This window comes from Solanum lycopersicum, chromosome 12 (genome assembly GCF_036512215.1).
Source record: "Solanum lycopersicum chromosome 12, SLM_r2.1".
NCBI lineage: Eukaryota > Viridiplantae > Streptophyta > Magnoliopsida > Solanales > Solanaceae > Solanum > Solanum lycopersicum.
The window spans coordinates 11,222,010-11,294,098 of NC_090811.1; the positions used below are offsets into that span (position 1 = coordinate 11,222,010).

The 72,089-nt window shown below is 35.3% G+C and overlaps 4 protein-coding genes across 18 annotated transcripts; all 4 read left to right on the forward strand.

The window, feature by feature from the left end:
• The first annotated feature begins 4,704 nt into the window (after positions 1–4,704).
• On the forward strand, positions 4,705–5,816 carry LOC101243677 (uncharacterized). The gene is made up of 2 exons (XM_004251953.5): positions 4,705–4,968; positions 5,432–5,816. Exons 1-2 carry the CDS (start codon positions 4,811–4,813, stop codon positions 5,664–5,666), a joined length of 393 nt encoding a protein of 130 aa, XP_004252001.1. The 5' UTR covers positions 4,705–4,810; the 3' UTR covers positions 5,667–5,816.
• Positions 5,817–9,539: 3,723 nt separating this feature from the next.
• Positions 9,540–28,686, forward strand: LOC101268653 (serine carboxypeptidase-like 7). 8 transcript variants are annotated; one of them, XR_002026428.3, is made up of 15 exons: positions 9,541–9,803; positions 9,885–10,030; positions 10,653–10,729; positions 10,818–10,940; positions 11,192–11,294; positions 12,276–12,313; positions 26,734–26,835; positions 26,945–27,031; positions 27,112–27,264; positions 27,451–27,536; positions 27,608–27,726; positions 27,842–27,955; positions 28,034–28,079; positions 28,210–28,333; positions 28,430–28,686. XR_002026428.3 is itself a non-coding variant. In XM_004251952.5 (15 exons), exons 1-14 carry the CDS (start codon positions 9,568–9,570, stop codon positions 28,291–28,293), a joined length of 1,500 nt encoding a protein of 499 aa, XP_004252000.2. In that variant the 5' UTR covers positions 9,543–9,567; the 3' UTR covers positions 28,294–28,333; positions 28,430–28,686. The 8 variants fall into 8 exon arrangements, 3 of the variants coding, with proteins under 3 accessions (XP_004252000.2, XP_025884320.1, XP_010314007.1); XR_011213490.1 differs by having other exon boundaries at positions 28,437–28,686; XM_004251952.5 differs by having other exon boundaries at positions 9,543–9,803; positions 27,465–27,536.
• Positions 28,687–33,983: 5,297 nt separating this feature from the next.
• LOC104644936 (uncharacterized) lies at positions 33,984–47,446 on the forward strand. Of its 8 annotated transcripts, XR_011213493.1 has the most exons (7): positions 33,984–34,196; positions 35,114–35,236; positions 36,489–36,565; positions 37,477–37,545; positions 42,897–43,011; positions 45,264–45,332; positions 47,172–47,446. XR_011213493.1 is itself a non-coding variant. In XM_069292749.1 (4 exons), exon 1 carries the CDS (start codon positions 38,091–38,093, stop codon positions 39,441–39,443), a length of 1,353 nt encoding a protein of 450 aa, XP_069148850.1. In that variant the 5' UTR covers positions 37,553–38,090; the 3' UTR covers positions 39,444–42,162; positions 42,272–43,011; positions 45,264–45,332; positions 47,172–47,446. The 8 variants fall into 8 exon arrangements, 2 of the variants coding, with proteins under 2 accessions (XP_069148850.1, XP_069148849.1); XR_011213492.1 differs by lacking the exon at positions 33,984–34,196 and having other exon boundaries at positions 34,986–35,236; positions 42,272–43,011; XR_002026281.3 differs by lacking the exon at positions 33,984–34,196 and having other exon boundaries at positions 34,987–35,236.
• Positions 47,447–49,647: 2,201 nt separating this feature from the next.
• On the forward strand, positions 49,648–51,157 carry LOC104644937 (uncharacterized). The gene is made up of 2 exons (XM_010315809.2): positions 49,648–50,079; positions 50,777–51,157. Exons 1-2 carry the CDS (start codon positions 49,648–49,650, stop codon positions 51,155–51,157), a joined length of 813 nt encoding a protein of 270 aa, XP_010314111.2.
• The last annotated feature ends 20,932 nt before the right edge of the window (positions 51,158–72,089 follow it).

The window sequence follows — 72,089 nt, forward strand, 5'->3', positions numbered from 1 at the left end:
ATTTGTATTGTATAGCGACAAATCTCGTCTGTCGCTCAATCCAGATTTTTTTGTAGTGAGTATAAATGTGTGGAATTTCAAGCATATGTTGAGGAGATATTGTGCGCTTTTCCTATTACTTTTATTTGGAGTGAGTTTTGTTTCATATTTTTCAAAGTAAGTTTGTCAAAAATAGTCATAGCTCACAAAAAAATATTTAGAAGAGCTGAATGAGAAAGAAAAAAAAGAAAATCATTAAAAGAACAAAAAATTTGTCCAAGTGAGATAATATATAGACCAAAGAAAATCATTAAAAGAACAAAAAAAAATTATCCAAGTGAGATAATATATAGACCAAACGAAAAATAATTAATATAATTTTAAGGAACAAAAAAATTGCGAGAAAAATATACATTAAAGGGAGTAAACTATGATATATCCAATGATGATAACAAATCATTCTAATCAGGAAAGTTTCTACGTTTTGAAATAGCATACCACAAAAAATTGACGAACAGTTCAATCAACTTTCAATGCTTCATGTACTCATAATATTCGCTGATAAAATTTTATAAAAATAGATAGCAACAACATAAAAACAAAAAACATATGTGCATATAAAGTTATTAACATCCAGAGAATTTTTTAAAGAACACCAAAGCGCATCCTCGTATGTGAAGAAATAACGTTGCTGATGAAATTATACATTTGTAAGCTTTTTTTAATTGTTCCTTCAACAATTTCAGTAGAGAAAACTTGCTTGAATACCCAATTAACGTTAGTTATTTAATATGTACTAACAAATAATTATAAGAATAACTTTTCATAAACATAAACAACAAAGTTTAAAGCATGTACTTAAAAATAATAATTAATAATATAAGCATATATTAATGATCGTAAAAAACAAACCAGGATCCTCAAAATTAGAATGAAACAGAATGGAAAATTCGAGCTCATTGAATGCACAATGTCCCTTTAAGAAAATTATTCCCTTTTAGTGCCCAATGTTTAAAGGAATAGATCCTCTCAAGATAAAACAATTCTATTCACCGGTGTATTGATACAAAAATAATGGTGTCGGTGATTCATTCAATAGGAACAAATACATAAATATTTAATTGTCCACAAAAGAAACAGAAGAAGAATGTTGTTTTAAATGAGAGCAAATTCCTATATTTATAGATAGCAAAGGGTAGTGCGAACAAATTATTATTTTGTCTTACCAAAAAGGTTACAACTCTTTGGAAAACTTACAACCCTTCAAAAAGGTTACAACATTTCATAAAAGTTACGTTAGTTCATAAAAGAGACAACTCATCATAAAAGTCACAACTTTTCGAAAAGGTTATACTCTTTTGAAAAGTTATAACCCGTCGAAAAGATTACAACCTTTCATAAAATGCACAATTTTTCATAAAAGTCACAACTCTTTATAAAAGTAAAATTTTTTCATAAAAGTCACAACTTTTCATGAAAGGGGAAAACTAATTTTGAAAATAAAATAAATTAAAAGAGAATTTTGGTATGTGGTGGGGCCATGTAGGCTTGTTTAGCTAGGTTTCTTTTATATATATATATATATATATATACGCACACCTTACACCTAACACCAAAAGGCTCTTGATGGTATTTTCTTTATTTCACCTACCAAAGTGATTATCCTTTCCCATTCGCCTATGTCGTATACCTATCTTTTGGTCTAAAGTTGAACAAACATGTAGGGGTAGTCTGATAGGGTGTATAAGAATAATATTAAATAAAATGTATCAAAATAATGTTTGTATTAATTATGTTTGCATCAAGGGAAAAGACATAATTAAATTTCCCCCTGAAGTTGCAGCGAAAAGTCAGTTACACGTTTCAACTATTAGGACGACTTATTACACACATCTATACTACTCAAAAGTGTGTTTATTTATCTAGTATGTCACCCACTCTCAGACACGTTTCAATCGGCATATTAGAGCGTGTCAACACATTAATAAACCCAATTTTTTTTATTTAATTAAAAATGCCCCAATGGTTGTTTCTCTTATAACCAACCCACTCGACCCGAATTCTCATCAAAGCTAACTCAAGAACCCTAAATTTTCACCCAAAAATCTGAAGCCCCAAATTCAATTTCAAACTTGATTTTTTGTTAAAAAAAATAAAAAATTATGTAACTCTTTTCATTATCATTCATTCATCTCTTTTCCATTTTGATTTGTTTCTCGCTTTTTCATTTTGATTTCTTTCTCTCATTTTCGTTTTTTTTAATTCCTTTTAATCGAGTTATTTGATTAATCAAGTCGCTATAATTATTATAGAGCTTCTTAGGGCCCGTTTGGATGAGCTTAATAAAAGCAGCTTTAAAAAAGTACTTTTGAAAGTGTTGAAACTTATTTTTAAAATAAGCAGTTATGCGTTTGGATAAAAGTGCTGAAGTTGTTATGCCAAACGTGAAAAGGGAAAAATAGAAGAAAGAGATGTTAGGGTTATATGGTTCATTTGGAGATTGTATAAAAAGTATTAAGGGAAAAAACATAAAAATATGGTCAACTTAAAACAGCTTATAAGCTAAAAAAAAAAAAAGCACCCCTACCCCAACTTTTAACTTTTGGCTTAAAATAAGTTTTTTTAAACTTAAAATAAGCTATTTTGAGTATTGCCAAACAGTTAAATAAGTCAAAAACCAGCTTTTAAGTCAGTTTGACCAGCTTTTAAGCTGCGCCAAACAGGCTCTTAATGGCTTCTTGACTAGGCACTGTATGCGAGATGAAGATCATGAATTAGAAAAGGTGCAATGCATAACATGAACCTGTTTTGTATTTACTGACCTCTTGAACCCCATAAAATTTTGGCAAAAGATATTGAGGTTGTCGTTTACTATATTTTTTTAAAGATTGATCTTCAAGAGGAATAGATTGATTCGTTTTGTTATTTTTAGTATGCTAGATAGTGCCATTTTTGGCATTGGAATGATGATTATATTGATCCAAGATCCAAATTTGTGATTCCTAAATTATTGGGAAGAATTGTTGAGCTTGAAACTCAAAGTTGAATCTTCTGAAATAGTTGAAGCTTTTTAGTCAAGGTTGAAACCAAGCCTACTAGGTCGATCAACTATGTGAAAAGTAAAATAGGTACAAACAAGAAAGAGTTGAAGATGGACAATTTTGATGATGATTTTTGAAGAAGATAAAAATAATTGAAACGAAATAAAAAATAATAATTTGGCTTTGTCCGGAAAAGAGAGAAGCAACTTTGGATTACTCTCGTGTGTTTGTATTTTAGATTTAAGTTTTTGTATTTAAAAAGAATATATTGTTTCTGAATGGAGATTCAAGAAACTTGCCATGATATTTTTTCCTTGCTTTCCATATGTTTCTCTTTCATGTGATAGTTGGTTTTGAGCTATAGGTTCGGCTTACCTATGTTAGTAGGTGTCATTATAATCTAAAACTTCGGATCATGACAATTGTTCTTGAAAGTGATTCGCTCATGATAACTAATACTAATAATAATAAATAAAAGGAAGAACTACCTTAGCATGGAATCATTAAACAATGTGATGATGGATGTTAGGAACCTTACTGAGCTTTCTTTTTAGTTTAATATCTGAATATTGGAAGTGTACATTTTATCAAAATTAATAATAATTTATCCAACTTTTGTTATAGTGGAAATGTTTTTCCACTTGAAGTATGCCAAAAGACACAATTTTTAAACAAAAGATAGTGAGTAGTATACATACCATCATATATTAGCCGAGCGGGTTTCGCTCAATATTGAGCGTGTTTACATATGTTTTTTTTTTTTTGATAATGCACAGGTACTCTTTTAATATATGCTCGAAATTTCAGAAATACACTTATACTATATTAAGGTTCTATTACCCCATGAATTTACTTTATTAATAATTTTCAATCCATTTTTGTCCTACATGACACTATCTTGTGGGTCCAACGCTGATTGACTTTTTATTTCAAGCTAGTGTCACGTAGACCGAAAGAGGTAGAAAATTACTTATAAGATAAGTTCAGGAAGGTAAAAGGACCTTTATATAGTATAATTGTGTCTCTAGAATTTCGAGCATAGATCGAGGTGTACTTGTGCATTTTCCCTTTTTTTTTTTTACCCTTTAAGGCTTGAGCTTTTTTTTTTTTGGCCAAATTCATTTTCCAAGCAAAATTCAAGTTTTAAACTAAAGATAAGCGATAAAGAAAATAGGCGTAATAAATAAATATGATCTTTAACTTAGTTTCAAATCATATTTATGACCTTCAACTTCGGGTATGCACAAGTAGACACGTAAACTTGTATAAAGTTAAATAAATAGACACACATGTCCTACGTGGTATCCTACATGTATTGTGCCACGTAGAATTTATATGTTTACTTGTTCTACTTTATACAAGTTTAAGTGTCTATTTGCGCATATTTAAAATTAGAGAACATAAACATAAAACAAAACTAAATTAAAGAACACATTTATGTACTACACCATTATATTTATATGTTTACATATATTTGTATTTTATAACCACGTGAACCACGTAAGAAATTGGTGTTACGAAATGAAACGACACGGAGTGAATATTCTAAAATCATCCACTTGATTTTTATTTTGAATGGTTTAGGGTATTTTGTAGGCTTTGGAGTAGATAGAAATCGAATGGATAAGGATGTTGGGGTCCACCAAAAAAGAAGTTATCAAGAAGCAACCAATAACATTTCAAAGCCAAATACTTACTATTATCCCTAAAACCACATAAGAACATTTCTTGTTTTTTCGTGGTATATGTTCTTGACTTATAGAAATGTCCAATTCATTTAGACCAAGCAAATGCACACACATACCAAAGTCATGGCTCAGTTAGTATCCCCTACAGCAGCAACTACACTAACCTCACTATCAATCAAGAAGAATTCCCGTTTGAGCTCTTTTAAAGTCTTGGCTTTTCATCAAGGCGAATTGGCCGCAAAGATTAATGTCTCTCGCAGGTTATCTATCTATATATCTAAATTATTTAAATATAACATTTGTTTTGATTGTTATTTAAATTTTATTGTATTGTATCGTTTAAATTTATAGTTAGCTAAGTAACAATGTCAATCTTGTTTTTGTGTGGCCACTGATTTGTTCATTGATGTCATTATCTTAATATTTTCTTCTCTTATTATTATTAAATTATCATTTATTTTACTATTTACCCAACATTTTCATAAGAACTCTTCTCCCCAAGGCCTATACATTTTTGATCGTGTAGGCTTATGATTCAAATTGTTGATGTGACACGTTATATAAATGGAGAATGATACTCAATACTATATATTATAAACCATAGGTGATTACAATCATCAAAAAGAAAGTTGGAAGGTATAAATATAAAATGAGACAAGCTAAAAGAACACATTTATGTATTATGCTGATATTCTTAAAAATATATGGCATTTATGGATGCAGGAGTTTGGCATTGAGCTTGGCTGGAGTTGCGGTGGCGCTGAATGCAGGTAACAACAATGCAAATGCCGCAGCAAGAAGGCCTCCACCACCTCCGCCAACGGAGAAAAAAGATCCAAATGTGAGTGGTGTGTTGGCTAAAGTATTAGCTAGCAAGAGGAGAAAGGAGGCTATGAAAGAGTCTATAGCCAAGCTAAGAGAGAAAGGGAAGCCTGTCAAAGAAGTACCATCTGAATAGTTTGTATGTTGTTCACCATGTATATTAAGACAATTTATTGCGCTTGCTCCTCTTTAATTTACATAGTTGAGTTAATAAGGTTTGCAAAATTACAAGTCAATTGTATCAATGATAATGAGATCAATGGTGAAAAACCAATCATAAAAGCTACTCCATCCGTCTCATTTTATATGTCATTCATTTTTATAAATAGTTAGATCATAATACTTGTCATTCTATAAAATTTATGCATGAATTACTATATTTTGTCTATTGTACCTTTGATAAAATAGTAAATTAATCTTGAAAATATATTCATCATTTATTATAAAGTTGACTTAAGAAAACTTTAAATAAGGGTAGAAGGGTAAAGTTACATCATTTTTAATAGAAGTGCAAAGTAAAAATGTGACATATAAAATAGAACAGAAAGAGTAATCATTTATTTATATTTTTGAATTTCCATGGGTGTATGTAGGGGTGTCAAAAATGAACTCAAACATAGGTAACTCATCCAACCTGCCCAGAATTTTAAGGGATGAGCTCAAAATAATTTGAATTGGGTTCAATCTCAATCCATTCAAGCTTAACCCATTAGAAGAGAATTCTCAATTGAGCCAAATTCAATCTCTAATTTCAACCCGTTTTAAAACTTTTTATTAAGATATGTTCCTATATTGAAGATATGAATTATTATCTATTTAACATCTTATAGGATTTATCTCCTCATTTCTTACTTTTTTAACAAAAAAATTTTGAGCGGAAATTCACATTGTGATTATAAAAGTTAAATATTAATATGTTAAGTTATTGAGAGTAATCGGGTCAAATTGGGCGGGTCAAGATCCAACCCGTGTTTTAGCCCATTTGAGCCCAACACATTTGAATCCAAAGTAAACTTGGGCGGGTCAAGACTCAACCCAATTTTTATTTAACCCATTTTAATATTTTCAATTTTAATCCAACCCAATCCGTCCATTTGACACCCTTAGGTGTATGTGTTTGATTTAGGAAAGAGTCTCTAGGTTTAAAAGGTAGGATATGAACAAGTCACATACAACTTTCTTTGTCTGAAAAATCATGTAGGTACAAATGAAGTTAGATTATAAAAATAGAGTAAAAAGACAGTGATCTAGGTTTGATCGAGCTTTCTTTCTTTTTCAAAAGCTTTTGGTGAAATAAATAAACAGATTCCTAAACTTGTTGAGTTTTTTTCCTCAGGTACCTTAACTATGTAATTTTCCTATTGAATAATTGAACCAACCATAATTTGATCCTTTAAAACACTGTTGGTTGATTTTGATCGATTTTTCTATTGTAAATGCCTTCAATTGTATTCTATTGTAATGATTTTGATTGAAGGAATAAAGACAAATCATGTTAGTCTCATTTATTTTCTTATGTGTTCAAATGACTTAAGTAAAATACAATTATTCTCGAACATTTTCACTATTAATTGGACTAATGAGCTCTGAAATAACATATGTATCCTTTATAAATACCGCTCACAAATCTGGTTCCACACCAGGCAACAGTGTTTGTTTAAACGGAAGAATTATGGGTGATTCAATAGGAAAATAACATAGTTGAGGCACCTGAAGGAAAAACCCAACAAGTTTAGGGATCTGTTAATGTATTTGGCCAAAGCTTTTTGATTCAGATTGACATCTCTTCACGTTAAATGTTTACAATCACCATGTCAAGTCATATTGTCATCATCACTCTTTCGTACTAATTTCCTTCTTCTTTGAGGCCCCTATTTATCGCATAACTCTCTTCATTTAGTAGGCGTTTTGTCATGTGATATTATATCACGATATAAAATTGTGAGATAGAATCAACAGTTGGATATGCAATTTTAGGTTGATTTCATATTCTTCAAAAATCCTGATATGAGAATTTTATATCATGATTTTTCTCATATCATGATTTGAGATATTTTTAATACAAAAATTGGTCCACAAGTTAATATTTTGTTAAAACAACCCATATTTATATCTACACCTTTTATTTCATATGTAAAAAAATTATAATCACATCATTACTTTTTTCACCGACATAAAATTTATTCTCATCAACATATAGTCATTTTGATTCACACCAACGAATTGTTGATAAATTTGTTCTCTTTTTTATTTTTTGTTCTCTTCATTTACTCCAACACCTAATTTATTACTTCAACAATTTTGAATTTTTTACAACTTATAGTTATATCTATTTGAACAACGTAAATAGCGGATAAAATTGATATGAGCATATCAACTAGTGTTAGTGAGTCTGATAGCCACATTTTAGATGTTATTTTCTGTGTTGCAGTAATTGAACATATCGAACAAGTCAGACGAGAACAAAAGTTGTTATGTTGAACACAATAACATAACTAGGCCTGATATGGTATGAAAATTGTCATATCTTGTGAAATGTTGCATAATTATTTGCGAGAAAACCAAAGGAGTGATGAAATTTTATAGGGCAACTTTCACATATAGCAAACAAAAAATTCATATTTGTATGCTATAGCAAAGTTTGCATAATTGCGCTCCATAGCAAACATAAAACTGTATAATTCGCTATATGTATACAATTGTATAATTCGCTGGCCTAAATTGTATAATTCGCTGGCCTATTTCGCTGCAATTGTATAATTTGCTTTGCATACAGTTGAATCGAATTAAAATGCATGTATATTGCATAATATTAGCAAGAAGATATATGTTTTTCTCGCTTTATACAAAAACAGAAACACAATATATACACTTCTGTTGTATAAAGCTAGAGAAAATTGTATTTCACTGCAATTGTATAATTCGCAATTGTATAATTCGTTGGCCTTTTTCTCTGCAATATTTGAAGTAAAATGTTTGTAAATTGTATAATTAAGTGTATAACACGAAGATATATATTTTTGCATGTGTATATACAATTTTCTCTCGCTTTATACAAAACAGAAACAGAATTATACACTTCTGTGTATAAAGCAAGAGAGGCGAGCGAGAATGGAGAGTGGCGAGCGAGATTTTTGGGAGAGAGACGCTGGCAAATTTTAGCTAACGTTTGCTATGGAGCACAATTAAATCAAACCCTAGCTATTCCATTTATTTTAGGTTATTATTTTGCTATTATATACAATTTTCCCAATTTTTTGTGGTCTATGAATATAAAAATATTTGCGGATGATATTGACTAACAAATAACTCAAAGAAACAATGTTGGTTCATATTTTTTGTCACATGATCGAGAAATACAAGTTCACCATGAGAAAATTGTCATTATCATGTGAGAGGATTATGTTAAGACTAGTTCGCTGTAATATATGTTCAATTTTTTAATTAAATTAAAGTTCGATAAAACATAATCAAACAATTATTTAAGTGGAAAATAAATAGCTTTGTAATAATTTATTATGCGATTTTATAATTTTTGTTTGTTTGGTTAGATTAAATAACTAATTGAGGCTATTCTAATAGTTTTACAGCTTATGAGATTCATATATTTATGAAAAAAATATACAACACAAACATTTCATAAAAAATTGATTTTATCTTATAATTCCATATTATAGTACCATATCATGATTTCATATCACAATCGCATGATCAAACGAGCTCTTAGAGCAATAACTTTGAAGAACTTAGCAAGAAACAATAAAATTTAAAAAATATTTTCAAAACTAAAAACTTAAAGCCAGTTAAGAAAATAACATCAAGGATCAAATAATCTCAATCATCGGAGGCTCCGACCATTTTAATCATTTTATTTCAAAAAGATCGAGTAATTGACATAAAAGTGGGTGGTGGTAGAGTGATAAACTTAGAGGACCTGATCACATTTAATAGAAGTTATGAGGATATGTCTGTAATTTCAGAAAATACAATTCATCACAAGTCAAAATTTCCTAGTTTTGAGGAATTCGTAATAATAAATGCTAGTAAGAGTACAGTATCAAAACCAGAAAGTGCACAAGGTTTTGCAGGGGGAAATGGATGGAGGAAAACTGATTTTGGTGTTGAGTTATCTACAATATGTGTATCCTCTATTTATCATTTACCTCTTTTGTCTTCCAGTGCACAGAACTCCATCTCCACACTTTGATGTATCAACTTCTTCAGTCAAGTATTTGCCTGGCTTCGGTTTTCTTCCTTTTCAACTAGATACTGGGTAATGATTTTTTTTGTTTTTTTTTTGTACAGAATGTTGTTTATTTCTAATTTGTTTGTGTTGTTACTGTATATATGATAGATATATAGGAGTTGGTGTAGGTGAAGAAGTGCAGCTGTTTTATTATTTTGTGAAGTCAGAGTCGGATCCTGAAACCGACCCGCTTATACTATGGATAACCGGTGGACCTGGTTGCTCTTCACTTGAAGGATTGACTATGGAATTTGGTAATATACTTTATTATAATATGTCTTAGTAATAGTTGTAGTATTCACTTTTTAATTTTTAATTACTTTGGAAGTTTTTTTTAGCCCTTTTCTTCAGTGTGGTCCGAGAGGTTTGATTTTGTAATCCGTTATGAGGTGTGGAGGATATGAATTAAGATTAAAAAGTAGTAGGTAAGAGTGTGTCCGTGCTAGTAGCTAGGAGTGCATTGTGTTGGTGCTTTTTATTAGTAGTTTTAGTGCTATGCTTGTAGTTTCTTCTTCTTCGATTTGTTTATATATGTTGTTTTCGGTAGTTTGGTGGTAGTAGTATTTGGTTGTGGTACAGTTCTGCTACTATTGTATGTTTACTACCTATTGTCTCTTGTACTTTTTAGTTTATTTTTGTCTTGAGCCGAAAGTCTATTAAAAACAGCCTCTTTACCTCATGTGTGAGGTAAAGATAAGGTCTACGTACATTATATCCTCCGCAGACCCCATTCTGTGGAAATACATTGGTTATGTTGTTGTTGTCTCTTTCTAGAACTAAAAGATGTGTTTATTTTAATGCATGAGACATATTATGTTAATAATTGAAAAACTAGAGCTGCGAGGACTAATCAATCCAATTTGGTAAACCATCCAGGTCCTCTGCACTTTGATGATATGGAGTATAATGGTAGTTTACCTACTCTATCATTGAATACCCATTCATGGACCAAGGTGAACACTTACCTTACTCTTTAAGAAAGTACATATAAATTTTTGAATGATTCTATATTGTTGAATGACAACAAATGAAATGGTTTAGGTGGCAAGCATAATCTTCCTAGATTTGCCAGTGAAGACAGGATTCTCTTATGCAACAACTGAAAAGGCAAATCAAACAGATAATTTACAAACTGGTGAACATGCTTACCAATTTCTTCAGAAGGTAATTTCTTTCATTTCCCTTTTGTTTCTTTCTGCTCTTGAATTTGGAGTTTTAGTCGTTCTACTACTTCTCTATCAGTGAGATGAATGACAATTTGGTTTCTAAAAAATTCCATTATAGTTGAAATTAAATAGCTTTTGCTTTTAATCATGCACGATTTGATTTTATAACAATTTCCATCTTTTTGTTCTACGTTAGTGTTTTTCTACATTTTGCATTAATTTGCTAATATTTGTATTGAAATGCTGTAGTGGTTGGCTAATCATTCAGAGTTCCTTCAAAATCCAATATATATTGGGGGTGACTCGTACTCTGGGACAACTGTTCCAATTGTTGTTCAAACTATATCAAATGGTAAGTTTCTGATGGATGAAAACTTGACTTCACAATCAAGAATTTAATTTAATCTTATTCTTTTCTTTACTGATCTAGTTTCATTTCTAGATTTGATTTTGTATAATAATTATATGCTACAACATTTCTCCTCAAATTTTGAAGTTCAAAACTAAATAAAGTCTTACAGTTATGAACTAAATTTGTCTAAATGCTACTCTAGGATTTGTATGTTAGTTTGGACCTATATAAAAGGGATCTACGTATTTGGATCAATTGTTTTATTTCCTGAGTTTATATATCTGATACTAAGAAGTAAGATGTGGATAGTATTTAGTTCATGTGTGATCTATTGTAGTTTCATTCATGTGCTAGTCAATTATTTGTGAAACAAAGTAGAAGTTTTGATCAATGCGTGGATAATCATATTATTCCTGTTTTAGTTCCTGTCGTAATAGTAAATTTCATCAGATAAAAATTCCATCAAAATTTATTTTCTCAATTTGTCGTTATCATCAAAAGTAACAGATAAATTACGAACCCTTGGGCTAACGAAATGCATAATTATCTTTTATTTATTGCTTGACCGAGATATTTATCAGTATCAGTAAATTTTGCTACTTCAAATGTTGTAAGGTAAATAATAGGAATGACAAAAATCATAGAGTTGTCACAAAATATTATTGTTGCTGCATTTCATTTGCAGTTGTGTTATACTTTAATTTCATAGCTTTCATGAATTTTAGCTTTTACAGCATTTAACTTAAAAAGTTATAGTAGTGACAGTAAGCGGTGGAATCAATATGTGATCTCTTAGTTTTCTTTTATTTAACATCGATGTAGGTTCTTCATCCCAAAAATTTCGCACAATGATTGCTATAAAAAAATTATACTCCTTTCAAATGTTTGTCTATGTATATGCATGTATTATAAAGAGCTCAATGTTCCCTCCTCTACACAAAATTTTACTTTTGACATTCATTAAAAGTTTTTATCATGCAGGGAACGATGCGAAGACCAAGCCAATGATTAATCTTAAGGTTTGTCATTTTGAAGTCTTTCGCTACTGCATTAGACATATGTTGTGTGTGTACACATGTACATTGACGAGGGGGTGCCACTAAGTGACTTAGATAGGCATATTTTCCTACCACATGAATGTGGCTGATTAAAAACCTTTTTTTTGCCAAATTTTCTCCCTCAACTTGTGCAATCAAACAAGCTTGAACACTAGAGTTATAGTCAGGAAATAGACAAGGAGCAAATCATGGGCCAAAAGAAGAACAAAATGAAAATTGAATCTTATGAACAAGAAAAACAAGATTTATGTGGTTTGCCAATATGCCTGTTAAGAATGTTGTAAATGAGACTATTATTTAGGATTAGTCTGAATTAATTAGATTGATTCTTTCCTTGTGTAAGTTAAAATACTTATTTCCTATTTTTGCACTTCGATATTCACTATCTAAACTAGTAGCTTGAGGGTATAATAGACTTAGTTTCTCTCAATTCTCTCCTCTGTCTTTTTTACTCACATGTCGTAAGATCCCTTTTGTTAATGTTGGACTTCTACCCTCCTGAATTCTACGAAGGAATATGTACTCACTGCTTGTTCCTATATATTTGAAGTTTAACAATAATCAATTTCGTATAACGACTTAATCAACACATTGTATTGTTTATAAACCTTCAAATAATGCAACGATTACAAAGCTATGTGACTTCAAGGAATTATAAACTCTAATTCCTATCTACGGCAAGACAAAACTGTCAGGATCGAATTCACACACACACTAAATGAATGAAGAACACAAGAACTTTCAAGAGAAAGAGATGAGAGATCTAGAGAGAGAAAGAGAAAACCCAATATTTCGTGGTAACACCTCGTGAGTAAACTTCTACGGCGGTGAGGTATATTTATATTAATGATCAGAGTATTTTTGGTTACAGAGAATAAATAGAAAAACCTAAAATAGAGAATAAATAGGAAAACCTAAAATAGAGAATAAGTAGGAAAACCTAAAATTAATCAGGCTACCTAACAATTCTCCCACTTGGAGACTGACTCAGTCATCCAAAAAATACATTCTAAAAAAAAAAATCTCTTCATCATCAACATCTTTACCGCACTGCAACATCTTTAGCAACAACTACAGAAGACCAACCGAGGTTTTACATAACCTCAATTTCCCAACATCAACACATTTCGTCAACATGTCTGTCGGGTTCTTTGCAACCTCTATCTTCTACAAGCACATATCACCATCCTCCACTGTCCTGCGAGTGAAATGGTATCGCCTTCTGATGTGCTTTGTCTTCGAGTGATAGATTGGATTTTTCACTAACTGTATGGCACTCTGGCTATCTGAGTAAAGAATCTTCTCGCTCTGCTTCTTGCCCAATTCCTCAAGATAATCTGCCAGCCATATCATCTCTTTCCCAGCTTCAGCTATTGCCACATACTCAGATTCAGTAGATGAAAGAGAAACACACTTCTGAAGCCTAGACATCCAATTCACTGCTGTTCCACCTATGGTGTAAATGTACCCGGATGTACTCTTGCTCGAGTCAACATCTCCACCAAGATCAGCATCCACAAAACCCTGTAGAGTCACCTTGCCTTTGCCAAAACAAAGTGAAGTACTGGATGTACCTCTCAGATATCTCAGAAGCCACTTCACAGCTTTCCAATGCTCTTTCCAGGGTTCGCCATGTACCTGCTAACTACTCCCACTGCATGTGCTATATCAGGTCTATTGCAGACCATAACATACATCAAACTACCAACTGCTGAAGCATATGGAACAAGTGCCATTTGATCACGCTCCTCGACAGTCTTGGGTGACTGCTCCTTTGACAATTTAAACTGATTTGCCAATGGAGTAGTCCTGGGTTTAGCATCATTAATCCTGAATCTGCTCAGCTCCTTCTCAATGTACAACTCTTGAGATAGATTTAAAGTGCCAGCAGATCTATTTCGAGAAATCTTCATCCCCAAAATCTGCTTTGCTGGACCCAAATCTTTCATCTCAAACGTTGCAGACAACCTTGTCTTCAAATTGTTAATCTCCCTCATACTAGATCCTGCAATCAACATATCATCCACATACAAGAGTAGAAAGACATATGAATCAATGTATTTCTTGAAGTAACAAGGATCCTTTTTAGCTTTGCAAAATCCACTCTTGGTCATGAAGGAGTCAAACTTCTTGTACCACTGCCTTGGTGCTTGCTTTAGTCCATACAAGCTCCTGGTGAGCTTGCACACCATGTGTTCCTTGCCTGGAACCACAAATCCTTCCGGTTGCTGCATATAGATCTCTTTGTGCAGATCTCCATGTAAAAACGCTGTTTTTACATCCATTTGCTCTAGATGCAAATTTTCCGATGCAACAATACTCCACAGAATTCGAAAATAGAGGTTAACTTTACAACAGGAGAGAATATTTCAGCATAATCAATACCTTTCCTTTGTGAATATCCTTTAACCACTAAACGAGCTTTGAACCTTCTTTTGCCATCTGGTTTAGTTTTGATTCTGAACACCCACTTGTTCAACAAAGCTCTCTTCCCTGCAGGTAACTCAGTCAACACCCATGTGTCATTCTTCTTAAGTGACCTCATCTCATCATCCATGGCTTGCTCCCACTTGATCGAATCCTCCACCTGTAGGGCCTCATCAAAAGACTCTGGTTTCCCCTCATCAGTCAATAATAGATAGTGTAATGAAGGTAAATACCTATCTGGTGCCCTGATGGATCTGGATGATCTCCTTAACACCTGCTCTGGTGTAACTTGCTCCACTTCAGATTCTTCAGTAGGAGTTGGTTGAGTATCTGCTTCGACATCTCTGGTGTTACTTTTCTCCAACTCAACCTCAACTCCCACTTGCTTTGTAATCTCTAGAACCTTCTGCTCTCTGTCCTTGTACAGGACAAACTCATCAAATGTCACGTCATAATGTCTCAGGATCTTTCTGTTCTTGTCATTCCAAAACCTGTAACCAAACAAATCAGAATCATATCCTATGAAGTAACACTTCACAGCCTTGGCATCAAGCTTGTCTCTTTTTTCTGGATCAACATGAACATAAGCAGTGCAACCAAAAGTCCTCAAGTGTGAGTACTTGAGTTCTCTTCCTGTCCACACCTCCTCTGGAATCTTGAACCCTAAAGGAACTGATGGTCCCCTGTTGATCAAGTATGCAGCTGTGCTCACAGCATCCGCCCAAAGTGTTTTGGGCAACCCACAGTGTATCCTCATACTCCTTGCACGCTCATTCAATGTTCTGTTCATCCTCTCAGCAATTCCATTTTGCCTTGCCTTACCAGGAACTGTTCTCATCAATCTGATTCCTTCAGCTGCACAGAATGCCTTGAACTCTGATTTGTCATACTCTCCTCCATTGTCAGACCTTAGACATTTGACTTTCAAACCGGTCTGATTCTCAACTTCAGCTTTCCACTTCTTGAAAGTTGCAAACACATCTGACTTATGCTTCAAGAAGTAAACCCGTACCTTCCTGCTGAAATCATTAATGAAGTAAACCCAACCGCACTTTCTTTGGCTCTCTAGGAGTCTTTGTGAAGCTTACTCTTTTCTGTTTGTCCATAACACAACTCTCGCAAAGACCCATATCAACAGACTTCAGACCCTCTAATGCTCCTTTTGCAACCAGCATCTTCATTCCTTTAGTACTCATGTGTCCAAATATGTTGTGTCACAGACATGAACCGGAAGATCCTTCAGCAACAGCGGCCATGTTTATACACCCTGCAGTGGTGTACAAGGTTCCAGATTTGGTGCCACGAGCTACTACCATAGCACCTTTCACGATCTTCCACGAACCTTTCCCAAACTCTGCTGCATATCCCGTGCTATCCAACTGACCAACAGAGATCAGATTTTTCTTGATCCCAGGAATATATCTGACATCCTCCAGTGTCCACTGATTTCCCGAGGTGGTCTTTATGCAAACATCCTCTTTTCCTTCAATCTCTAAGGCTTTATTGTCAGCAAGATATACTTTTCCAAAATTTTCAGATTTGAAGTTTTGGAACAACTCCTTGCTTGGAGACGAATGGAAAGATGCACCAGAATTCAAAATTCATGATTCAACCGGGCTGTTCACACTAAGGATTAGAGCATCCCCAATGTCCTCTGCTGAATTTACAAAATCATTGTCATCTCCAAATTTCTGATTCTGTTTCTTCTTTGGCTTTGTACAGTTCGTCCGAAAGTGCCCTTTTTCTCCACAGTTCCAACAAGTCATGTTTGATCTGTTCAGTGATTTTCCTCAATTCTTTGATTTTGATCGACCATGTTGATTTTGGCCTTTCGTCTTACTTCTCCCCCTTCGATCAACGCTGAGAGCACTGCCCGATGAATCTCCCACTTCTCGTTTGCGAATACTTTCGCTAAGAACAACATCACGGATTTCATCAAACTTCAGTTTCTCAGATCCACGGGACTGCTAATCGCAGCAACAACAATATCCTAAGACTCGGGCAAAGATGATTTCAAAATCAACGCCTTAATTTCATCTTCGAAATTAATATCCACAGAATTGAGTTGACTCACAATCATATTGAACTCGTTTATATGATCAGAAACGGATCCAGTTTCAGACATCTGTAAATTGAACAATCTACGCATCAAATATACCTTGTTCATAGCCGATGGTTTTTAATACATGTTTGACAGTGCCTTCAACAGACCGGACGTAGTCTTCTCCTTCACGATGTTGAACGCCACGTTTCTTGACAAAGTCAACCGGATCAACCTTAGAGCCCGGCGATCCTTGAGTTTCCACTTCTCCTCCGTCATGGATTTCGGCTTCACCCCGGTCAACGGTTCGTGAAGATCTTTCTAGTACAAATAATCTTCGATCTGCATCTTCTAGAAACTGAAATCGGATCCATCAAACTTCTCGATTCCAAGCTTCGAACTATCCATCTTCTGTGATCGTGTTGAATCTCCTTAGCTCTGATACCAGTTGTTAGGATCGAATTCACGCACACACACTAAATGAATGAAGAACACAAGAACTTTCAAGAGAAAGAGATGAGAGATCTAGAGAGAGAAAGAGAAAACCCAATATTTCGTGGTAACACTCTGTGAGTAAACTTCCACGGCGGTGAGGTATATTTATATTAATGAATCAGATTATTTTTGGTTACAGAGAATAAATAGGAAAACCTAAAATAGAGAATAAATAGGAAAACCTAAAATAGAGAATAAATAGGAAAATCTAAAATTAATCAGGCTCCACTACCTAACAAAACCCTCCTGATTTTAAGTCTTCTAATGTTCTTCAAGTTCTTCAACTTATCGAACAATACCTACTCTCACAACTCTGATTATAAACAAAAACTTCTTGTCTACAATCTTACAATTTTATCTCTCAAACTTGCAGCACTCCCCAAAATAAAGTACAAAACTCTCTTCAAAACCTTGTTCAATTTAAACTCTATTTCACGCATCTTTTGTGCATTCTCCTTCTTTGACTCGCCTTTGTTTTCTTGAATCTTCAATCACGTGGTTTTCCTACTGTGTATGCTTCTAACAGTGTACAACTTACTAAACTTTACACAATTTCGGAAACCTTCTTCCAGTAGGACTTATTGAACTCACGTTTGCATATCTTGTTGCTTACTGCACCTTTTGTCGGTCTTCAAAATATACATATTCATGTATACCTAACAAATTCCCCCTTTTTGATGATTACAAACATTTTTTTGATCTAAGCAATCCAAGCAACTATGCACTTCCCCCTTTTGACATCATTGAACGTGAACAACAGATTTAGGGGAAATACTGACCTTATTGAAGAATGTCTGGATGTACATACAAGTAGGGTCATAAACTTTGCTAAAAGTAGGGTCATCAGGGGTCGTGTAATCTCTGGGTTTGGTGGTGATGAAATGAAAGAATTATTGCTTATCCTGCAAGTGTACGGTTGGACAAACCTGTTTCTTCAGGGAAAAACAAGAAAGAAAATGGGTAGGGCAGAAACAAGACAATTCTGCACATGCATCAGGCACAACTAACTCAATCTTTAGTGTTGTGAATGGAAAGACTGGTTCTCATGCCTGATGTTATTTCTCAGATATTGGGCATTCCTAACTTAGCTTGGTGTCACTATGTGAATAGAGAATGACCACCATTGGTTGGTCTACCAAGTGCTCTTGACATTTTCGAAAGTTTTCTAATGATCCTACTCTCAAGGTTCATTGTCGTGTTGACAAGGGTGCTATGCAACCCTTGCAGAAACATCTTTTTGATGTGGTTCACAAGATCATTCAGCCTAGGAAGGAGAAAAGAACAAAAGCTTCTTATAGATCTTACAATCATGGAACTATTACTTTCTAGACATCTCATTAATTTACCTCAGCTTATATTGTGTCATATGCATCATATCTATGTTGAAAATTAGAAGTTGCATGGTCTAGGTTATGGGTTTTGGTTGGGTAAATTATTTGAGGGTTTGGATGTTTCGGTTAAAGCATGGCAAGGGCAAACCATCTCGGATGTTCATGGTGATCTTAATCAGGCTGCTGCTCGTGCTTTTCAAAGAGGTGCGAATGATCCTTTGCAAAGATTGAGGTCTCAGCTAGCTGACAAGGAAAAGGAAATAGAAGCTCTGAGAGTGTCACATATTGCTACAGTTGCAATGTTATCAAAGGCGCACTTTAAGCATGCTTAAGCCTGAAGCGAGACTCAAAACGTGTTCTGCTCTTTGAGTCGCTTTATGTGCACTTCGATGTTGTCATCAAGGTTCTAAGGCTAACAGTTCCTTGTCAATGAGCCTCTTATGAAGAAGTAACACTAAATAAATGATATTTTACTTTATCATGATTTTTATCAATTTATTTGGTCATATAATTGTCATTCATATTTATAATTATTAGTCTTGGACTTGACATATATATTTGTAATTTTTTCTCCCTTTGAGCCCTTTTTCATTAAAGCCCACTTTTTATTTGCGCTTTGCGCTTAAAGCCCCCATGAACCTTAGAGCTATTTTGCATTTTTCGCCTTTGATAACAGTGCAGTTGCTGTGATGCATCTATCTGTTAAGGCTAAAGAAATTTAGTCAATTGCGAGAATGAATGGTTGAAGAGTGAGTTGCTCCAGACTAAAGCAACTTTGGAGACTGTAGCAGTATGTGACACTCTGAGAGCTTCTATTTTCCTTTTCCTTGTCAGCTAGCTGAGACCTCAACCTTGCAAAGGACCATTTGCACCTCTTTAATGAGCAAGAACAACAACCCGATTAAGATCACCAAGAACATCCGAGATGGTTTGCTCTTGCCATGCTTTATCTAGAACATCCTAACCCTCAAATAATTCATCCAACCGAAACTCATAACTTAGACCATGCAACTTATGATCTTAATACAGATATGATGCATATGACACAACATAAGCTGAGGTAAATTAATGGGATGTCTAGAAAGTAATAGTTCCATGATTGTAAGATCTAAGTCTTTATAAAAAAATGATTGTAAGATCTAAGTAAGAAGCTTCTGTTCTTTTCTCCTTTCTAGGCAGAATGATCTTGTGAACCACATAAAAAAGAAGCTAGTGCAAAGGTTGCATAACACTCTTATCAACACGACAATGTACTTTGAGAGTAGGATCATTAGAAAACTTTTGAAAATGTCAAGAGCACTTGGTAGACCATCTAGTGGTGGTCATTCTCTTATTCACATAGTGACACCAAACTAAGTTAGGAATGCCCAATATCTGAGAAATAACATCAGGCGTGAGAACCATAGTCTTTCCATTCACAAAATTAAAGATTGAGTTAGTTGTGCCTGATGCATGTGTAGAATTGTCTTGTTTCTGCCCTACCCAATTTCTTTCTTGTTTTTCCCTGAAGAAACAGGTTTGTCCAACCCTGCACTTGCAGGATAAGCAATAATTCTTTCATTTCATCACCACCAAACCCAGAGATTACACGACCCCTTATGACCCTTCTTTTAGCAAAGTATATGACCCTACTTGTATGTACATCCAGACATTCTTCAATAAGGTCGGTATTTCCCCTAAATCTATTGTTCCCCTGTTTGTTTCAGTCTTTTGATTTCCAACTTCATCATAATTTTCATCTACTTAAATCCCTATATTCAGAAGCCCTTCTTTTTACATTAGGTCTAGCCTGTCTCTTATTTGATGAGTCAACCCTCTTATGCTTACCCTTACGAGTTTTCTTTGAGTGAGACAACTCATCAATTATAATGGGATCTATAGGAGGCGAAAAGTTACCTTTTACGGAGCGAGGAGTTTTAGCGATTAAGAGTTCAAGGCCTCTGTCAGGAATCTTCTGAGTGGAGCTAGTAACACGTACATACACTGCAACAGAAGGATGCACTTTTTCTGGTGATTCATCCATGGGAGTAACAATTGGTTTACCTGGCACTTTCTTAAGTCGTGACCTTGAACTTTTGGGAATTAGTGTGACAATAGGAGTGTCATCGTCGTTCTGAGTACAAGATATGTCAACTTACCCCTGTCCCCTAGCACCTATTTCAAGATTTGTGTCATCCCTACTACGCGAACCCACTTTGTCACCAAAGATTTTTGCTACAGTAGAGACTAGAGATCCCACCTAAGTGATAGTGATCTCATCAATTGGATATGCACAATGGGAGACCCCTGTGTCATCGACATATAACATTTGGGGCTTGTAAAGAATTTCTGGGGAATACTCGAAGAGAACCTTGGCTAGTTGGTTGTTGTTGATTGGTGATGATGGTGGAGGAGGAGAGTCCATGATATTTTTTGTGAAGATGGTTTTCAAGAAGGGTTTGGGACTGGATATTTTGGAATTTCTCTTTCTGGCCTATTTCCTATATCTATTGTAATGATATTGTCCATTCATGAAGAATCTCTCTAGCTCTAAGACTTCAAAGTTTGGTCCAAAAGAAAATTTCAAAAAACCTCATGTTTGCTCGAAGAGAAATTACTTGTGACTGACAAAACTGTTGAAGCATGCGCACGGGAGCATATGGCTCCATATGGCTGGAGACCTTTCAACCCAATAAGTTTGATATAGTAAAGCCTTCTGCATCTTATATAGGCAGGGAAACGTGAAAGTGATGAATATTTCCATTGAATTCGGTCATTAGTGCGGTAGACCAGGAACTCTCACTAGTCATTAGTACCAATCAGAGACAAACCGTCTCATCTTGTCGTGAAAAATCTTAATCTAATTTGTGTTACAAAAGCATATGTCATCCATGTTTTTACGTTGGTAAAAATGTTCCCTTGCCCACATTTGTAAAAGAAGATTGCACCCTTCAAAGAAGTTTGCGTTTCCTCTTTTACATTTTTCAAGAGCTCAAAATATTTATGCTAAAATCATGGGAACCAAAGTGAGTTCTACGCCATCTACTCCTTCGGAAAGTACTCCAGTCACAAAATATATTCAAGTGCTAATATATCCATGTTCTCGTAGAAATACCAAAATCCCTAGTAAAGCTACAACAAATACAATAGGACACCTAGTTTACCAATGAACATAAGTGCAATAGAATTCTCCTGAACAATTTATAACTATTCGGGCATCCATACCTTTCATATAAGTAATCTAAAGAAACTTAATTTATGTTCGAAGCATCAAAGTTTTTTGTCGTTATTTAGTCCTAGCGAAGGATTTTCTTTCCTTATTGACTATGTGGAATAATTTGACATCTTCTTTGATATTTCAAACTGGTGAAATATCGGATATCCTCCAATGTAGGTGTTAGTTCAAAGTCTTGAAATGCGAACACAACACAATCTGGATCTTAAATTGAATTAATGCTCCAATCACATGTTTATCTGGGGCGATTTCGAATAACATACGGAGGAATCCAACCTTTTGCAATTGCTAGTTTTTTACTTGGATTGAAATTTTCCCACCATGTCCTCAATTTGTGCGGGAAACCTTCGATCATCTGAATTTTGGGCGCTTGGGGTACTGAATCTATCCCGTAGTACAAATCAAAATAAAATGAACACATAATTTTCCAAACTCACTATGTCAACATTAGGCTTGGATGTCTATCGTTATCACGTTGCACAATTATGTGCTCATTTTGTTTTGATTTGTATTGTAGGATAGAATTAGTGCTCTCAAGTGCCCAAAATTAGGATGGTCGAGGGTTTCCCCCACAAATTGAGGACATGGTGGAAAAATTTCAATCCAAGTGAAAAACTAGCGATTGCAAGAAGGTCGGGGTTCCTTCTTATGCTATTTAAGATCACCCCCGACAAAAAATGTGATTAGATCATTAATTCAGTTTTGAGATCCAGACAGTGTTGTGTTCGCATCCAAAGAGTTTGAAGTAACACCTATATTGGAGGAAATCCGCTATTTCACCAGTTTGAAACATCAAGGAAGATGTCAAATTATTCCACACAGTCAATTGGTGAAGAAATTCCTTCGCTACTTGGGATTGAATAGCAACAAGAAACTACGATGGTTCAAACATAATTGGGTTTCTTTGGATTACTTGTATGAAAGCTCAAATAGTTATAAATTGTTCAGGAAAAAATTAACCTGCACTTATGTTGATTGGCAAGGTAGGCGTCCTATTGCCTTTGCTGTGGCTGTACTAGAGATTTTGGTATTTCCACGAGAATATGGATATATTAGCACGTGCATATGGTGCATATGTTCTGTGGCTCGAGTACTTTTCAAAGGTGTAAATGGCGAAGAACTCACTTTGGTTCCTATGATTTTAGGAGAAACATTTCGATCTCTTGAAAAATGTAAAAAGAGGGGAAACACATTTCTTTGAAGGTTGCAATCTTCTTTATAAATGTGGGCAATGGAACATTTTTACCAACGTAAAAACGTGGATGACAAGCTTTAGTAACACAAATCAAATTAACATTTTTTACGACAAGATGAGACAATTTGTGTCTCCGATTGATACCAATGGATGGTGTGAGTTCCTAGCCTTCCGCACTAGTGACCTAATTCATTGGAAATATGCATTAATCTCACGTTCCCCTGCTATATAAGATGTAGAAAGTTTTATTATATCGAACTTATTGGGTTGAAAGGTCTTCAACCATATGCTCGGTGCACGTGCACTAAACAGTTTTGCCAGGCTCAAGTAATCCCTCTTCGAGCAAACATGATTTCTGCAATTGTCTTTTGGATGAAACTTTGAAGTCCATAGAGCTAGAGAGATTCTTCATGAATGAGACAATATCATCATGATAAATATAGAAAATGGACTAGAAAGAGAATTCCAGAATATCAAGTATGGCTTCGAGAAGATCGCAGTAACATAAGTCCAGAAGGTGAGCAAGGTTTTGAGGATGTTGGGACGACGATTTGGTTAAGAAACTTTCATCTTGGAACCAAAATAGTTACTCTAGAAACGTGGGCTCGAATGGAAAATATAATGCAATATTTGAACAATGTGGGAGCAAGGCCTAGCAACGTTGGAGTTTCATCTTCACTTCCTCCACCAACGTTGAGTGCAAGATTTAGGCCAAGTCTTAGATTTTTTTTATATTATGTTTTTTTTTGTATTTTTCGTTTATTCCCTCTTCGTTGTACTCTTTTATTCGTATTGAATGAAAACTTGGTATTTTGTTTTCCAAATTCGAGTTGTCACAAATTAATGGCTCGGATTAATCTAATCATAATTCCGTTATGTTTGACATTTAGGCCGATCTCTGGCAAAAAAGAGGTCCCTGGCATATTAGGATACATTTTCTTTTGTTATGTGATTTACTTGCTACATGATACATGTTTCTTCTTTATTTATTTCCCAATTATTAGTGTTAGTGAAGCAACAATTAGCTACTTTATAATGATATTTCTCTTTTTTTGAAGGTTTTCTTCCTTTTGATGTATTTCCCCCCAAAGGTTGATTTGCATTGACTATGAATTGACAAATCACCCATACTTCACGAGATCAAAAGCACGTGCATCCACATACATAAATGATTCGGGTGCATCTGATCAAAATGGTTTGGGACTAGTCACTTTCCTGAGAGATGAACCTTAGGCTTAGAAAGGAAGAGATCCAATCCCTTATGATGAACACATTGCCTATTTGATGCAAAAAATGGCTAGTATGCAAAGTGAGATTGATCGACTTCGAAACATCACCAATTTGTACATCACCTTGACCACACCGCTTTTCGAGCATGGAACAAACACAACTATTCTCCTTTATTTCCACATGTTGACTCTTACTCCTCAATACTTTTTACCAAACCTCTCCCTTCACAAGACCAATCCAACTACTTCCAAATAATCCACCAACCCTCAACAACCCAACTTTCCACAAAACTATTCGCAACAAGCCAACCCTTTACCCTTCACAACTTCAGATGGCATCCCAAACTTCACTTACCTAAACTCTAGTCATCCAAACTAACTCACTGAACCAAACTACTCCACTAACCCAAACCACCTCGCTTACCCAAAAATACCAAGCGGCCCAACATATACCAGCGGCAATGCTGCAATCTCTAACATGCAATATATGCCTCGAGTATATGTAGCGGAAGCTCAACCTTTAATAAACGAGGTCCTTGATGATTGCAGCCTTCTCAGCCACTAGTTTCTGCATTTTCAGTGTATGCTTCTTATACAACAACATATTTAGTGAAATTCTATAAGTGGGGTCTCGCAAACCTTACCCACTACCTTGTGGAGGTAGAGAAACTATTTTCGAAAGACCCTTGACTCAAGTAGCAAATTAAGGTACAAAGGAGACACTGAAGAAAATATAGCAATTAACAAGAAAATAGTGCGATAAGTGAAATACAATAAACAACATACGAGGATAGATTATTGATAAATGTACAAAACAATAAGTATAATATTACCACTAGTACAATGGCAAACACCAATCACCCTAAGCAAGACAATACTACACTACCTACTAACCTTCTACCCAAATACATGGCCTCCACATCCTCCTATACAAGGTCATGTCCTAACCTCTCCCTGATACTTCTTCGACCTACCTCTGCTTCCTAATTTTGTTGTCACATTAGTAAGAAAAGGAACTTACTTTTTTAATAACGTCTTCATGTTATGCGGTTACGCAATTCGATTTGGATGTAGCACCGCGAAACTAAGTTGCTCGAACTCTTCACTTTGGGTGCAGCACTCGTGTCGACACGATGTGGGTGTGGAATCCATACCCGATCTGGTCAATTAGTTTTGGGTACTTTGACCGAATTCGATGGAGAAATATCAGACAGTTTTGATGAATTCTATATTCAAAACAAAAAGTAAGGTGAAACTGAAGAAAATGAAATACCTTGTATTTATGAATTTCTATTGCCACTTTCTTTCCTTTTATATCCATTCGGGGTTCTCTTGATCATAGTCGGCTTTATGCATTAAATAATAAGGCCTTCGCCTTAGGCCCCCAAACTTCGGGGGCCTCAAATTTTTGTTAAGAGTAAATTATGTGTTAAAATTTTTATAAAAAAATTAATTATTTATAATAAAAAGTATAATTTATTTAAAAATAAATTATTTTTTCCACTTTAATATCTTTTGTACTTTGTTAAAAATGAGAATTAACTGTGAAAAGTGTTACAAAGTGAATTACAATTTTTTTTCTTTTTTTCAAATTTTAGTTTCAAGCATTACTCTAAGCATATTAAAATGAGGTTATACCAAGTCATCAACTTTTTGAGTCAAATTTTATGGTTCTAACTCTTATCTTTATTTAATATTTATCAACTTAGTACTTGTATCATTATGTTAACAATACATATAATAATTGTCTCACTTAAAGTTGTTTTTCAATGTTGATATTAATAAAATCTTACCTAAAACTAGTAACTGAAAAAATAATATTAAGTACTAATAATTTTCATCTTAATAGTAAATTTTTTAAAAATAAATATGTAAATGAAGTATATGTATATTTTAGGCCGCGAATTGAAATTTCGCTTTAGGCCTCCAATTACATTGAGCCGCCCCTGCTCTTGATCAATATTTCTCCTCAAGTTTTTCATATAATATCTCACAATTAGGTTTTATAACTCTATTTTAGATTGAAATTATTTTAAGATGAACCCCACACCCGTATCCATACATGAATTCATATTCCCGAATCTTAAAATTTATATCATAGAGGATCCGACCTCTGGATTCATACCCGAGTCCGAGCAACTTAGCCCTGAAATTCACATGAGATAAGCAAACTACTCCGCTTGCATGCATTCAACATTACAACTAACTATTTCCAAGCCAAGCTTACGTGCATATGACAAGGCAATGAAGTAAGAAAATATCAAGGACGTTAGAATTGTATGTGTGGGACTCTCTGTCTATGTTAACAAATGGACATGTTATTTGTGAATTGCACTTAACCACAATGGGTACGCTATCTGTAAATTGCACTATATGCTATTTTTATAAAGCATATAACATGAGATGAGTTGTATCATTGATGCCAATTCATACTTGAAAAAAATTGTAGGGTTACATACTTGGAAATCCTTTGACAATTAATCCAGATGAATTGAACTATAGGATCCCATTTGCGCGTGGTATGGGACTTTTATCGGATGACCTGTACAAGGTAAACCTATACCAACTTTTGCTTTGAACTTCACACTAAATTTCTTCATCACTTTCTTTCTTGTTATTGCATTTCCATTTAACTTTTTGATTTTGTGTGTTCTTTGTAGGCGTTAGTGTCCAACTGTAAAGGAGAATATCAGAATATAGCTACAAACAATTCAGCTTGTTCTAATAACGTTCGGACATTCAATAAGGTTCAAACTGTTTCATTTTTCATGCAGCCCACAATTTTCCTCATTTCAAATGAAAATTAATACAAGCCATGAACTTACAGTTATGCGAGGGAATAAATAAAGAACACATTCTAGAGCCTCTTTGTGACAGTGTTTCGCTAAAGAGATACAGATCAGTTGGCCGCAGAACATCTCTTTATGCGAAGCTCCACAAACTCGAGAATTCAATGGTGCTTCCCGGAGTTAAATGTCTTGTAAGTGTTCATTACCCGTAGTTTCATTTTGATATTAAACTACATTCTAAAATCTTTTTCTATAGTTTTAGATATTATTTTTTTTTGGTTTGGTTCCTTGTATATTCAATATTGCATACAAATGTAGTGGAGGTATACAAATCTTCCATATGAATATTTTATGCCTACAATAATAACTTGAATCAGATTTGTCTATGTAGGAGGATTGGCGCAAGCTTTGTGTTCATTGGGCCAATGATGATAGTGTTCAAGAGGCTCTTCATGTTCGAAAGGTTTATCAACTGTCTTGATAAAAGCATACACGTTAAACGAAGTGATTAGTAATTCAAAAGTTCAATTTTAGGGAACCATTGAAAATTGGACACGATGCAGGGGAGACTTATCTTTCACATACAATGTCTACAATGTTGTACCATATCACGCCAATCTTAGCGCCAAAGGTTATAGGTCACTTATATACAGGTATCACAACTACATTGTGTTATATTTCCAAAAAAACAAATCTCATGATCTTATCTATTGCTGGGCATTTCCATGTCATTATCATGTACTGAATCACATACATATGGAATTGCAGTGGTGATCATGATTTGACTATTCCTTTTATTTCAACTGAAGCATGGATTGAATCGCTAAACTACTCGGTTATTGATGATTGGCGAAAATGGATTGTAAATGGCCAAGTTGCTGGGTAGGTAACCAAATGTTTTTCCTTTGTTTGTCACGTAGAGGTTTAAGTTGTTTCATCTTTTTTTCCAATGTTCTGTAGCTACACGAAGACTTACTCTAATAATTTGACATTTGCTACCGTGAAGGTATGTTACTTTACTTCACTTTCACTTCAATTCTTCTCATAAACTCTCTTTTAATCTTCCAATTACGAGTTCCTTCATGGTTGTCGGTGGATTAAGTGTGTGAAGTTGTACTGTATGCCTTCTTTATCAGGGATCGGGCCATGTCGCTCCTCTTTGGAAACCTTTAGAATGTCTAACCATGCTTACAAAATGGATATCTTCCAAACAACTATAGGTCTTCTCAAGAATAGTGATAACTGAAATAGATGATGCTGGTTAGTTGCTGGATCTTCTTCTTCCCTTTCTTGTCTTATTGAAATATTTGATGTTTTTGAGCCTTTTGAATCCCCAACTTATGTATGTTTACCCAGTTTCTAGGAAGCTTGTTCTACCATTGGATCACAAGGAGGCAACTTCTTTGTTATAGACTCTTGGGCTCGTCTGGTAAAGTGTATTAGAAGAAATAATCCATGTGTTATATGAGGTATTATTTAGTATATGAAATTAGTATATGTAACGGCTAAAACATCACAACCAATATGACTAGGAAATCTTTTTGCAACAAATTTATAAATCACACTACACCTATGTATTTCACAATTATCATAATACAAAATTTTTTACAAAATCTTGATAATATTCCATCTAGCTATTCGTTCTCAATTTTTTTTAGAAAACACTATCCATCACCTTCGTAAACAAAATATGCTATGCTACATGATTTGTATAACAGGCCTTTATTCATTCTTTGCAAACTCTTTTCTAAACTGATAAGTTTTTTGTCAACGAATCTAGATTGTGACTCTATCCTTTAGGCTTCAATTTCATAATTCAGCATTGTAATCACTGAGTCATTATATTTGCAAACTGAACTCAAAAGGAAAAAATGCATTAAATTTGAATTGAAAAATCGGTATATCTTGTTAACTTTGAAATATGAATTTAAACTATATGATTACATTTATATAAATACACACTTATATGCTCTACATAATAAAATATTTTCACCTTATTTCTTGATGACATAAAAATTTCATTTGCAATATTCTTTTGCCAGATTTTTAGCAATTGATTTCCACCTCAAATTTCTAGGAATAGAATTCGAAACACAAACTACTATATCTGCGTAACTCTTGAATAACAAAGGAATCCTCCTAATTTTTACTCTGTGACATATTATGAATTTCGAGATTCAAACAAGACTCTTTGACCATGATTATTACACATATCTTTCAAATATTTTGAATCGTCACTTATCTTGACTTATAGCACCTTTTACTAGTTTGCAAATATATAAATTTTAGCTTAAACATTTTGAAAATTTCATGTGAAAATCTCTATCTAGCTTAAACTATTTGACTTTCGAAAAACGAAATATGTTGGATAAATTAGGACAGAGGAAGTAATATTTAGGAAAAATTATGTAGCTAAGCAAATTTATACTATTTAAGTAGTCATCATAGCTATAGTTTGCTATAATTACCACTCGCGACTAACATTATACATTAATTACGTGGGCTGACTTCGAGTTTGTATAATTAGTCATGTTTGTATGTGTATAATTCACAAGGATATACAAATATGTATAATATTCAATTTTTTAACCTATATACATATACAATTCACTTCTCTTCCACTCTATCGCTCGCCTCTCTCCTCCCTCTCTCAATCTCGCTCGCCTCTTTCCTCCCTCTCCCAATCTCGCTTGCCATTTATACAAATGTATATGTATAATATACATTTATATACAATTATATACATATACAATACACCTCTCTCCTATTCTCTGCTCTCTCTCTCGCCTCTCTTCCCCCTCTCTCGATCTTGCTCGACTCTCTCCTTTCTCTCTCTCCTCCCTCTCCCAAATTTTTTCAATATATACAAATACATATATATAATATACAATTATCTAACCAATATACATATACAATTCACCTTTCTTCCACTCTTTTCCCTTTCTCTCGCCTCTCTCCTCTTTCTCCTAGTCTCGCTCGCCTCTCTCCTCCATATAACATGTAGTTACAAATTGTAATTTATCAAATTATAGCTATTTAGAGTAATTAATTATTTTTAAGTGGCTACATATGAAAGTTTCCCTAATATATATTAGGTAACTTAAATATTTTCAAGCAACTTATTATGGTAAACATCTAATCTCCAAGACCAAGGATATAAATTGAATTGTCCATTCTCAACAATATAAAAACTGTTCTTACTGATTTGTTGTTCATATTTTTTTTTTTATAAGAAAACAAACTCACTAATGACAAACAATATAGTCAAAGCCGTTATCATCATTTTCACTCAAATAATTTAAACTAGTAATTGGAGGGATTTCTCTAAGATAAAAAAATCAGCATGTTTTCATTTAATTCAACAATAAACACATTATTTGGAATGTGTTTCAACTCATTGTTCAAGTTGTTTTCTTCTTTCGACTCATTTTATATGTTACCTTTTTATTTTGAACTCACATTAAGAAATAATGTAACTTTATCCTTTCATATTTATTTATTATTTTCTTAAGTCGACTTTATAATAAATGATGAATACATTTTCAAGATTAATTCACTACTCTATCAAGGGTATAATAGACAAAATATGATAACTTATGCATAAATTTTGTAAAATGACAAGTAAATAAAAAACATTGGTATGTTTCCAAAATTTACAATCATGCACATAAATAAAAACTAAATTTCAACTTCTTAATTCAACAAATAACTTAAAACTCAACTCATCAGACCTCAAAAATATCTGACATCCACTATTATATATTTTTGTGTATTAAAAATGATACTGTAAATGTAAAATTAAAAATTAATCTTCTTTTTGCTTTCTAGAACAACCTTATTTTTCAGATTATTTTACTTAATTACATGAGGTTCTTGGTCAAAATCATCATGACTATAATAACAACCCTTTTAGAGCTAGATTAGGCCTCTACAAATCTCTGTTTTGATTTATTTCGAACATCCTCAATATGGCTTCTCGAAGCTTGATTCTATTTTATGTGCCAAACACGTGAAAATTCTTTGTAATTTGGGTGGTCCAGAACCTTTGTTTGCTTGGTTATCAAATTGAAGTTTGTGACCATCCATCTAAAAAATTTAAGTTGTTAGAGAAAACATACATTTTTATTATTTAATTATATCCTCAACAATAACGATGTAGAAATTGAGGAATTGTGGGGAATAGAATAGAGGATGAAGAAGACAATGACTTAAAAACTCTAAGAAAACCATAGAAGAAAAGAACGAGACTGAAAAAGTATTTCATAAAAACAATACTAATATGAATATCTTATAAAGTATCAAAACTGCTATAGATGAAATAAGTAAAAATATATTTAAAAGTATTATAAAACTAAACTAAAATAAGACGAGCAATATAAAAGATGAAAGCAATAGAAATAAGGAGACAAAATATGAGAGCAATTCTTAATCTTCAAATTTATTCATCAAATCTTAAGTGTGTATAATATGAACCTTTATGCCTCTATTTAATAGAGGTATACAAAAGGTTAGTCATAAACATGACATTAACATGAAAATAATGGAGGAGGTTATGAAAATGGAAAGTTACAAGAATAATGGTTATAAAGTTGGAGGTTATGATTATCTTCATAATGGAAGAAAGTAATGGAGATAATGGGTGTAACTTCTTGGTGTAGTGTATTTTATAACACCACTCCCTTGGATGTCCATAGATAATGTGTCTCGTTAACTGGGATAAAACCTCGTGGGAAAAAATTATAGTGAAGGAAAAAGAGTACACAAATCTTTTAATACGCTTTGAATGTTGCCTCGTTAAAAACCTTACTAGGAAAACCTTATTGGGATAAAACCATGGTTAAGAAAAAGAGTACAACACATATTTTTCTTCCCTTGATAAAACTTTACTTGATATCTCAGAGACGATGCGTTTCAATCTTATATCACGACTTTCCAAATATTAATGTTGACAATTCATAGTGAATAAGTTTATAAGATTATCACTTGAACGAGTCTTTTGAACGTCTATCCACCATTTTGTTGAAGATCATGTGTGAAAAAGACTATTGGTGAAATATACTTTATCCGATCTCCTTTGATTGTATCCTCCCTTCAGTATATTCTCGTATATGGTGGCTGAAATATCCTTTGCCAAAGGAAAATCACATTTTTTTGATATGATAGATCATAATTCCTACCAAACACAGTCACGATTTACTTCATAGATCATTATAATTTCTGCATGATTTGAAGAAGTGGTTATCAATGTTTGATTTTATGAACGTCATGATATTGTTGCGCCTTCATATGTAAACAAACAGTCTATTTGCGATTGAACTTTATGCGAATCAAATAAATATTCTGCATCTACATAATCAAATCATTTATGTTTCAGAGATTGATAATTTCAAATTTATTGAAGCTCATATTTTCTTCTCAAAGAAAATCACACATTTACTATGTGATGAGTCACTTGTTTTGTTAATTTCTTGTCATAACTTAAATGATAACATGACAATCCTTTCACATAACTTTTGTTATGTATATTAAATAATCTTCTAGCATTTGCATAACCAACAATCTATAAGTTCACCAATTGCACTAATACATGACATTTTAACATATTTTTATGAGAAAAACTCTTAATCCATGTTAAGCAGTCTCAAAATCATTGGGTACTCAATGAAATTGCTTTCGGGTCTATTAAATTCTTCAAGGATTTTCATATAACCTACATGTCTAGTTAGACATAGTAATCATTCATTATGCATATTCAAATATTTCCTAAACTACCAGACTGAAACAAGTCTCATTACATCCACTACTGAAGAATATATCTCCATTTAATAATGTCAGGATTTTAGCGAAAACCCTTTCTGTCCAGAGGCACAAATCACACTTTATATTTTACAATTATAGTTTCATACAATGATTCATTTGTACCACACTGACATTACATTTTGATCCATGAACTATAAAATCAAAAATCACTTTTCTAAGTTAATTAAAATATACTTGAATAGTGCCAATAATTTATCTGTCCACACTATATGACATATTTGAATTTAAGATCCTCGTAACCACTTATAGTATTGAGTGCTACTTCATATAAAATTTACCGTTGATGACCATTTTGATATCAATTCCAATACGACATAACTTATTGAGGTCTCTTCATTTTTCATCATTTTCAGGTACCTAAATCTTTTCCAAGGTTTTATGAAATGTTATGTCATAGTGCTCTTTCAAAGCACTTACCTCATTAGCAATGACCATTTTGATAATCTGCTCCTCTCATTCCCTCTAATACCTGAAAAATTTATAGGTGAAACTTGAGTCTAAAGTATGAAGCGTACAAGTTTATGTATAAATTAGAGATATAAAAAGGTCCAAAAGTTTGTCTTAGTATAAGTTTATGGGAGGGTTAAAAGAAGACACATCAATTCAAGGGCCTTGACCTTGGACTTTGCCTTAGTTTTATTTGGCAAGTCCTTGTGGGCAAGGGGTGTTTTCGTAAATATTATTTTTAAGTTAATTTAAGAAGAAAGTATATTTTATATTATTTATAAATAATTATTTTATATTATAATAAACCCCAAAAAATCACTTTCATAAACTCTGTGACATCTCGCAAATTGAAATAGTTATGACGAAGCTTAAAAGTTGAAATAATCAGTTATAGAAAGAATTAAAATCTAAAATTTTTCTTAAGTTAGGAAAAAGTGGGTTTTTAGTCAACTTGAAATGACCATAACTCCTAGGCCAGGATGAGTTAAAGGTAGTTCTTCATGTGGTTGGAGATTCCTTGGAAAGATATTTTTAACACCGCCGAGTTTGCGCGATTTCGATATCATATGAGGGAGTTATGCCTTTCAAAATTTGGGTTGTTGGATTAAGGATATTCCAATTCGTATTTGGGAAGACATATTTGTCTTTTCCTTATCCAATTATTTTATGCCATTTTTGGGTAATAAATTGGGGTCTGAACTCATCTTCTTCAGTTTACACTTTTAGAAAAATAAGTTAAAGTTTTGAGAGAAGAGAAAAGAAGAGAAGAAAAGAGGAGAAAGGAGAAGAGGAAGCAACAACGTTCAAGATCGTTGAAGGTCAGCTTGTGAATTTCATCGGGGGGATCCCTGAAAAGGTAAGTGAGATATTTTCGTGTTGGATTAGTTCACCCATACACCAACATGTTTAAATTCAGTGATTTTCAGTAGGTTGAATGATAAAAAGTGAAGTTCTTGAAGAACATTGTTGAATTCTTGTTGGTTGAGTTGTTGGATGCCTAGTGTTGATTTGATTCGTGTCTCCGTGTTGTTTTTAGAGTAAAATCTATTTGATATTGAGAGAACTAATGATCCTAAGTGTTTGAAAAAAAACCATAAAAGTTTAGAGGGTTTAGAGATAAAAACAGAGGAAACGAGTCAAGAATGCTTGTCTGTAGTGCCTTGGGGCGCCACACCTCCCATAGCCCCACAGAACAATCTCTGTCCGTAGGGCCTTTAGGTGGAGCCATAAAAGAGCACCAACTTGGCCTCTGAAGTTTGGGGCCTGGCGCCCTACGCCTATTAGAGAGCGAAGGATGCCAGATTACCCCATTCTAGGGGTGGGCATAAACACCGAAAACCCGAAACACCGAACTGAATTGAATTTTTTTGGTATTTCAGTTTCATTATTTTGGTTTTAGGTTTATATTTTTTTTATTTTTTGGTATTTCGATTCGGTTTTCGATACGTATTTTTTTGTTTTTTGATATTTCGGTTTAAATCAAAATATTATATTATATTATATATTTATATTATATTAATTATTTATGTTAAATAATTTGTTTTAAAAAGAAAACAAAACCTAAAAAGTGAAAAGTAAAAGTTACTTTAACTTTTTTAACTTTTTGTCTTTCATACCTTACTACTTTTACTTTATACTACTTATAGAAAGTAGAAAATCTAATCTGAAAAGTGAAAATAATTCATCTTCCTCAATTTATTCTTCCAAGTTTTATATTAGTTCGATACTACCAAGTTCCTTTCAGGTTTTTTCATTCTTCATTCTTCCGAGCAGGTTCAACTAATTCAGACGAGCAGCCAGTTCAGAAGACCAGCCGCCAGCGAGTTCATAGTCTTTAGGTTGCCAGCAACCGGCGACCGACGACCAGCGATCGAGGGCCAGCCGACCACCAATCAGGTTTGTTTTTCTTCTTTGTTCTTTCATTTATTTCTTTTTGATTTTTACTTAGTGTGAATTTATTGTGAAATAATTTTTTTTATATTGATGGCTGAACAAAATTAATTTAATATAGGTGTAGCTGATGTAACTACAATGCACTTCTTTGATGCAACTATTGTCTATTTTTAGCCCATTTAGTTGAAAAATCAAACAAAAAATTGTAAAATTTAAAATTTTAAAAATCCCACTAATCAGGGCATTAAAAAATCGAAATAAAAAAATCAAATCGAAAAATAATGTAACGACCCACTAGGTTGTTTTGAGAATTAGGACTATTTTGACTCTTTCTGAAAAATTTAAAGGGGGTATTTTAACTATTGATAACTACAAGTACCTAGTTGATGAAACTTTTATTAAATAACTAATATAGATAATAGTTTAGTGGGGTTTCACGGTTAATAAACTATTGTTTAGAAAAGAAACAAAACAAGGGCTCAAGAACTTATAGGCAAGAAGCGGGCGACTCGATCAAAATTTGCAGGTGAGTTGATGCAAATTATATTTAAGTGTTGCATGCCTAATTGCTAAGCGTTAAAAAAAATATTGTTATATTATTAACATTGTTAAGGAATTGCAAATTCAATATTGGCAGTACTGTCGGATGGGGTTCTTAGTAGGAAAAAAATATTGATAATGATGCATCATGATTTCCTAATGATTGGTATAATGATTGCTTAATGATTGCTTATGATTGCCAAGGTGGTAATGACATAGAACTTAGAGTTATTGCAGGGCATAAAATTGGAAATTTGCAGGTTCTGCAATTTGAGGCAGTAAAATTTTCCTTTTTTTTTTTTTATTTTTTTATTTTACTAATATAAATGGTGGGGAAGGGAATTAAATGTCAATCACCAGGCAATCACATTCCATTGATTGGCATATGGTAACATATTTTGGAATTTGACAAACAGTAGAAAAGGTTTAAGAAAAAAAAAGTCACAATCTGGTGTTCTGTCAAGGGGTGGACAATTAGTTCTTATATTATTTATTTATCAAATTAAGATACTAATTTTGATGTATTGAGATAGTAATTAATTATTAGGTGTATATTATATGATTTAACATTGAATTCAAGGGTATTTGGAGATGGTAAAGTCAAGATTTGGAGTTTGGTTGGAAATATGAGTGAGTTTTAGCGTGTATGATAGACATATAATAATTTAAATGTCTACAAAAAATTGCTTACTTACGAATATTGCATAATTGGTAGATTGGAAACGTTCCGAAACTTTACAAAAAGGGAAGGAACTATCTTGAAGATTCGTGTCACGAGGTTCGGCTCTTAAGGTATGTTAAAACTTTTAAACTTGTTGAAGGACGTTTTCCTAATTAAAGATTAAATAAAATTAAATAGACAAAGGGGTAAGGGCGAAAGATTGGGGTCTCGTATCAATGGTGTGACGAGCATTGGTACGAGTACCGGTGTTATAAAAAGGAAGATTACTACTATAGAATGTGAATTGTAATTTGAGAATGCCAAGCATATGGGCATTAGGTGATATATTATTGACTTGAAATCCTTGTGTGATTGTGTTTTCTTTATTACACCCGTATAGTTATGAAAATCGAGGTGGTTATGTAGTATGTCGATATTTGACTGATTCAGGTGCATCATCATCCCCTTTATTGAAATAATATTGAGTACATGCATTTACATGAGATTGAGTATAAGTTGGGCACGCGGAGATCGTCCGTGCTGGGGATGGTGAGATGTTAAGATTGTAATTTGGGCACGTGGAGACCGTTTGTGTGAAAATTGTTTGATATTATGATAGTGCGTTGAGATCGTCCGCACAGACACATGGAGATTGTCCGTGTCGGTATATGGACCGTGCGAGTCCTCCATGGGTCATGAGCTCTCGATGTATTTCCGAGGAGTATCATGTATATACGGTTGAGTGAGTACTGGGTATTTTGAGACAATTCATTACATGATTTCATATTGCATTGCATTTCATCACATCATTCATTTTTGATGATTATGTGTTTTTTTGGTGTTTGGAAAGTACTTGATGTTTGATTACCTTTATTGATGAAACTTAAATAGTGAGTGTAATATATATATACTTACATAATTTAAGAATTTATATATTTTATATAAACTCCCGTCACTACTTCTTCGTTGTCGGTCAATGAGACATACTGGGTACACGTGGTTTCGTACTCATACTACACTTGTTGCACTCATTGTGGTGCAGATTCGATACCAAGTAGGAGCACATCTTGTGGAGCAAATTGAGTCCGAGCTTGAAATTCTTGGAGTTGTGGTGAGCTGCTTGGCTATTCTGTGGCCCACACTTCCCTCTATATTTTATTTATTCTGTTATTAGTATTCAGACATGATATCCCTTATGTTAGATTTGTTATTTAGTTTCAGACTTGCATTAGATTTTAGAAGCTCTTGTACTTAAGACATCAATTCTTGGGGGATATATTTTTCTAGTTTCCGCATTTCGTACTTTAAGGAACTCAATGTTGGAGATTCGTGCCAATTTTTTTTTTGCCCTTTTTTTTGTTTTACCCATTTGTTGGTTGCGTTTGGTTAATATGTTGGGTTGGCTTACATATTGGTTGGGAACATAGGTGCCATCACGACTCGTGTTTATTTTTAGGTCGTGAAAAATTTGGTATCAGAGCCCTAGGTTTATCGGTCTCATGAGTACAAGAGCAATGTCTAGTAGAGTCTTGCGGATCGGTATGAAGACGTCCATACCTATCTTCGAGAGGCTATAGGAAATGTTTTGTTCTTTCATTCACTATCGTGCACACTTGACCTTGAGGAAATTCTAATCTTGATATCTCATTCTCTCAAATGGCGAGAACTCATACACCGGCAACTGGTAGTCAGAATCCTATTCCTGTGCCTGCTTCTTGGAACACTATCCGAGGTAGAGGCATGAGACGAGCTCAAGGTCGGAGTAGGGGCCGTATTGCGGCACTACCTGTGGAAGGTCAAGTACCAATAGTTACCCATGGTCGTGATAGGACCGTACCTTCTGTTGCAGAGGATATTCATGGGGATGTGCAAGATCGTGTCGATGGGGATGAGCCGACTCAGGCTCCACCCAGTACTATTGTCACCCCAGTGCTTCAACATACCTTGGCTCGTATGTTAGGACTCCTAGAAGGGATGGCTCAGGCAGGAGCTTTGCCTGTCACTTATGATGGATCACAAACCCGTATCGGAGGTCAGACTCCAGATCCGATAGTTTCTCCAGATTCTCAGACTCCCAGGACTCAGCCAGCTGCTGCTGTAGCTCCTCGTTTGGATAGTATGGAGTTTCCAGATATTGCATCACATTTGGCGAACAGACCTTCTATGACCATTGATGAGCAAAAGATGTTTGGGAGGTTCAGACTAATGAATCCTCCTACTTATACTGGTGACTTAACTGAAGTTGCATATGAATTTATAGTTAGTTGTCATGAGAGGTTGAAAAATCTTGGATTAGTGGAGTCTCATGGAGTTGACCACACAGTGTTTCAGATGACTGGCTCCGCCAAGCAGTGGTGGAGGGATTATATTAGTAGTAGGCCAACTGGATCTCCTCCACTGTCCTGGACTCAGTTTACTCAGGTATTTTTATCAAAATTTGTTCCACGCAGTGAGAGAGAGCACAAGAGGGACGAGTTTGAGGGTTTGCAGCAAGGTGGTATGTTAGTTGCAGAGTATGAGGGTAGATTTCATGCCTTGGTTAGGCATGCTTTGATGATACTTCCTACAGAGGCTGAAAGAGTGAGGAGGTTTGTTAAGGGGCTGATTATTCCGATTCGTCTAGGAGTTTCTCAAGTTGTTGCTTCTGGTGATCCGTTCCAGAAAGTGGTGGATGCTGTTAAGGAATTGGAGATGATTCGACGTGAGGGATTTGAGCAGCGTGAGGGCAAGAGGACCCGTTATTCAGGTGATTTTGGAGGTGCTCCGCCTAGGAGTCGAGGTTATCTAGGAGAGGTTATCACTCTCAGTCCAGCAGACTCATTCATGCTGCTATACCTGCGTCAAAGGCTGGTTACACTAGGCATAGTTCTTCGAGCTCAGTGCATACTTCACAGGGTTCATCTTCTAGGACTATGGTTTGGGGAGGGAATTCTGGTCAGTCAGGGTCCTCTCATCAGCCTGCGTCTTGTAGGGGCTATTTTGAGTGTGGTGATATGGGACACTTTGTGAGAGACTGCCCTAGGACCAGACGTGGTGGCTTACATCAGGGTTCTCAGGCTTCGACTTCCAGGGCTGCACAACCTCGAGCTAGGGGTGGTGCACAAAATGGTAGAGGTGGTCCTCATTCAAGTAGAGGTCGTTCTCCTTCTGGTCGAGGTGGTGGTCGTGGAGGTTCACAATCTAATGGAGGTCGTTCTCACTGTTATGCTTTACCAGGTAGACTAGAGGCTGAGGCTTCAGATGCTGTTATCACAGGTATTATCACGATTTATCATCGATCATCTACTGTATTATTTGATCCAGGCTCTACTTATTCTTATGTGTCCACATATTTTTCTCCTAGTCTAGATATATTATGTGAGTCTCTTGATTTGCCGATACGTGTTTCTACTCCTGTCGGGGATTCTATAGTTGTAGATCGAGTGTATCGATTATGTACAATTACCTTGATGGGGTATGACACTCACGCAGATTTAAAGGTCTTAGATATGATAGATTTTGATGTAATTCTCGATATGGATTGGTGATCTTCTTACCACACAATTTTAAATTGTCATGCCAAGACAATCACTTTAGTTATGCCTAGAATTCCTATAGTAGAATGGAGAGCTTCTCTTAGTCACCCTTCTAAGGGTGTGATATCATTTCTTAAGGCTCGTCAGTTGGTACAGAGAGGATGTTTGGCTTACTTGGCCCACATTCTAGATACTAGTATTGAGACTCCTATGCTTGAGTCTATTCCAGTAGTGAGTGAATTTTCAGAAGTATTTCTGACCAATTTGCTAGGTCTTCCACCAGACCGTGATATTGATTTTTGTATTGATCTGGAGCCAGGTACTCGACCTATTTCCATTCCTTCTTATCGTATGGCACCGACTGAATTGAAAAACTTGAAGGAGCAGTTGCAGGATTTGTTGAGCAAAGGTTTTTTTAGACCGAGTGTATCTCCTTGGGGTGCTCTAGTGTTATTTGTGAAGAAGAAATGTGGATCTATGCATATGTGTATTGACTATAGGTAGTTGAACAAGGTGACCATCAGAAATAAGTACCCGATACCTCGTATTGATGACTTATTTGATCAGTTGCAGGGTGCTTCAGTTTTCTCCAAGATTGATTTGAGATCTGGCTATCATCAGCCGAAGGTTAAGGCGGAGGATATCCCTAAGACAGCTTTTCAAACACGTTATGGCCATTACGAGTTTTTGGTGATGTCTTTTGGATTGACTAATGCCCCTGCAACTTTTATGGACTTGATGAATGGAGTTTTCAGAACGTATTTGGATTCCTTTGTTATTGTCTTCATAGATGATATATTGATATACTCATGAACCAAGGAGGAACATGAACATCATTTGAGGATCGTTCTTGGGATTCTAAAGGAGAAGAAGCTTTATGCAAAGTTTTCAAAGTGTGAGTTTTGGCTTAGTTCGGTAGCATTGTTAGGACATGTAGTGTCCAAGGAGGGTATTATAGTAGATCCTAAGAAGATTAAGGCAGTTAGAGATTGGGTTAGACCTGCTTCAGTTACTGAGATTCGGAGTTTCTTAGGCCTTGCCGGTTATTATTGATGATTTGTTGAGGGTTTATCATCCATTGCATCTCCATTAACTAGATTGACACAGAAGGAGGTGACTTTTTAATGGTCTGACGAGTGTGAGGTTAGTTTCCAAAAGCTCAAGACTTTATTAACTACTGCTCTGATTTTGACCCTACCCGTGGAGGGAGAGGGCTTTGTTGTATATTGTGATGCTTCTAGGATTATTCTTGGTTGTGTACTAATGCAGAAGGGAAAAGTGATAGCTTATGCTTTGAGACAAATGAAGGTTCATGAGAAGAAATATCCTATTCATGATTTAGAGTTGGCGGCTGTTGTGTTTGCATTGAAAATTTGGAGGCATTATCTTTTGTGTGCATTGTGAGGTGTTCACGGATCATCGTAGCCTCCAATATATATTTAATCAGAGAGATCTGAATTTGAGGCAGTGGAGATGGTTGGAATTGCTGAAGGACTACGACATGAATATTATTTATCATCCAGGCAAGGCAGATGTTGTAGCAGATGGCTTTAGTTGAAAGGCGGTAAGTATGTGTAGTCTAGCCATGTTACAGGCCGACGGGCGTCATTTAGCTAGGGATGTCCAATCCTTGGCCAATAGCTTTGTGAGACTTCATATTTTAGAACCTCGTAAGGTGTTGGCTTATATGGAGGCAAGATCATCTTTGTTGGAACAGATTCAGGCTCAACAGTTTGATGATGGTGATTTATGTAAGATTAGAGACAAGGTGTTAAAAGGAGAAGCCAAGGATGCAATTCTTGATATTGAGGGAGTTTTGAGGATTAAAGGTCGTATCTGTGTTCCTCGTACAGGTGATTTGACTAGATTAATCATGGAGGAGGCCCATAGTTCGAGGTACTCAATTCATTCGGGGCTACTAAGATGTATCGTGACTTGAAACAACATTATTGGTGGTGTCATATGAAGAGGGACATAGTAGATTTTGTATCCCGTTGTTTAAATTGTCAGCAAGTGAAGTATGAACACCAAAAGCTTGGAGGTGTGACATAAAGGATGCCTATACCTGAGTGGAAGTGGGAGCATATTGCTATGGACTTTGTGGTAGGATTGCCACGCACCTTGGGTAAGTTCGATGCTATATGGGTCATTGTGGATCGATGGACTAAGCGTGCACACTTTGTACCAGTTCAGACTACCTATAACTTAGAAAGGTTAGCCAAGATTTATATTTGGGAGATAGTTCGGTTGCATGGGGTTCTTATATCTATTATTTCAGATCGTGGCACTTAATTTACATCTCATTTCTGGCGTTCTATGCAGAAAGAGTTGGGCACTCGGGTGGATCTTAGTACAGCCTTTCACCCTCAGATTGATGGTCAGTCTGAGCAAACTATTCAGGTTCTTGAAGACATGTTGCGGGCGTGTGTGATTGACTTTGGTGTTCAGTGGGATCAGTTCTTGCCTTTAGCGGAGTTTTCTTACAATAACAGTTATCATTCGAGCATTGAGATGGCACCATTTGAGGCTCTGTATGGTAGGAGATGTCGATCTCCAATTGGCTGGTTTGATGCATTTGAGGTTAGACCATGGAGTATAGATTTGTTGAGGGAGTCCTTGGACAAGGTCAAGTTGATCTAAGATAGACTTCTCATGGCTCAGAGTAGGCAAAAGAGTTATGCAGATCAAAAGATTCGTGATTTAGAGTTTATGGTTGGAGAGAGGGTTTTATTGAAGTTTTCACCCATGAAGGGTTTGATGAGTTTTGGAAAGAAGGGAAAGTTGAGCCCAAGGTATATTGGTCCTTTCGAGATTGTTGAGCGTATTGGTGAGGTGGCGTATCAGTTGGCTTTGCCACCTGGTTTGTCAGGTGTCCGTCCTGTATTTCATATTTAAATGCTTAAGAAGTATCATCAGGGTGGTGATCATGTGTTTTAATGGAATTCAGTGTTACTTGATTAGAATTTGACTTTTGAGGAAGAGCCGACGAGTTCATAGTCTTCAGACGGCCAGCAACCGGTGACCGGCGACCAGCGATCGAGGGCCAGCCGACCACCAATCAGGTTTTTTTTTAATCTTTGCTCTTTCATTTATTTCTATTTGATTTTTGCTTAGTGTGAATTTATTGTGAAATAATTTTTTTTATATAGATTGCTGAACAAAATCAATTTAATATGGGTGTAGCTGATGTAACTACAATACACTTCTTTGATGCAACTACTGTCTATTTTTAGCCCATTAAGTTGAAAAATCAAACAAAAAATTGTTAAGTTTAAAATTATAAAAATCCAACTAAGCAGGCCATTAAAAAATCAAAATAAAAAAATTGAATCGAAAAAATAATGTAATGACCCGCTAGGTCGTTTTGAGAACTAGGACTATTTTGACTCTTTCTGAAAAATTTAAAGGGGGTATTTTAACTATTGATAACAACAAGTACCTAGTTGATGAAACTTTTATTAAATAAGTAATATAGATAATAGGTTAGTGGGGATTCACGGTTAATAAACTATTGTTTAGAAAAGAAGAAAACAAGGGCTCAAGAACTTACAGGCAAGAAGCGGGCGACTCGATCAAAAGTTTCAGGTGAGTTGATGCAAATTATATTTAAGTGTTGCATGCCTAATTGCTAAGCGTTAAAAAAATATTGTTATATTATTAACATTGTTAAGGAATTGGAAATTCGATATTGGCAATACTGTCGGATGGGATTCTTAGTAGGAAAAAAATATTGATAATGATGCATCATGATTTCCTAATGATTGTTATAATGATTGCTTAATGATTGCTTATGATTTCCAAGGTGGTAACGGCGTAGAATTTAGAGTTATTGCAGGGCATAAAATTGGAAATTTGCAGGTTCTGCAATTTGGGGCAGTAAAATTTTCCTTTTGTCTTTTTATTGTTATGTTTTACTAAAATAAATGGTGGGGACAAGAATTAAATGTCAATCATCAGGCGATCACATTCCAATGATTGGCATATGGTAACATATTTGGGAACTTGACGAACTGCAGAAAAGGTTTGAGAAAAAAAAGTCACATTCTGGTGTTCCTTCAAGGGGTAGACAATTAGTTCTTATTTTATTTATCAAATAAAGATACTAATTTTGATGTATTGAGATAGGTAATTAATTAGTAGGTGTATATTATATGATTTAACATTGAATTCAAGGGTATTTTGAGATGTTAAATTTAAGTTCTTGGCTTGAAATTTAGCAAGCATGAAAAATTTGGCATACCAATATATATCAAGATTTGGAGTTTGGCTAGAAAAATGAGTGAGTTTTAGCGTCTATAATAAACATATAATAATTTGAATGTCTACGTTCCAAAACTTTGCGAAAAGGGAAGGAACAGTCTTGAAGATTCGTGGCACGAGGTTCGGCTCTTAAGGTATGTTAAGACTTTTAGACTTGTTGAAGGACGTTTTCATAATTAAAGATTAAAAAAAATTAAATAGACAAAGGGGTAAGGGCGAAAGATTGGGGTCTCGTATCAATGGTGTGACGGACATTGGTTCGAGTACCGGTGTTATAAAACAGAAAATTACTACTATAGAATGTGGATTGTAATTTGAGAATGCCAAGCATATGGGCATTAGGTGATATATTATTGACTTGAAATCCTTGTGTGATTGCGTTTTCTTTATTACACCAGTATAGTTGTGAAAATCGAGGTGGTTATGTAGTATGTCGATATTTGACTGATTCAGGTGCACCATCATCGCCTTTATTGAAATAATATTGAGTTCATGCATTGACATGAGATTGAGTATAAGTTGGGCACGTGGAGATCGTTCGTGCTGGGGATGGTGAGATGTTAAGATTGTAATTTGGGCACGTCGAGACCGTCCATGCGAAAATTGCTTGATATTATGATAGTGCGTTGAGATCTTCTGCACAGATACGTGGAGATCGTCCATGTCAGTATATGGATCTCGGGAGTCCCCCATGGGTCATGAGCTCTAGATGTATTTCCGAGGAGTATCATGTATATACGGTTGAGTGAGTACTGGGTATTTTTGAAATAATTCATTACATGGTATCATATTGCATTGCATTTCATCACATCATTCATTTTTGATGATTATGTGTTTTTTTGGTGTTTGGAAAGTACTTGATGTTTGATTACCTTTATTGATGAAACTTAAATAGTGAGTGTAATATATATATATATATATACTTATATAATTTAAGAATTTATTTATTTTATATAAACTCCCGTCACTACTTCTTCGTTGTCGGTCAATGAGACATACTGGGTACATGTGGTTTCGTACTTATACTACACTTGTTGCACTCTTTGTGGTGCAGATTCAATTCCGAGTAGGAGGACATCTGGTGGGGCAAATTGAATCCGAGCTTGAAGTTCTTGGAGTTGTGGTGAGCTGCTTGGCTATTTCGTGGCCCACACCTCCCTCAATTTTTTATTTATTATGTTATTAGTATTCAGACAAGATATCTCTTATGTTAGATTTGTCATTTAGTTTCAGACTTGCATCGGATTTTAGAAGCTCTTGTACTTAAGACACCAATTCTTGGAGGATATATTTTTCTAGTTTTCGCATTTCGTACTTTAAGGATCTCAATGTTGGAGATTCTTGCCAATTTTTTTTTGCCCTTTTTTTTTGTTTTACCCATTTGTTGGTTGCGTTTGGTTAATATGTTGGGTTGGCTTACCTATTGGTTGGGAACATAGGTGCCATCATGAATCTTTTTTCTTTTTGGTTCGTGACCATAAAAATCGAACCGAACGGAAATATTTCTGTTCGGTATTCGGTACAATTTTACAAGAACCAAAAATCAAAAAAACCGAAATCGAAGCAAAATAGTGAATGCCCACCCCTACCCCATTCATTCCCTACTCTTTTATACTAGTTTCTAAGTGATGTACCCATATTTCTTAGTTGATTCCAACACTATAAGGTACATCTAAACATCATGAAATAATCCATAGACAAGAGATCATGAATCTTTAATTCATAATCCAATTCAAGGAAAGTTAATATTAAAGTCAAATAAGTTAAGAGTTAAGTCAAAGCAAAGATTCTTAAAGTTTCAAGAGTCTTTAATAAACATTTTAACTTTGTTTTAAGAATCAAGTTTCAAGTTAAGTAAAGAGTTGAAGTTAATTTTTCAAAGAATTATAAGGGAACTAAGTATTCCCCAAAAATGGATTCAAGACTAAACTTTCAAGTTAAGTATAGAGTAAAGAGTTGAAGTTCTTTCTTCAAAGAATTACAAGGGAACTAAGTATTCCCTAAGAGTTGATTTAATACTTAAGTTTCAATCTAAGAAAAGAGTAAAGAGTTGAAGTTCTTCCTTAAAAGACAAAGAAGTTTAAAAGAAATGTTTTTCATATTTGATCAAGATTGGAAACTATGTTTTTCAAAGATCATTCAGGCTAGTTTTCAAAAAAGAGTTATAGCTTTATAAAATGAAGAAAGCAAGGATACTAAGATTTCCAAGATAGCTTTGAGCTAAGTATTTGAGCACTAATCTCAAATCACATGAAAAGTTGTTTTCATAACATATAAGATAAGTATATTTTTGGGACTAGTATTAGCACCGATGTGAGGATGAGAGTTTCATATTAAATCAAGTCTCCATGAAAATCATGTAGCCATAATTGGTAGAATAGGGTCATACTTTTAGATGAATCCTTTTCACAATAGACTAGTGGATCCATTTGGCAGTTCAGGTCCTATACTCTGGCAACGTTAGGATGGTCGGGCAACGTGGGCTGAGTAACGCTATATCATCACTATATCTATTAAGTGATGGTTGTCGGTTAGAGAAACTCCCAAATCATTAGTTGCATGGTTCGTCAAGAGGTTCTTCTTAGTATGAATGGGTGTATGAGACTTTATTCATGTATCGCACAAGTAGAGTTTGAGAGGAAGCATGATATGTGTTTTATTAAGATTATGAGTTAACATCAATTTATTTCAATTTTACATATATCTCAGAGTTAATGGTATCTTTGCATACACACAATTCATGTTTTAAAAAACTGTTCTTTATAGTGCACATGTCTTTAAATAGCTATATAATGAAATGAGTTAGTTATATTGAGTTATGTTATTTATGAGTTGAGCAGAGCCAATTAAGTGTTCCTTCTTACTCTTTTTCAAGCTTAAGTTGTTGTTATTGCAATCCAACTCGCATACTCGTATGTTTAATGTATTGATGCCAATTGGACTGCATCATTTCATGATGCAGACGCATGTAACTAGGATCGACATTTGGCGCACCGTTGATCCAGTGAGCAGCTCAGAGTCAGTTGGTGAGCCTCTCTTCATTACGGAGGACATCTTTAACATTCAATTATTTTTCTTTCAACTTTCAGTTGTTAGGATGATTGGGGGTCCTGTCCCAACATCCATCTTTACTTTAGAGGATTCATAGACAACTTTTGTCTTATTCATTTCAGTTGTATACATTTAATACTTAGCTTGCCGTTTTGGCTAACTTAATACTTTAAACTTATTCTGTTACGTTTAAGTCTTCCACTGAGTTAAGAAATCCAGGACAAGGGTTCGCTTGGGGCCAACAATGGTCTTCCACTGCTGTCCATGTCCAGGGTGTAGGCTTGGGGCATGCCAAACACCTTCTTCTAAAATTCAAAACCTCTCTTCACCAATATTTCTCTCTCTAAAGTTCCTCCATTGAAGAACAACAACAACTTGAAGATTAGGGTTAAAGCTTGAAGTTTTGACTCCAATTTCATGGGAAAGCTTGAACTAAAGGTATGGGAACCTCGATTCATGGATAATTTCCTCCATGAAGCCCTTATACTCTAATTTTCAGAAACAGGTTTAAGATTCAAAATTAGGATTTTCATTCTATCCATGTGTTCTTTCTAAAAACGTGTTTGATGTATATTATGAATGGTGTGAAGTTTAATTGGTGATTTATAGTAAAACTACCCATGAACCCATGAACTACCCCATGACCACGATTTCATGAATTTTAAGGAAGTTATTGATGCAATGTGATTACAATTGTGTATTGTGGTTAGGTCAAATTGGTTATGAAACCGTTCTTATTCATGGTGATGATAGTATATCTAAAATGTGAGTGTGAGACTTGATTCATGACCTTGTAAGGGGTAAAGTGTGAAGGATTGTTTATGGTTGTTGATAGTTATTGATGAACTTGTGAACTCATTAAAAAGTGAGAAATCCTATGACTATTATGAGAATCGAGGTGTTGTTCGAAAGCTAATTTTTTATATCCTTACTCATGTTTATGTATGAATTGTCTAGGTAATGTTGATGTTGTTGTGTTGATTGAATGGCTACTTTCTCATGAAAACACTATGAATAATAAGGTGAAAGATACCCACCTTAAAATGACGATTCTAAGGTGAAAGGTAGTTCTCACTTAATGAATCTATGAGATATTTAGTGAGTTGTATTGAATGAAGGGTAAAGTATGCCTTCAGACATGTAGGTACAATTCCTCCCATTCTAATTATGTATAATTATGAAGAAATGCTTTGTATTGAGTGAATACGGAAAATGAGGAAAATGTCCCTCTGCTAGTGCAATAGGATGGGTCATCTATAGTAAACTCATGATATGGAAGCTCCTCCGCTAATGAAATAGGTTGACTTTCTGATGTACCGTAAGTTCACGGTATTTTTAATGCATTTCACTTAAGAGTTGTGTGTGTCTAAAGCCTTTTTATATTGGTTTTAACAAGTTTTGTGTCTTTTTCTGTAAGAAAGATGTTAAGGAATAAAACAATAGAGACAATTGACAAAGTGCATAAAAAGGACCTGTGGAGGCAATCGACGACCCGCTGTTTGATCAACGCCCAATAGATGATGATCGTAGATGAGTAGCCCAAGCATTTGAAGAAATTAGGAAATTTTGACCAAGTGTGTGACCACAATTAATATCGATCAACGGAACGTACTGGTTCCAGTACCTCATATTTGAAGATTCTAAGTGTGGAGTCACCGAGGAGCATGACGGACTGTAGATGGAATGATGGACAATGCTATTGGTCTGTCTTTTTATTAAAAGAAGGTGCACTATGGAGATTGAAATATTTCTTTGAATTCTTTTTTAATTAGGATTATGTTTTTTATAAGTAAGGCATAAAACCTCATTTTTGGGCTTAGATACTACTACCTTTGTTCTAGTTTATGTTTTGGGAGATTAGTTTTTGCAACTTTGACAAATAATTGATTTTTCGGATTTGTTTTTGAAGCTTTTGGTTTGAAATTCAAGTGCAATTTTTGGGTTTACTATGATAAGTTTATGAAGGATATGGTGACGAAGAAGAGGTCAGTTAGTTTAGATGATGATGACAGAATGCATTATTGTAGTGAGATTTCTACAAGGTCTCTTGTATAGAAGAAAGAGGATCTGAGTGCCTTCATTATTCCATGCACTATAGGGTTACTACACTTTATGAAGGCACTGTGTGATCTTGGTGTGAGCATACATCTCATGCTACTGTTCGTTAATTAAAATTTAGGCTTGGGGGACCCAAAGCCTACCACGATGCAGTTACTGATGGCTGATCTAACTGTGAAGAGTCCCATAGGTGTACTCCATGATGTGCTTGTGAAAGTGAAGTCATTCATCTTTCTAACTGACTTTGTGATTCTTGATTGTGAGGTTGATTTTGAGGTTTCCATTATCCTAGGGAGACCATTCCTTCCAACTGGCATGCATTAGTCGATATGGAAAAAGAGCAGATGAAGTTTAGGTTGAGTAATAAAGAAGCAACTTTCAATATTTGTAGGTCCATGAAGGAGAGTAGTGAGATCCAAATAGTATCTACAATCACCTATGTAGTTGAGAGTGTCTCAGAAGTGCAGGTTGACGAGCGATTAGGTGTTGAGGCACTAACAAGTATTATCAAGAATTTTGACGGTGATGGTATTGAAGAGTATGGTTTTTTGGTGGCCACATTTGAACGAAACGAATATCGGTTAAAGCCAACAAAGTTAGAGTTAGGCATGAAGCATCGTGAGTCTCCATCTGCGAGACCATCTATTGTGGAGGCACCAAAATTAGAGATTAAGGCTCTACTAATGCATTTGATGTATGTGTTTCTGGGTAAAGATGACACTTCACCGGTGATTATTGCAACAAATCTAAATGGGCAACAAGTAAAGCACTTAGTGATGGTGTTAAAGAGGTTTAAGTGATCTATTGCATGGACTATTGCAGATATTATTAGGATCCAACCCGGTATTTGTTCCCACAAAATCCAACTACTGCTAGATCACAAATCGAGTATTGAGCACCAAAGAAGGTTGAATCCATCTATACAAGAAGTAGTTAAAAAAGAGATCATCAAATGGTTGGATGCTGAGGTCATTTATCCTATTGCGGATTGCAGTTGGGTGTGCCCTATTCAGTGCGTGCCTAAAAAGGGTAGGATGAACATGGTACCTAATGAAAGGAACGAGCTTGTCTCGATGCGGCCCGTAACCGTATGGAGAGTTTGCATGGACTCCTCGATGTTGAATGCGTGAATAGAAAATGACCATTTTCCCATGCCCTTCATGGACCAGATATTAGACAGACTTGAAGGCACGGGTTGGTATTGTCTTCTTAATGGTCTCGGAAGACCAAGAAAAGACTACCTTCACTTGTACTTATGGGACTTTTGCATTTAAAAGGATGCCATTTGGGTTGTGTAATGCATCGACGACCTTCCAATATGATATTTTCTGATGTGGTGGAGGACAGTATTGAAGTGTTCATGGATTATTTATGTGGTTGGCGAATCCTTTGATCGGTGTTTAAATAATCTGCCCGAGGTGATCAAGATGTGAATATTGCAATTTGATGCTACATTAGGAGAAATTCCACTTTATGGTGAAAGTAGGTATAGTGTTGGGAAATCAAATCATAGAAAAGGGGATAGAGGTTGATTGGGCCAAAGTCGAGGTGATAGAGAAGCTTCCACCACCCATATCTATCAAGAGGGTGAGAAGTTTCCTTGGGTGTGCTGGTTTTTATCGGAGGTTTGTCAAGGATTTTTCAGAAATTGCACACCCTTTGTGTAAACTTCTAGAGAAGGACTGTAAGTTCTATTTCAATAAATCCTGTGTGTATGCATTTGGAGAGTTGAAAGAGAAGTTAGTTTCTGCTCCCATCGTTATTTCACCAAATTGGGGTGAGCCATTTGAGGTGATGTGTGATGCGAGCGGGTGGCACTTGGTGTGGTATTGTGATTGAGAATAGATAAAATCATTCACTCTATTTGTTATGCGAGTAAAGCCCTAAATGAAGTCCAAAAAAACTACACTGTAACTGAATAGGAATTTCTAGCAGTGGTGTTTTCATTCGAGAAATTTTGATCCAATTTTCTTGGCACGAGGGTCATAGTGCATACCAACCATTCTGCATTGAGTTTTTTGATGGTGAAAGAGGATGCGAAGACAAGGTTGATCAGCTGGATATCATTGCTTCAAGATCTTGATTGTGAGGTGAAGGATAGAAAGGGGACCGAAAATCAAGTGGCCGACCACTTGTCTAGATTGGAGGATGAAGCTATGTGTGAATTGGGGGAAGAGGTTGAAATTGATGATGCATTTCAAGATGAGCATGTATTGTCTGCTTCACAAGATCTGATCCCATGGTTTGCAGACCTTGCAAACTATTTGGCAAGCGGTTTGGTCGCGTCAGATTTGAGTTTCAACTAAAGGAAGAAGTTACTGCGTGATATGAAAAAGTTCTTTTGGTTCGCCTTACTTATATTGGAGTTGTGCCGACTGAATTATTGGTCACTGTGTGCCTGAGGTTGAAATGTTGAGTGTTCTTAAGGTGTGTCATTCATTTCCTTTTGGTGGTCACCATAGTGGTATTCAAACTGCGCATAAGATCTTGTAGTATGGGTAATATTGTCCCACCATCATCATGATTCTCATGATTTTTCCAAATCATGTGATCATTGCCAACAAGATGGTAGGATTTCAATGAGGCAATAACTTCCCATGAATCCAATTTTAGGTGATTGAATAATTTGATGTATAGGGCATTAACTTCATGGGCCGATTTGTGAGTTTTCATGGGATGAAGTATATTCTTGTGGTGGTAGACTATGTGTCAAAATGGGTTGAAGCAATGGCGCTCCCCAATAAAGAAGGGAATAGTGTCCCTGTATTCCTGAACAAGAATATCTTCTCCAGATTCAGTATACCTAGGTCCATTATAAGTGACAGGAGTTCTCACTTTTGTAATAAGTTGTTCAAAATGTTGCTGGAAAAATATGTTGTGCACCATAATGTGGCTACTCCCTACCACCCACAGACTAGCGGGCAAGTTAAAGTGTCCAATCGTGAGATTTAACAGATTTCGGCAAAAATTGTAAATGCCAATAAAATCTATTGGTCGAGGAATCTTGATGATACTCTTTGGGCCTACCACACTGCATACAAGATTTCTATTGGTATGTCTCCATACTAATTTGTATTTGGGAAGGCTTGTCACTTTAGAGCATAAGGCGATGTGGGCAATGAAGATATTGAACTTGTATTGGATAGGAGCGTCAAAATAGAGGCTAAATGAGTTGAATGTGCTTGATGAGTTTTGCCTAAAAGCCTATGAATGTTCATCCATCTACAAAGATAATATGAAGAGGTATCATGACCAAAGAATTGAAAAGCGAGAATTTGCGGTTGGTGATGTTGTGCTTCTATTCGACTCTAGGCTGCACTTGTTTCTGGGTAAACTCAAGTACAAATGGACAGGGCATTCCTCATTACCAAAGTGTTTCCACATCGAGCGGTTGAGCAGGAGAACAAGGAAGACACAAGGTTCACAGTCAATGGACAAAGGATTAAGTTCTATCTGGGGCATGCGAAAAGTGTTCATGAAGTGGTTGAGGCCTACAATCGTGATGAATTCTGATTACTCAAGGGGAATGCGTGTGCCGCATCCTTAAACCAAGTGTTCCTTGGGAGACAACCCAAAGTGTACACTCTAGCCAACGATAGGTTTTGTTTGCCGTGAAGAAAGAGTTTTTGTTTTTATTTAGCTTCTCTAGGTTTTTAATTTTCTTTGTCTTTGTGTGATAGTGTTGGCTAGAGATTAGGATAGTTTAAGTGTCTAAAAAACACAAAAAGAATGGTATAATTGTTGTTGTGTGTGCAGGTGGCCAAAATGGAATATGCTGAAAATAGTGTGGTGCAGAGGTCTACGGACCCATCTACGGTCCATCGTTCAAATGATGGACGGTGAATGGTGTTTGTAGATCCCATGTAAGGTTCCAAACATTTCTAAGTATAAGAGTGATCGACGGTCCTAATTGACAGACTTTCAATCGATCAACGGACCGCCAATGGGGTCTCGTGGATCCAGTCAACCAGTGAACCGACCCAACTGCCTATATTTAAAACACACCTTTCAAATTCATCCCCCGTTTCCATTTTCTTCCAACCTTCTTATCATAACCTCCCCCCATTAATTTCCTCCCAAAATCACTCCCTAAATCATTAACATATTTCCCAGAATCATCTTCCTTCTCACTTTCCCCAAATTCCAACCATCTCTCCCCACAATTCTTTTTCCATTCATTCCAACTAAGTTCGATGATCGGGTTCGGCGAGCATTGGCTTTTTCTTTGTGTCGCACATCATTGTAGAGAGACAATCACACCACTCTTCATCGCTTAAAAGGTAATTTGACTTCCCTCAATCTGAATTTGCGTTCATAGTTGATAATACGAAGTCGGGGTGGGATCTTAACCTTTGGACTAAATTAACTAACATTGCATTTTAATAGTTAAGTAATAACTACGCTAGGTATGATGGACAGTGTTTGTGTAACATCTTAACAACCCTAATTATATGTGTCTAAGTCAATACGTTAGTTCCGACCTAAAGTTTCGTTCTTTAGACAAATGAGGGATTGGAAATTGTCCGATATTGGAACCCTAGGAACGACGAACTAGCATATGTTATGTTGAAAAGCATGCATAGAATTGATTTCTCATAAAATTAGTCACTAAAGAAACTCGGAAGTTGAATTGAAGGAGGCTTTAAATCTTGCACAAGCCTCAGCCACGAGACACTGTCTACGGATCGTCGTTCAATTGACGGACCATTGATTGGATCTGTACATGCCCAAAATAAGCACAAGTGTCAAACAATGAATGTGGACTACTGTCCATCAATTGGCGACGGGCCATTCTATACATCCGTCATTTCTATCAGAGAGTATGTTTTAACCCACCCAATTGATGGAACGGTTTCACAGATTGATCAATCTACAGACAGTAGATGGGGCCTGTCAACCGAAATTGCAGCCTGTGATTTTTTTATTTTGTTGTCTTATGTGTCCTCAAGCTATTGTGGCAATAACCAATTATCCACAGGTACCATTGCACCCAAAAAACAAGTGGTCTACTCAAAGTAAGGAAAATCTAAATCTGTCGCCCTATCCTATTTGTTAATCAATGAAGACACTGACTCAGAAAGGGACCCAACCTATGTTCCTCCGGGCACAAGACCATCAACCACAACATCCCGAGTCACTAGGGGAACTGCGGAAGGTGAACCCTGACGTAGTCGCTGCCTCCCAATCTGATGAGGAGGGTACACTGATAGATTCACCAACCAGGGCTGCTTCCACTTTTGAAGGGGGGTCAACATCTGTCTTCGAGTTCTCCACAACTTTAGGATCAGGGTGTGCCCAGTCTTCAGGGTCCAAGTCGGCCATTATTTCCGCTCCAACTCATAGGGTGCTATCGGATTAGGGGGACAAGAACAACATACGTCATTTGATGAGGCCACTAGCTCAGGAGTTGCACCTACACACTGAACAGATAACCCCACCCCGGTCGGTAGCAAATGAACTAAAAAGGTGGTGTGTTGACAGACCATGGTAAATCTATAAGGATGCCAAGATGATAAACGAATAGAGGGTGATGTCCCGACTAATCGCTGAGGAATGATGAGTCCTCACAGGGAGCCTACATACAGTGCCAAAGGTGCATTGACCTGTACAAGTGTATCTGGATGACTCAGTACTTGGGTACATATAGAGAGGAGATTGTGCGAGAATTCTATGCTTCCTATGCTGCCACTCTCTGAGGGCCCATCGACAAGCAGTTATAACACCCCAAAATGGACCTTCTCACTTATACATTGGTGCGAGGTTGTCGAGTCAACATCTCTCAAGCCACTATCCACCGATTTCTGTATGACCCCACCGCTGGTCTAGATTGGATCCTTAATACTGTGAAATTTGATTACATTTAGGACATTGTTTGGGGAGGTGATATTTAGAGGAGTTCCAAGAAGAGAGAGGCGGTGAAAATTTTGCTGGCCCAATACAATGCGGTAGATGGTGAGCGGGCTGACAAGGTCTACAAAGACCCTCAAAACAAACCAAGGTATCTAGAGCCTCAAATGTACCTTAAAGAGTTAATAGTATGTAAAAAAAGTGTGTCACATGTTGTGTAGTTGATTTTAAGAGGTTTGGAAGTCAAATGTAAAGGAATGACCAAGACGTTTGGAGATTAGTCATTTGTATGCTAGTGTGCCTTCGTCTGTTTGCCTTTTGTTTAAGAGGTAATGTTTTGAGTCTAAGATTATAGGGGAGTATCCTAACATGTATATGGTCATGTTTAGGGTAGAAAATTCCGGGTATGACTCCCCAAGGACCACCCTAAGGGTCCTTTATGAGGATTCAAAAGTTGGCAAAACACTGCCTACGCAGTGTCAAACGACGCCTAGCAAACAATACTTAGTTGATTGATCAACGCCCTATTGATTTGGGGTGTTGATCCACACTTAGGCGTGGGAGCTCATCCCCCAAATAATTGTGTCTCAATCATAAAATACGGAGTGCAAGAAGGTCCCGTCATTCCATCAACGGTCCATTATTAGGAATGTCGTTTGGACTTGCAATATTACTGTCTAGACACAACCGAGATAGGGGTGAATTGAGATGGTCCAATTAAACTGTGTACGGTTATTTTAGGTTAATTAAGTTATTTTAAGTAGGATAAAAACATGAAAACTCAACTAAGAATTCATTTTTCAAATCAAACCCTTCCCACCAAAATATGAAACTCCCAATACCTCTATTAGAGACCAAGCGCAAGAACAAGCTATGAGGATGTATTCCAAGTGCTTTATTCTTAAAAATTTCGTGGCTTATATTGTGTTAAGGTATGTTAACCGTTTATCCTTAATTAATCTTTCATCTAAAGAGTTCTTTCAAAGGTTTTTTAATGTGATTCAAAGGTAAAAAATCCTATATTTTAATCTATCCATGATTTTATTATCAAATTGATTTCAAATTTATTCTAATGGTGAATTGATTCTTAAGAAATACTTTTAAGATGAACTTCAATACAATTCCATGGAAGAACCCATGATCCTCCTATTTCTCAAATCATCCTGTAATATGGATCTTGTTATCTAGATTATATGTTGATTGAATTTTCGCTAGATTCCATTAAATTGCTTATTTTTATTGCTATCTATATCAATTGAATATGAATTGTGGAGGAATGATCTAACGTGATCATGACTTGGAAGTATTCTTGAGTTGACCTTATTCCTAGTCTTTAGTAATGAAGTTGATGATTGTGTGGTATGGTCGATTTATGGTAGCAATGTTTACATTCTAGTCTTATCTATATGCATGTTGTGATCATGGCCTTGACGGAAAAATATGTAGAGTGAATCAATCTGATCCTTATTAATATTATAAAGAACTTGTTTAGTATTCCATTCTAGTATTTTTTTCTAAGGTTGTTGATGATGTTATGCATATGTTGATGATTATGTTAGGGTTTGGAATGGTTTACGAGATTGATGATCATGGATATTCTTGTGTAGAATGACTCCTTACCTATGTAACCCAATATGAATGTATGATCTTATGCATGTTAGGATTCTTCTATTCAAATATTAAATATGTTCTTGTCTCATATGATGTAATATGGGTGTGTGGTCTATAAGTCCTAATACTCTATGTGTGAGTTTGTATGACTTGACGGATATGAATATATGTTGTGATCCTATGAAGGGTGGTATCCTAAGTTACTAGGTTTTTATTCTTAGGTGATCATGATGACGAATATGTACACACATACACACACATATCATGCATAACAAATGTTATATGTTCATGATGTCAAATGAATGAATGAAAGTAAAAATATACAGCTTAACTAGGATGATTTGAGAGGTGTACTAGTGTAAGTAAGGTTATGAGAATTTACCTATACATTGCACATGTATACCTTGATAAGATAGTTCCTAGGGTGGTTTCTTTATGTACATGATTTATCAATGCATGATTGAACTATGAACATGTGTATGAGTTGATGACAAGCATATGATTATGAGGGATTAGAAGTGATCCTCTTATGCGTCTTAATACTATGTTATGCTGTAATGTATATGACTAATGAAGTATGATCAAGTCGTTTCTAAATGTGTTTATATGAAAGGTTTTCTTAAATATGTACACCTACACACATGAATGTATGAGTGAAGCATGTTATGATAACCTAGTATAAGAGGGTCTCTTGAAAGGTGTTACTTAATTTTACTCAAACTAGACTTTATTGTGAATATGTTATGATTATGTGAACGGATATTCTCACATGATGTAGGCTTTATTAAAGGATGTTCTCATCATTTACCTATGAGCTATGACCATGTATATGAGGGGTTAATCTCCTAAAGTCTATATTATGAACAAATGTTTTAATAAGGACTTAAAAGCTTTTCAAAAAGGGAAAGTTAGTTTAGAATCAAATGAACTTTTAATGACAGGTGTCCCTACCCAAAGGAAGGTATGTTCAAATATGTGGTGTCCCTTCCCAAATAGAATGTAGGTTCACCAATGTTCTCAGGAGGTGGAAACTACAATTTTGTTTAGCAAAAAAAGGTTTCTAGTAACAACCTCCTAGTTCATTATCAATGTAGACCCCATAGAAACTTAGCAAGTTTATCCACCTATATTTTAAATGAATGGTAATGTCTTACCTTGGAAAGTAAGATGCCCTCCTTTCGGTGTGAGGGGATGACACCAGATTCCATATTTAGCTCACATGGTCTAATGTTGGTTAAGACAAAGTTTTCCAAATGTAAAATGAACAATGGAAGAAAGATGATGAACCCTAACTAGGACTACCTAAGGGATGTTGCTTAGTGTATGTGAGGGAATGAGACTTTACTTATACATTGAACGAGTAGCTCTTGAGGGAGTTTTAGGAAGGAATTCTATATGTATGTGTATATGCCTATTATACATGACATTGTAGTATTGACCTATTTTTATTATTATATGCATGATGTTGGTCTTATTGACTATATGGTGGAGGTTTACTTAATGTGCATGCTATTGGCTATACTTGTTACATTGATGTAATGAACTCCCTATATATGCAATGTTGTCTATTACTTCATTATGATGATATAGGTATTATTGACTTGCATGTTGTCTTGAAATGTGTATAAAGACTTAATGGGTTATATGTATGATGTAATGAAAGAATAAGTCCTTATGTGAGGTCTATGAAATATGTTGGGTGTTGTGTGAATGTTGTGTTCATGATAGGTTATGTCTTAACGTATGCATGTGATTGAATGATGAAGGTTGTATGAAAGTTCGCCTCGGTGACCCTAAGGTGATACTTGAGTGTGGATGGTGGAATGAGACACTATTCATGCATTGCACCAAGTATTACTAAAGGGTTACATTAGGTAAAAGAGTTAAGGTGAAGGAAAATAACTATTATGGAGATGATGAATGAGCCTTGAATGTGATATGTGGCTTTATGTGATGTTATGAATAATGTCCCTGTCTATATGAAATATGTGAATTATATTGTGCTTGATGTGTCAAATATTCATGAAGTTTTACTGAAAGACATGATGCATGATTTCTAACTAGATGTCCTATTTAAATGCATTTTTTTGCATGGTTATCATACTTGGTGCATTCATGTGCAAATGCCATTCTTTTTCATCTTTTACACAATGTGTAGGTGGTGATGGCTAGATGACGTTTCTTAAAGTGTTGAGGTTGGTTTGATTTTTCCCAAGTTCAACAAGGGTCTTTAATATTCAAGGATTTCCATGTCAAGATGTTATTCAAAATTATGTGATAGTCTAGATTATGTTTTTATGTTTTTAATGGCCGTGTCCCTATTCTATTCTATTGATGTCAAGTTTAGGATGATAAAAGATACTTAGAGTCTAACTATGTACTTATGATTTTATATATATGAAACGATATTCTATCATTATGTTATGCTATGAAAAGTTTTAAATTTTCTGCTAAATTTCTATGACAATGCAATTCATTATGTCTAGGGCTTGTATAAGACCTACGAGAGATCAAGTACGCCATGTTACTTCTAGGAAGTGCTCCTTGATCGTAATAAATTGCTATCAGAGCATGTGGTTTTAGGATCCAAAGTCTCATAATGCCACGTCTAGTAGAGTCTTGTTCATCGGTGTGAGTCGCGACACATCTATGAGCGAGAGACTATAGGACGATAGAGTTTCACTTTCTTTATTACTCTTGTGTCGTGCCATAGATCTTAACTCTATATGGTTTCTCTCTTGTATTTCCTTTTTCAGTGTTATTTTAGATGTGATTTTTTTGGAAGGGATGATGTCTGAAGGCTTGAGGGAGAAAATATGAGTTTTGATGCTTACTATGGTTATTGTGATGAGTATATGTGAAGGTGAATTTGGAATATTTTGATGTGATGCCATTTATGCCTGTAGGTGATCTATAAACAATGAGATGTTATGTTGGGAAGTTATGTTATGATATGGTTCTAACTTGTTAAGAGTTGTTATGGTTGAATGAATTCCTTTATGGGATAATGAGTTGCTTTATGATCATGTATAATTATAGTATAATGTTATGATATAGCCTTGAAAGCCTTTGGAGAAATGTGGTATATAGTGAGAGATGAATGTTGGCCTTGTATATGAGTAATGCCTCATAGTTGTTCTTACGTGGATTGGGGGAGATAGTGTGTTGAACCTTGTAAGGTGATTGTGAAGTATGCTAGTTAATGGGAGAACCGTTATTACTAATTGATTAGTCCCTATATGAACCTATTCTAAGAGTTGGAAAAAGGGAAGAAAGGGTTTTGTTCCATAATTTGGAATCTTGTTCTACTCCAAGGTTGACTTAGAAGGAGTTATGTACCCCTTAGTCCATATGGAGAATAAGAAAATTGATGCTGACCAACTTGAATATTGGTTGAAATGAACTAGAATTTACCTTGCCCTAGTGTTTGAATGAAAGAAAGAGGCCTCTATGGCCAAATATTTTCAATGTTCCCCTAAAGAAGCACCTAAAGAGGATGGTTAACCCTAACTTTCTAGAAAAGTTGTAGAAGAACTTAAGGTTCCCAATTTGTGATTTATGATTGGTTAGAATTTGGGATTTTTATAGCCCTAAGTTTGAGGAAAGTTCTCTAAAGGATGTAGATGAACTACCTAAGGTGATGAACCTTGTAGGATTAAATCTGGAACTACTTACTTTGTTATGACTTGGTGGTAGAATGTGATGAGATTTGGAATTACCCTTGGTATTCATGGTTTTAAGGCTTCACGTGGTTAGGTAGTATGACCTAACTTGATTGTTATGAGTTTCTTTTAGGTGTTAGACTTAGAGAGATGATGATGCTTGAGTAGTACCTTTTGATGATTGAGTTAGTAGGATCTTTGGTATTAGATTAGGAGCGGACACCCTCAATGATATCAAACCTCTTATGTAAGGAATATGTAGGTTTGGTCTAAACTTGCCTAGACATTGGTGTTTTAAGGGCATGATGTGATGAGCATGTGATTAGGTTTACCTTATATAATGGATAATGTGCCTAGATGGTAAGGTTTTTTAAATGCCCATAATGTTCCAATATTGAATTCCCTTGAACTTCTTTATGTTGAGAATCACTTTGAGGTGATGTTAAGAAGGGTGTGCATAAGCTTAGATCCCATGAGAGGGATGATGTGCTTATTTATTAAGGTCGTAAGCTATAGTTCTCTTAAGTTGAGGTAAGTTGCTCTTAAATGGTTTTACCCTAAGTGGGGGATGATGATGTGATTAGTAAGGTTGTTGATATCCCTATCTTTTCCTTCTATTCCTACTCAAACTTGAAACCAAAGAGTTCCTAGTAGCTTGTTCATGTAAGGGTGTCTTGCATATGATTATAAGTTGCATCGTCTCCGTATGCTATGCATGTCTTAAATGACACTATGTTAAGCATGTTTTTATAGATTCTTATTACACGAAAATGGATTTTTGATCATGTTCATATTTCTTATGTTGTTATGCATCTTTATATGATGAGTGTGCTATTGACTTCATGATATGGGTTTATGAACATGCTTGAATTCACTTTTTATGTGAGGGTATTTGTCTCCATAATGAGGTGTTGAGTTTTCTTTAAATAAGAAATGATGTTTCCCTTTTAAAATGTGTGACTTTTGTAATTTGGGAAGTGTTAATATAGGCTCACTCTTGAGAAGTGATGGTATATCAAGCTAACGTCATTAATGTGTGCCTATAAATTTTAAGAATTTCCTTAAATAGTGCATGTTTATAAAAGTTAGTGTCGTGGATTCTATTGTATTAAGTATGGTAACCCTTGATCCGTAGTTAATCTTTCATGTAAGGAGTTCTTTCAATTGTTTTTAAATGTGATTCAAAGGTAAAAAATCCTAGCTTTCAATCTAGCCATGGATTCATTGTCAAATTGATTTCATAGTTATTATAATGGTTAATTGATGCTTAAACAATGATTTTAAGATGAACTTCAATGCAATTCCATGGAGAACCCATGATCATCCTATTTCTCAGATTTGCCTATAATGTGGATCTTTTCATCTTGATTTCATGTTAATTAAGTTGTGTCTAGATTGTATTGAATTTATTATTGCTATTGCTATATATATCAATTGAATATGAATTGTGAAGGAATTATATAAGGTGATGATGGCTTGGGAGTATTGGTGAGTTGACCTAATTCCTAGTCTTTAGTAATGAAGTTGATGATTGTGTGGTATAGTCCACTTACGGTGGCGGTGTTTACATTCTAGCCTATCTATATGTATGTTGTGATTATAGCCTTGATGGAAATATATGTAGAGTGAATCAATGTGATGCTTATTTTTGATTATGAAGGAGTTGTTTAGTCTTCCATTCTAGTATTATGATCTAGGGTTGTATATGATGTCATGTATATGTGAATGATTATATTAGGATTAGGAATGGTCTACATGATTGATGATGATGAATATTCTTGTGTAGAATGACCCCATACCTATGTAACCCTATATGAATGTTAGGAGTCTTCTATTCAAGTGTTGGATATGTTCTTTTCTAATATGATGTAATGTGGGTGTGTGGACTATAGTATATGTGTGAGTTTTCATGACTTGAGGGATATGAATATGTGTTGTGATCCTATGAAGGGTGGTATCCTAAGTAACTAGGTTGTTTCTCTAGGTGATCATGATGACCAATATGTACACACACACATATCATGCATAAATACAAATGTGATATGTTCATGATATCAAATGAATGAAAGTAAAAAGATGCATCTTAACTATGATAACTTGAGAGGCGTACTAGTGTAGGTAAGGGTGTGGTACTTTACCTATACATTGCACATGTGTACCTTGATAGGATAGTTCCTAGGGTGGTTTCTTTATGTACATGAGTAATGAATGCATGATTAAGCTATGAACATCATGTATATGAGATGATGACAAGTATATGATTATGAGAAATTATAAGTGATCCTCTTATGCGTCTTAATACTATGTTATGCTGTAGTGTATGTGACTAATGAAATATGATCAAGTAGTATTTAAATGTGTTTATATTAAATGTTTTATCATATATATACACTAACAATAACATGAATGTATGAATGAATCATGTTATGATAGTCTAGTAAAAGAGGGTCTCTTGAAAGGTGTTACTCAATTGTACTGTATACTAGACTATATTTTGAATATGTTATGATTATGTGAAAGGATATTCTCACATGATGTAGGCTTGACGAAAATACATTCTCATCATTAACCTATGAGCTATGAACATGTCTATGAGGGGTTAATCTCCTAAAGCCTATCTTATGAACAAATGTTTTGATATGGACTTAAAGTATTTTAAAAAAGGGAAAATTATCTTAGCACCGAGTGAACTTGACAATGAGATGTGTCCCTTCTTAAAAGTAAGGTAGATTCACCAATATTGTGTCCCTTCCCAAAAGGAAGGTAGGTTCACCGATTTCTCAAGAGGTGGAGACTACACTGCTATTTAGCAAAAAGAGGGTTTCTGGTAATAACCTCATAGTTCCTTAACTATATTGCCCCCATAGGAACCTTAACAAGTGTATCCACCAAGATTCTATATGAATACTAATGTCTTACCTTGGTAAATAAGACGCCCTCTTTTCGGTGTCAGGGCATGACACCAGATTTCGTGTTTAGCTCACATGGTCTAATGTAGGTTAAGGGAAAGTTTCCTTAATGTAAAATGAATAATGGAAGAAAGATGATTAACCCTAACTAGAACTACCTAAGGTATGTTGCTTAGTATAGGTGAGGGAATGAGACTTTACCTTACATTTCACAAGTAGCTCTTGAGGGGAATCCTAGGAAGGGGTTTTATATGTATATGCCTATTATGCATGACATTTTAGTATTGACCTATCTGTATGATGACATGCATGATGTTGGTGTTATTGATAATATGGTGAAGTCTTACTTAATATGCATGCTATTGGCTATACTTGTTATTATGATGAAATGAACTCTCTATTTATGCAAAGTTTTCTATTACTTCATTATGATGATATTGGTAGTATTGAATTACATGTTGTCTTAAGATGTATAAAGACTAAATGGGTTATAAGTATGATATAATGAAAGAAGAAGTCCTTAATTGAGGTCTATGAAATATGTTGGGTTATGTTCATGATAGGTTATGTGTTAATGTATGCATGTTATTGAATTGATGAAGGTTGTATGAATGTTCGCCTTGGTGACCTTAAGGTGATACTTGGGACACTATTCATGCATTACACCAAGTATTACTAAAGGGTTACTTGGGGTAAATGAGTTAAGGTAAAGGAAAAGAAATGTTATGAAGATGATGAATGTGCCTTAAATGTGATATATGGCTTTATGTGATGTTATGACTAATGTCCATGTCTATATGAAACATGTGAACTATATTGTGCATAATGTGTCAAATGTTCATGAAGTTTTGCTCAAAGACATGATGCATTATTTCTAACTAAATGTCCTCTTTAAATTACATGTTTTTGCATGGTTATCATACTTAGTGCATTCTTGTACTAATATCATTTATCTTCATCTTCTACACAAAGTACAAGTAGTGATGGCTAGAGGATATTTATTAAAGTTATGAGCTTGGATAGATGTTTTCCAAGTCAAAAAGGGTTCCTTAAGATTAAAGGATTTCCATGTCAAGATGATATTAAAAAATATGTAACAATCTAGATTATGTTTTTATGTTGTTAAGGGTCGTGTCCCTATTCTATTCTATGTACTTACAATTTTATATATATTAAATGATGTTCTAACATTATGTTATGCTATGAAAAGTTTTAAATTTTCTACTTAATTTGTATGACAATGCAATGAATGATGTCTATGGGCTTGTATAAGACCTCCGAGAGGTCATGTACAACATATTACTTCTAGGAGGTCCTCCCCTGTCATGACAAGGTCATAGCACCCCCAATGAGCATGAGGAATGCCACACTAAAATTTGTGGCCGAACTCTTATGGCTGCTGGTCGGAACCACAGTAGCACCTACACAGGCTGACAACGTACTCACGAGGTATAGGGTAGTCATGGTGGTAGCGCTAGGAGAAGGGCTAGAGATTGACTTTGCCAGATGATGTTGGCAGAGATACACGAGGGGCGTTCAAGACCTCCACTACTTAACCCTTCCTATGTTTTATCTTTCAGATGTGCATGGATGCTGGAGTCAAAATCTAGAACTGTGATACAATCCTCCGACTGATCGAGACACTGGATATAGGTCACAACAAAAATGACGCTCATGTGGCAGCAACCCGCAGAGAGACCCAGTTCGACATCCCTCTTTTGATAAAAAATCTTGCAGATATGGTATATCTAGCTTAAGGAGATAACCTTTCTGCACCAGAGCATACCGACCCAACAGAGCATGCCGACCCAACCCTGGCCTCCTATTCACATGCAGCCAGCCAGGATCCCAGCTCGTCTAGGTCCACACCACCAGCCACAACAATGATTCCTTTAGCTGGAGTCCAGAAACTACACGTGCAGATAGACACCTTGCTTTATCATATTCAACCGTGGATGCAGAAGTCCATAGCGTAGGTAGAGGAGTGCATAGAAAAATGGGTAGTTAAGCAAACAGAGTAGAAGATTTTGGTGGTTCATAAACGCCTTGATGCACTTGAGCTGCGAGTGCTGGAAATAGCATCCCCCACCATAGATATCACTACCATTTAAATGGAGTTGGCGAGCCTACAGGTGGATTTTGATTCCATCTTTGAGATGCGGAAGGCTGATCCAGAGAATGTCCCTTTAGAGCTGGCGAAAGATACTGTCCCTGAGACCTTGTTCAAGGCACCTACTGAGATAAAACTCAAACTTCGTGTTCGTGGAAAGAGGCACCATTCTTGTAACACCTTGAAAATCCAAGATACATTGTAAATCCTAACACAGGGTCATAAAGTCTAAACACTATTTCTATGTCCATTTTAATGAATATAGGTCATTTAGGAGGTTTAAGAATCAAAACATCTAAAACATCCGGGAAGTTGGTTGAAAGTGATGTTAGTGTGCCTTAGCATTTTTGACTAACTTTTAGGAGTCGAAAATGTACGAAAATTGGTGAAAAGGTAGCTAATAGGTGTTTGAGTTATTCCATGGTTGAAACTTCCAGGTACGACTCCCTAGGACCAACCAAGAGCCCTTGAGGAGGACCTCTATAGTTTGATGCATCAGTACCTAGCAATGTGCATCGACGGCCCGTGTGTGGATTGACGGGGCGCCGATAACACTGTCATCCCACACTTAGGTTGGTGGAGAAGGTCCGTTCACCTGAATAGACTTTAGACTCATCGATGGAGTGTAGAGGTGCAGGCTACGGTCCGTGTGTGGATCGATGAGGCATCGATGCCACTGTCATCCCACACTTAGAAAAATTTGAGGAAGTCCTCCCCTGAAAAGTCTTTATCTTAGAAGATGGAGTGCAAGAATTGGGGGGGGGGGTTGTCCGTCAACTCACAAATGGACCGTCGATCGGGGTCTTATCTGTGAGGGTCGAGTTTCACTGCAAAATTTTAAATGATTTCACTTAATTAATTAAGTGGTTTAGGGGTTAGTTGGGGATAAAAGGGAGACTAATTAAGTTGATTAAGCTCCACTATAAATACCCTCAACCCTTATTAATCTAAACACAACTCTAAAAAAAAATCTCTTCCTTATCTCTTATTTCTCTCTCTACATGAACTCACCGTTGAAGACTAGCAAGAACTAGGGTTTGGGGGATGGAAAACGATGAATTCACCATCAATTTGTTGACAAACATTAAGGTATGGGTTCTATTCACCTTTGAGATTCTTTCCTCAAAGGGTTCCTTCAAAATAGATTTCAAAAAGTTGAGTTTTCTTATGGCTTTCATTCAATTACGAAATGAAAGTTATGGATTGATTTTTTTAATGAATTGTAGGGTTATATTTGTTACATTAACATATAATTCAAATTTTTTATGGTAATTATTGATGGTTTTGTTTAAATTGAAGAATATGACCTCTATCCCTAACCCTATGTAGTGATCTTGACCTATATTGTATTCTGATCATTCAATTGAGTTGGTTGATTATATTACTATCCTATGTTGTTATTATGATTAAATTAAGATAAATTATAGGCCTATCATGCTGTTTATTGAGATGTGATTTAGGTTATGAGTTATAATGTAAAATTAGCCTATGTACCTTCTCTCAAGTTGTGATCTAAAGATGAATTGTGTTATAGAGATGCAATTGGCCTTGTTATTCTATTGATTATCATTGTGTGATGATGTTACACCCTAATTTGGGTTGAGTTATGGGTTGATCATAAGATCTTGATGATAGACTATGAGGAAGGCTTGGTAAGTCTTAGAATCTCTATCTTTACTTCCAATTGTGATTAATTGCTGTAAAGTCATGATATTACATTAGATTATTCCTTATACTAGGATTATAGGGTGGTATAATGTTGAATTGAAATGTCTTGACTATGTGGTAAGGTTGATTAAGGTTTCTGTGATATATGGATGGTGAAAACTAGCAATATGCCTTAATATGTTATGAAATGCTAATGTGGTAACCTCACTTATATGAATTGTGATGAAAAGAATTTTTCTCATACAATACTTATTGAGCTTGATGATGATGATTATACAAGGGGTAGACCCTAGGGCCTAAATTAAGCTATGATTGATAATTAAAGGCTTAAAGACATTTTAAAAGGGGACTCTAGCTTAGCATTGAGTGAACTAGATAGAGGATTGTCCCTTCCCACATAGGAAAGGTATGAACACTACATTAATCTTGAGATTGGAGACTATAATGCGTGGCGAATAAAGAGGGTCCCAACTAAATCTCCTAGTTCTTGAACTATGTTTCCCCTATACGATTACTAGCTAACAGATCCACGTAGTTGCTATATTTCATGTTTTGGTACTACCTTGGAAAGTAATCTGTCTTTTTCGGTGTAGGATTTTATGACACCGGATTCCACACTAGCTCATATGGGCTATGTCGATTAGGGAAAGATGTTCCCAAAAGGTTATTACGAATTAAAGGACTTGAACTCTAACTTGGATAACCTAAAGGGTCTAGCTTAGTCTAAGTGGGGGTATGGGAATCTACCTAGACATTGCACTAGTTAGCCTTGAGGGGAGTCTTAGGAGGAGGTTCTTACATATGTTTATGTTATGACTATATATGATGTATATATAATGACCATGGCACATTGTTGATACTATATGTTGATTAGTTCATTTATAAATATACCTTGGATTATAATGATAATATATGATGAAATGCAAGCCTAAATACCATGATATGTAAAGTTGGATATTGTTAATGTTTTCTTGTTGAGGATACTTGATTGAGTAAGGTTATGGGGCTTTGCTTGGTCATTGCACTTGTTGACTTAATAAGGACTTGTGAGTAGTTGTCTTGCTTATTATGATATGTTTAACTCTTATTCATTTTTGTGATATTATTCCTTGATGTTAGGTATTGTATTAAATCATGTTTTCAAGTATGTTGGGATAAGTATTACTTGTATGGTAGTAAGCATGTTGGTTGATTCATATGACTTACTCGAATATGCATTAACTTCCTAAAGGGGTAATATTGCATGTTTTGACTAAAAAGTTCTTTTTAGCATGTTTTGCTTGTGTATGTGCATAAGATCTCATACTTAGTACATGTGGAGTACTAACCCCATTTTCTTCTCTTTTTTCCAAACATTTTAAGTTCCGGTCGTTGAAGAGTTTGGAAGGCGACATTATTGAAGTCTTGGATACTTGCTTTCATCCAAGTAGGGTAGATCCTAAACTTTCGAGGGCAATGCCATCCTCTATATTTGGATTTTGTTATGAGCTTATTGAATCTATCATTCCTTTCCTTTTTATTGTACTTTCATCTGATCTATACATGGTCTTGTTGAATTGATGTAAGGACTATGCCCATATTGTGATATTCGTTTAGATGGTATGACATGAGATAATCATTGAGACAATTTCTATATTTTTATATATGTATGTGCAGTAAAAGTAGAAGGCTATGTAACCTTCTTATATAAAGGGTCTATGTATAGTCGATATGAATATATATTATGTGTACGTAGATGTCTATGTAAACCTCCAAGTAATGATAATGAAAGTTTTAAATTTTCCGTATTTTCCAACCTATGAATGTAATGACATGATACTAAGAGGCTAGTCTTAGTCCTTGAAAAGAATGAAGACGTTGGTTACATCTAGAGGGTAAACCCGGATGTGACAGTTCTAGCCACAAAACTGAGGGCGATGATGAGGCCCATGGCAGAAAAAGGATCAGACACAAGTGGAACAGGTTAGGAAGGCCTTGATCATTGATGAGGAGATATTCTAGAAAAGGGTGCAAGAATTAGCTTATGGGGAATCTAGCTTCATGCTCGGGAGTGGAGCAATGAGCACTACTAATGGTACTGATAGAGTGGTGGATGACAATAATGAGAATGTCATCCTTGGAGATGTGGGCACTACTAAGGGTGACCTAATTGCTGACCCTACAAAATCTGGGAAATTGGACCCACCAGCTTATTGATTGGTATAGTGCCATAGGTTTGCTTAACCTACCACTATGCCTTTTTTGTTTACGATTTCTTGTGAATTGGGGACAATTGCACTCTCTTTTATAGGGGGTAGGGAAAATAGAATGTGACAGGGTGAAGTCTGAGTAGCCCAACTCTTTTGCATATGTTTTTCCCCAAGAGACTACTTAAACTTATGTTGAACCAAAAAGTATTAGTAAGTATATATGTGGAAGCAGGAAAGATTGAAGCATGATATCTAATAAAAAATAAAATATAAAAAATTGAGTCCCGTCAAATTTAAGTGCTTGCATGTATAGGCTTAGATAAGTTCAATGTGTTGGCTCTAAATATGACATGAAAATAAACTAACTGCATGATCTGTAACTAAAACTTGATGTAGGAATTCTGATAATCACATAATGCAATGATGTTCCAAGTGCGTAGTGAGAATATTTGGTTGTGTAAAAGCTGGTGCCCAACTAGAAATTGCCCCCTTAGTCCTGCTAAGGGAATCTTCTCTAGAAGCTAGGAAGTGATCATAGGACCTTGTTCAGAATAGTCCACAAATAGGCTAAAAAAAGAAAAAAAAAGGTTAACCAAATGAAGTAAATCCCTTTGATACAAATACGTTGATACTTTAATTGATCATTTCTTTCTGCCTCACCAACTCACCTTCCCAGGGTCTAATGTGTTGGCCCCAGTCCCTCCGTGTACATGTCCACAACGAGTTAGGCCAAAAGCTTACGTTGAGGGTGGCTTATGCAAAAGTTACCTCATCTTGGCCCTGACTCGGCATCGGGTATTGTGCATCTCGAATCATGGAAAATCCATGAGTTGAGGGGGCCTATTATGAAGAAGAGGCCTTAAAATGGGTGTGAAAAGGTTTGGATGTTTAAATAAAAGCATAAGTACAAGAAGGATGTGACTTAGTGAAAAACAAAGGACAATTGAACTAAATGAAAAAAACAAAAGAGAGATAAAAGAATGTGGAGAAAAAGATCCTAAAAGTGAAAGTCACACCTAAGGTTGAAATGAGTCAAAGGAAAGAAGAGAACAGAAATAGGGCATCAAGAAAATAAAAAAAGGTGGAAAGACTAAATGTCATGTTATGGAGGGCCATTAGTCACTAAATGTACCCAAATGTACCACACCCGACCCTGAGCCTATCTTACAAGTCAAGAAAGTCCTACTGTGATCCTAGAATCTAGTTTGGTGAACTCGAGCAGTGAATATAAGAGCAATCCTATGTCGTGGAGAATTTAATGTATATGAATTCATTCTTGAGCGTGAGTGAAAAAACAGGTTCTTATACCCAAAAGTCATGATCAGTGTGTGAAAATTGAGGATTTTGTTTGAAGTAAGGGCACTAGTTACATTATGATAAAATTAGTACCTTGGTGATAGGAAAAAACAGTAGAGGTATTTGTTGAATGGTATATTCGTGTCATCATATGATCCACATGAGTTAGATTTTTGAGACTAAGACGTATGTTTACGCAATCAAGAAAGAGTCAAGATAGATATCCATGTAATCGATTGAGCTTAAAGTGCTTGCTTCTATGCAAGTGTCGTTTAGGGTCATAGTGCGTCGCTTGAGGACAAACTACAAATTTAAGTTGAGGGTGTTTATGTACCGTGAGTTCACTGTATTTTTAATGGATTTCACTTAAAAGTTGTGTGTGTCTAGAGAATATTTATATTGGTTTTAACAAGTTTTGTATCTTATTTTGCAGGAAAGATGTTCAGGCATAAAACGAGGAAGACAACTGAAAAAGTGCAGAAAAAGGACCCACGGTGGCAATCGAGGGCCCGTCATTTGATCAACGCCCTGTAGATAATGATCGTAGATGAGCAGCCCAGGCATTTGAAGGAATCAAGGAATTATGACCAAGTGCGGAACCATAGTTAATATCGATCGACGGACCGTATTGGTGAACCATAGTTTGTGACTGCGAGGTTCTGATACCTGATATTAGAAGATTCTAAGTGTGGAGTCATGAAGGAGAATCGATGAGCCGTAGATGGAATGAGGAACCGTGTTGTTGGTCCATTATTTAATTAAGAGAAGGTAACATCTAGAGATCAAAATATTTCTCTAAGTCCTGGCTGACAGAAGCAATCCACGAACCTTCGACCGATCGATGACTCGTTTGTAGTCTCGTAGCGTGTGTGTGAACAAAAATTTCCTTATTTAACTTCTTTTTTAATGGGGATTATGTTTTCTATAAATAAGGCATAAAACCTCATTTTTGGGGTTAGCTACTACTACACTTGTTCTAGTGTATGTTTTGGGAGATTAGTTTTTCATCTTTGGAAAATAATTGATTTTCGGATTTGGTTTTGAAGCTTTTGGTTTTAAATTCAAGTGAAATTTCTGGGTTTACTATTCTTATTATGTAAGTTTATGATTTCTTCATCTACAACCATGAATTGTATTCTTGCTAATATGGGTATCTCAATCCATAACTACAGTTGTGGGAAACATAAGCAATTAACAAAGTATGAATAGATATTAAGCAATTTTTGAATAGTATTTTTGCATGCATTGATCGTTCTTTTACTTAGAAGTATTTTCAACTTGTGCATGTGTTAGAACTCGCTTTGTTGCTATTTGCCGAACCAAGGAGGTTGTTAATAAGAAAAGAATTATCAACATAGATTTAGTGTGGTACTGTCTAATAGACTAGTGTTTATTGGTGCAAAGTAATAATCAAGACATACATCAATTATGATGTCTAATATGAGTTAAAGATTAATGTATGTAAATTATACACACGTA

Coding starts and splice junctions, on each gene's coding strand:
- LOC101243677 (XM_004251953.5), top strand. CDS start 4,811: ATGCACACACATACCAAAGTCATGGCTCAGTTAGTATCCCCTACAGCA. Junction 4,969..5,431: donor AAGATTAATGTCTCTCGCAG/GTTATCTATCTA, acceptor TTATGGATGCAG/GAGTTTGGCATTGAGCTTGG.
- LOC101268653 (XM_004251952.5), top strand. CDS start 9,568: ATGCTAGTAAGAGTACAGTATCAAAACCAGAAAGTGCACAAGGTTTTG. Junction 11,295..12,275: donor TGTTCAAACTATATCAAATG/GTAAGTTTCTGA, acceptor TTTATCATGCAG/GGAACGATGCGAAGACCAAG. Junction 27,265..27,464: donor TTCCCGGAGTTAAATGTCTT/GTAAGTGTTCAT, acceptor TTGTCTATGTAG/GAGGATTGGCGCAAGCTTTG.
- LOC104644936 (XM_069292748.1), top strand. CDS start 38,091: ATGGCGAGAACTCATACACCGGCAACTGGTAGTCAGAATCCTATTCCT.
- LOC104644937 (XM_010315809.2), top strand. CDS start 49,648: ATGGAAAAAGAGCAGATGAAGTTTAGGTTGAGTAATAAAGAAGCAACT. Junction 50,080..50,776: donor CAAATCTAAATGGGCAACAA/GTAAAGCACTTA, acceptor ATGCTACATTAG/GAGAAATTCCACTTTATGGT.